Below are 72089 nucleotides of genomic sequence, written 5' to 3'. Positions count from 1 at the left end.
ATACTACATAGATTTGGTCCTTTCCAGACTAAGAAGGTGGGAATGTGAGGCCAGAGAGTAAGTCTAGAACCTGGATTCACCCGAGGAAAGTCATTGGGATTTCAAGGGGGCTGGGTGCAGGGGACAAGAATCCTAGCCTGTAGTGGCAGGAAGCTCAGCCACTGGGGGAGGAAAACTCAACGGAGGAAAGGTACCAAAGTCAATCTTAAGGGAAACCTAATCCTTTTCTGGAACAGGCCAGTGTAGCAAGGGCTCCAGGCACAGGGGCCTTGTATTGCACTTTAAAGCTTCAATCGCTAACACTTGCAGAAGTGGTTTTTCTCTGCACGTTCTTAACATTTTAAGAGAGAATAGAAAATATTTTTGAAGTGAGACTGAAAAATAGAGAAAAAGTAGGTGTCAATTTCATCTCCATAATAGTTTAAAAAGCACTTTTTACTTAGTTAGGCTTGAGTTCAGTAGTCATTGTCTCCTTTAGGAGCAGGAAAAGACAAGAGAAGACGAAGGGAGTTTTCCCATTCAGATGATTAGGTATATAACTAAGTGACATAGAGAGAAGGGATGGAGACTCAATGTCCTTGGAAAGTCCTGAGAACAACAGGCAGCTCTTGGATGTCACATTTTTTAATCTTGCTTTTGTGAGATTGTTATTTGTTTGTCCACTCAATAAGTATTTTTGTTCTGCTCCTGTGCCTCCAAATCGGCCAGGATCTGGTGAGGAGAGACACAAAAGAACTATAGGAATTAGTTACTGCCCTCCTCTACCATTAGGAATGCTCTACCATGCATTTGGCAAATGTTTATTAGTCCCCTCTTCTATCTAACAGATAGGTAGATGACAAAGGAAGCAATTATACAGAGCATCAAATTTCAGAATGTCAGGTCAGGTGGCACCACCAGATAGGCCGGGTTCACACGGCACTCTGCCAATCCCATTCCTTCTTGGGCACCTACATCTTAACAATTGTTTGTTGAATCCACCTGGACCTGAAACCTCTTACTGATTATTAGCAGATGATAACAAAGGAAATCATTGAAAATGATCCAACCCACATGGAACTAAATATGAATTTATAACTCACTCAAAGTAAGTGGCACATGGGTGTGTGAACAGCAGTCACAACCCTGACTGCAAACTTAACTGCAGAATCAAACTATTCGTATTTCACTCTATTCACCTGGATTTATAAAACTATCTGGGTATAACCTGTGGCGTGGGGGCAGGGCGAGGGCCTGACATGGTCAGAGCTCTCAAGAAACATCTAGTTCTTCAGCACTTGATGGTCTTGACTTCCAGTGAGTCAGTCCCATTCAGTGTGGTTCTTCAGCATGGGGACTCTGTCTATATCTGGGCTATTCTTTGAGCTCATTAGAACTCTTGGGCTGCTCCCTCCCGGCACCAAAGCATGAGAAACTCACTGAGGTTGTGCCGGTCCCATCTCAGCTTCCAGGCCATGCTAGGACTCTCATAAGCAGGACTACCCAACTAGCAAAGCTCAAGTGCCACTCAGCCATTGCTTTTCAGGAGTCTTCCCACATTCCAGGATCCTGGGCTCCCAACTCCTGGATGCCGTGCACCTGTGTGGTGTCTACACCTTCCTCACCCCACCTGAAGAAAGGGCTACCACACGGCTTTTTGGTTCTCCTCCAACTCTTCTTCACCCCCTGCAGCAACTCCATCTTTCTTCTGAATGTGGGATTCCTTTGCTCTTAGTCTTTCCTGTCTTATCCTGGCCTTTCTTAGGTTTGGAAAACTCAAACGCAGGAAGCAGCTCCCTTCTGACTCTTGTATTCATTTGCACCAGTTGGTTCTCTTTGCTTGTCCTGTTCTCTATTCCACTTTGGGCCACATCCCAGCTTCTTCCCAGCAGAATAGTCAGATTAGTGACTATGTCTTGTAAGAGTGATTATATTAACTACAGAGAATTCTATGTCTCAGCAATTGTAAAAAGTTCTGATATTATAATTTATATCCTTTTTTTTTTTGCGGTACTGGGGTTCCTGGAAACCCTTCTACCTCCAGGCTACACTCCCAGGCCTATTTTTATACTTTTTTTTTTTGAAACAGGGTCTCTTAAGCCAGCACAGCTAGCTTCGAACCTGCGCGATCCTCCTGTCTCCGCCTCCCAAGCGTGGGGATTACAAGCCTATGCCACCATGCCTGTGCTTAGATACTATCTAGAAAAGCCTTCTTTTTCCTCCACTTATTTGGCAGTCTCTTACTCTGATTGCTACCTGTATGGTATGACCTTCATTCTTTCAGTGGCAACAATGGGGGTTTTAGATGATCTATCTCTTGCATTGCTGAAATTTTATTGTTTAAATATTTGGTGTCTACCCATATATGTGTATACACTATCAAATGGTACACAGGGGTCTGAGAATGGAGAAAGAAATAATTAATTCTGCTTGGGAAAGAAAAGGATTGGCAAGGGGACATTAAAGCTGTTATACAGAGGGTGACGTATGAACTAGGTATGAAGAACAAGTAAAATTTCACCATGTGGTGAAGACACCTGCCCCGGGAATGGAAGGTCATAGCACAAGAAAAGGAGAGTGACAAACAGAAAGCAGCGTGTATTAAGGCTTAGGAGCCTGAAAGCTCATGGTACAAAAAGGACAGAGATGACATCTTCGAGCTGAAACACATGGGACTTGTATTAGGTAAGGAATACCCATGGCCAGGGCACACCCTAGTTGACTAAGTGCAAAAATGAAAGGGGAAACCTTCAAACACATGGACAAAAATGTTAAAAAAAAAAACTACCAAACTCAGAAATAAACAAAAAAACCACTTTTGCCCTTAAGTTTCAAAAATTATACTACCAAGGATAAAGAGCCTTCTTTCCTCATTAAGCATAATTTTAAGTTATTAGCTGCTGCCTATACCCCTGGCGTTCAACAAAGAGAGAGCTGCCATCACTCTCCTAAGCTGCCCAGTGATGAGGAATATTATCTAAAAATGTAACTAACATCAAGAAGGAGGCTACGACTATACAACGGGGCCATTCCTGGACATTAGACCTTCTGTCCATCCTTCTCTCCAGCAAAACCATCTTAGTAACGATGAGCAAAATGGTAGTTCTGAATAAACCTCCAACAGCTTATGAATTTGATTTACACAAAATACTCCACTTAGTTTTTCTACCTCCAAATCTTAAATTGTGGAGAGAAACTTGTGATGCTTAAGGAGGAGAGGTGAGAGTTTCCAATGGCCTCGGGGAGTTTTTGTCTCCTGGAATTCTCCTGATTGTTTTGGTGGTTTGTTTGCAGCATACAGCCCTGGCCTTTAAATTTCCTAGCTTGTATAGCATCTAGAGGTAAACAAGCACACACACACACACACACACACACACACACACACACACACACCAAGTGTGACCACCAGCAAGCCAGCAATGGGGTCAACTTTCAATTGGGAACAAATATTGAAAGAGGCTATTTATATTTTGTAGAAGTAGGGATTGCAACCCTAAAAAAGATATTGTCTGCAAGAAAATAATTTACTCCTGCTTAAAAAAAAAAAATCGCCTAGCTAATGAGGAGACCAGCACACTTATTTTGGATCCCAGACCTCTCAGCAGTGAGGAATTCGGAAGGTCATCTATCTGCATAAAGGGCCGGGCAAGATCTGTTAGCTGATGCTCTACATAGCACCAACCTCCATCCACCACCTCCTCACCACACAGCACCCCTCCAGGAGGGTGCCCCAGATATCACGCGCCCCTCCAAGCAGCCATTCTTCAGTAGCATGGAGCTACTGTTGACACTGTGAAGCATGTCATAAGCCCCATATTTTTCACCTCTGAGTGTCCCTTCTGGCTCTGTTTTATGACCATAGACCTGTCTACCATAGTAACTTAATACAGACAGTTAAAACAAGAGATCAGTGACTCAACACTGACCTCCACTGGTTGGTATAAAAATACCTAGTCCCTTTATCCAAACCCCGGCCCCTTTCTGGGGTGGCAGTGAGCCCTCGGCGCTTCTCCTGGAGATCCTTGCATGGCACTACGGCTCGGAGTTTAAAGTGATCATTAATCCACCTTCCAGGGGGGACACAGGTACAGAACCCGGAGTGCCTTGGTTCCCTTTGCACTGCTGCAGCAGGCCACAACATGCTGTGGCATCATTTTGCTTGCAACAAGTTCGGAAGTTCAAGGCTCAATTCACAGGGGTCTCAGAGATTTAGGTCACTCCGTTCCCATTATTGGCAGCTTAATTGCCAACTTTTAAATGCTTAATACTTCAATTAGCCATTGTAAGCTTGGTTTTGACTGGCACAATAGCCTCACCTGCACACTCAACTTGTGTCTAATGCCATGGTGCCAATGCCCGGCTGGCTGCCAGGATGTAGGCAAGGGGGCCCGATGGAGTTGTAATGCTTGCCCTGAGGCTGCTCAGGATTTAGAACCGGCCAGGGTTTTCTGAAGAGGTACAAGGTGGAGCCAACAAAGTGGCCTCTGTGCCCTGAAAAATAAGAAGCCCATTGCCTTTCCTGGAACCATCTGGTTTCATCTCAGTCCAGAGCAGCCCCTCCTCGGGAACCAGAACCTTGGATGCTTGTGACAGAAGCCCAGGATTGCACAGAAAGGTGAAGAGAGCAGCTGGTGAAAGAGGGCTTGCCTTGGAAGAACCTGCTGCTTGGTCTCTGTAAGCAGAGTAGGTCAGGAAGGGCTAAGCCAAGCTGGGCGTGGGCATGCACGCTTATAATCCCAGTACTTGGGACGCTGAGACAGGAGGATCACAGGTTCGTGGACAGCCTTGGCAATTTAGTGAGGCCTTCCGCAACTTAGACCCTATTTCAAAATTAAAAAAAAAAAAAACTGAAGGGAATGAGGGAGGAAGGAAAGAAGGAAGGAAGGTTGGAAGGGGCTAAGTCAAACAATTCCCAGCTAGCACACCTGTGTCCTTAGCATTGGCTTTTAGGCTCAGAAAAACACATTGTCCACATCAGCAACTATGTTGTGGTGAATTTTAGGCAGAAATTGAAAGGTATACATTTGTTATTTGTATCAAAAATGGAAACAATCTTAATGGGTATGTTTGTTGCTGCGATGCTCCTTAAAACAGACTTTCATTGTAGTTTTGATTAGGTAATACATATTCATGTACTAAACTTTAAAAAGCACTAAAACATATACAGTAAAAAGTAACTCTCTCTCATCCCTTTCCCAGAGACAACCAGATCCCCTCCAAGTAGACAACCGCTTATTAATTACTTAGGGGTCCTTCCAGACATATTGTATTCATCTGTACATATGAATATATTATATATACAAACATAATTTTGTACACAGTTGGCACCAGGCTGTTTATACTTGCCCATGTCTTGCCCTTTCCCCATGTAACAATACAGCTTAGATAGCCTTCCATATTGTTACATAAAATATTTGTCATTAATTTTTATGACATAGCATTTCACTGTGTGCCTTCCTATATTCTACTTAATCTATGCTCCACTGACAACATTTACACAGTGTCCAAATTGTTACATTTGTAAATAATATCTCAATGATTTTTAGTATATAAATTATTTTATACACTTGTAAGTATATCTATGGAAAAATTCCTGGAATTGGAATTTCTAAGCCAAAGGCTTTGTACACTGGTCAGTTTGATAAATATTGCTAAATTCTGAGCCTGTACCAGTTTATACTTCAACCACCAGACTATGGAATGACTGACTCTCCCTTTCTGCATGAGCTCAGCATATCATAAAATTGATTGATTCCTTCCAATCAATCAATCTGATTCTTTCCAATCAGATAAAATGGTATTTTTTATGGTTTAGCTCAAATTTTTCTCATTTTTAGTGAATTAATAGTGTTTTTTTCTTTTATTAGGTTGTTAGATTTTTCTTACTGATTTATGATAACTCAATTTATATGAAGGAATTAACCTATAAAAGTATGTCAAGGATGGTAGCTACCAGCCACATGTGACTCTGAGAATTTAAAATGTGGCTAGTAGAAAAAAAAATACACACCAAATTTCTTAGTACAAAAAAGAATGGAAATATTTGTCTTATAGCATTTTATATATTACTTGTTGAAAGAAGAACCATTTGGATTTGTTAAGCCAAGTACAATATGTTATTGAAATTAATTTCTACCATTTTTACTTACCCTTAAATATAGTACCAGAAAATGTAGAATGACAAATGTGTCTTGCATTATATCTCTAGTGGAGGGCGATCATCTATATTATGTGTTGCACATTTTTTGTCTGGTTTATGAGTAAAATATTGTATTCATCACTTTTGTGTGATGCTCCTAGTAGTGAATGTCCTGTTACTTTAGGGTTTTTTTCTTTAGGAATATCAATTACATACATGATACATTATTTCGTATGTTACTTATATTTCATATCCTTCTAAATTCTGTGTGGTTATTGTCTTCTCTCGCTCTTCCTCAACCTGTCTTCCAGCACTACCTTGTGCTTTCAGCAGTGCCTGTCTCGTTCATGCGGTTTCAAATTTGATCTTCATTTCTGTGATTTGTCTGTTTACAAACCTCCCCTTAATTCTGCCAGCACATGTTTAATATCCTTCTGATGTTTCATGATTGTTTGCTGTGAAGTTGCATGTAGGTGACTTCACTCATTTTTATCAGAATTTATTTAGTCACAGTTTTCATCTCCCTAGAGAGACACTTTTCTAATGAATGTTTCTTGACTGCCATTTGGCTTTCTTTCTTTCCTCCCTTTCTATCTTCTTGTAATATCTTTGTATAGATCCTGCACTGGTTCCTTCTTGATTACTCACAATGGAGCAATCAGCTATTTCTAAAAGGCGTCTGTGGGAGGGAAGTACGGGTCATGTCCCAGCTGGCCGTTTTTCTTATGAAAAGATGTCGGGCTAGAAGTTGCTTATTTTCAGCCAGGGCCTGATGCCACATGCCTGTGACAGGAGGATTGCAGGTTTGTGGACAGTCTCAGCAACTTAGTAAGGCCCTTTGCAACTCGACATTGTTTAAAAATAAAAAATAAAAAGGGCTAGGGGTGTAGCTTGGAGATAGAAAGTCCTGGGCTCAAACCCCAGTACCACAAGAAGAGGAAGAGGCGGAGGAGGGGCGGGGGGGAGTTGGTGGTGGTGGTGGTTACTTTTGCCTTTATTTTTTTCTAGCTCGTTGCTATCAGAGGCTTTGTGCGTTCACAGAAGAGTCGCTGTACTCTTCACTGGCGTACCAAAAGACTGCTTCAAGCATGACTTTTTCTATGACTTCTCATTTAGCTTCATCTTGTCACCTTTTTCTAGCAACCTGTCATGTCCTTTTCTCTCTCTCTCTCTCTTTGGGGAGTACTGGGAATGGAACCCAGGGGCATTCTACCTCCAAGCTACACCCTGCTTTTTATTCTTTATTTTGAAACAGGGTCTCACTTAGTTGCGGAGGGCCTCTCTAAGTAGCTGAAGCTGGCCAAGAACCACAATCCTCCTGTCTCAGCCTCCCAAGTACTGGGATTACAAGCATGTGCCACCACACTTGGCTTGTCCTTTTTGCTATAGACGAAGGGCCAACACACTACAGCCTGCAGACCAGCTGCCTGTTCTTATTAATAAAGTTTAATTGGAACATAGCATTGGACAAGTTCTTTATTATATATGGTTGTCTCAGTGTTGCCGAGGCATAGCTGAATGTAATCTCACTACTGAGTGAGACTATGTGGCCCACAAAGCCTTAAGTACTTACCATCTGGATGTTTAAGAAAAATAATTGCTGGCCCCTGTTGTAGAATGTTACATTTACATTTTGTTACATGTCACTTGTAACTGTGCTCTTATGACTTCTTTCTCTGAGCTCAACATCCATGAGCAGCCTCATTCTGAAGCTTCTTGTATCCTGTTTGTTTGTTGTTTGTGGGCTTCTTGTTTTTTTTATTTTTTGTGGGTTTAGTTTATTTGTTTTGGTACTGGGGGTTGAACCCAGGAGCATTCTACTTCCAAGCTACACTCCAGCCCTATTTTATTTTTATTTTGAAACAGGGTCTTGCCAGGTTGCTAAGACTGGCCTTGAACCTGTGATCCTCCTGTCTCATCCTCCCATGTACTGGGATTACAGGTCTACACCTCCATTTCCACACCTGGCCTGTCCCTGTCCCTGTTTGCTTCCACTGGGCCATCATACTCTCTCTTCTTTCTCTTTTTCTTCTTTTCTTCTTTTCTTCTTCTTCTTCTTCTTCTTCTTCTTCTTCTTCTTCTTCTTCTTCTTCTTCTTCTTCCTCTTCCTCCTCCTCCTCCTCCTTCTTCTTCTTCCTCTTCCTCCTCCTCCTCCTCCTCCTCCTCCTCCTCCTCCTCCTCCTCCTCCTCCTCCTCCTTCTTCTTCTTCTTCTTCTTCTTCTTCTTCTTCTTCTTCTTCTTCTTCCTCTCTCTCTCTCCCTCTCTCTCTCTCTCTCTCTCTCTCTCTCTCTCTCTCTCTCTCTCTCCTCTCTCTCTCTCCTCTCTTTCTCCTAGTTTTACAAAGTATAGGCTTTATATTCATGCTTTTTCTTGCTGCTGTGGGTGGTTTTTCTGAGATGTGAATGAGAGAATACTGACTTAACTGCACATGAAATTGGAGTCTTCAGATAATATTTCAAAAAGGTGTTTCCATTTCTTTGATTGCTTGCCTCTTCAATCTTGACCAGTGGAGAGACATCCTAGAATTCTATCTTTTCCCTAAATATATGTTGATATTTTTCTCTTTAATTTAATTATTTTGGGGACATTTATAATTATCTTAGGTATGATTTAGATCTCTCAATGGAAAATATAAACCTAACTTTTTTAAAAGGTCTTAGTAAAATTTGTTTTAGTTTCTATTGACCTAAATTCTAACTCATTTTAAAGTACACAATTCAGAGTAATATTTAGCAACTGGGACTTAATAAATACATGCTATAAATATTAAAAATAGGTAGAAATAATATGCTTCTAAGCACTCCCAGCTTTACCCTCTAATTCTTCAACTATCTAAGTCTTCTTTAGTCACATATTGGGCTTATTTTAGATCAAACCAAAACTGATCTTTCATATATTTGTGTCTTTACCAAAACCATAGTGTCCAATTATCTTTGCCAATTTTAAATATAATTAAAAAACTGCACTTCTCTATCAAACCACAAGTTTAAAATTCTTCATTTCAAAAGAAGAAAAAGGTAGAAAAGTCAAAAAATAAATAAGAAGGGAAATAAAGAAGCCACAGAAAGAAATTATTACAATGCCTTTGATATGTATTATTTATTTATTTATTTATTTATTTATTTATTTATTTATTTGCGGTACTGGGGATTGAACCCAGGGGCATTCTATCGCCAATCTACATCCCCAGCCCCATTTTAAATCCTTTATTTTGAAACAGGGTCTCACTGAGTTGCAAAGGGCCTCAATAAGTAGCTGAGGCTGGCTGGGAATCACGATCCTCCCATCTCAGCCTTCCAAGTACTGGGATTACAAGCATGTGCCACTACGCCTGGCTCTGGGGTATGTTTTAAATTAGAAGGCAATTATGCAAAATCACTTAAAAAATGAAATCAGTTCTCAGTCTTTCTGTCAATCCCTCATGTCAAGAAGCTTATCTGCCTACTCCACTGTCTAAGCCTAGCAATGGTGATAGCAACTAGACGGACAATCAGATACAGCTCCGTGATTTTCCCTCCCCAACTGACAGCCCCATAGGAGATATTAATCACTGCAGTTTTTACCTTGTACCAGATATTTAGAAAGTCAAACCTAAGAAATTCATTTTAATGTCTTCAGGTCAAACAACAACAACACAAAAGAGGTTTCACTCAATCTATCCCAGAAAATATAGGCACCGTGGGACAGACCCTTTCTTTCAGTCTTCTCCCAAAGGCAATCTCATTAGGAACATTGTATGCATTGGGGGCGATAAAAACCAAGCTGGGGTCTAACCTATTGCATAATTTTCATTCTAAAATTACTTTACACTGGACATAATGACCCCATCAGTCAACTTATCATCTGGCTAGTTAAATGAAGTAAGAAAATAATTTTGGCTGGTCTCTGAGGAGTGAGAATTCAATGGCCTGAGGGGCTAAGATTTCCTAAGAGTTTGTTTTAGCGTTCACTCTGCCCTTTGGTTTCACGGGAAAAGCCAGTCTGGCCAGAGAAGTAATGCTTTAGATGGAGCCTGTAACCCAAGGTGGAAATACTTAACCACTACCATCCACCCCACCCCACCCGCACCCAGCTTGATGTTTTTTTTTTTTTTTTTTTTTTTTTGTGAATCTAATGCACAGTGATTGTTCCTAATGAGGAGTCTTTCTTGAAAAGCCCTCCCCAGAGGCCAAGAGAGAGCTCTCCTTCAGTGTCTTTGAAACAGAGATACACTGGGCCAGAAAGTCAGCATTCATTGAAGAAATTCCAGCTGCATAAACAATGTTTGCTTACTACGGGAAGAAAATTTATAGGATTTGTCAGGGAAAAGCAAACACCTTGGGGACTGTGTGACGCGACGTCACCCTTGATGATCTTTTGAGGCAGAAGTATAGGAACAGATCAACAACAGAAGCAGCTCATTTATTATGTCTGAGGCGGCAATTTTTTTCCACCTTACCCATTTTTTATTTCACATTTCAGTATGGCCTTACATGTAAACAATCTGAACTTCTGTAGATCTGGTGCAAAGAGGGGAACCTAAGGTGCTGGATCCTTTACCACCTCATTCTACACTTTCTGGAAGAGAAGGGCATCTCCCTTAAAAAAGAAAAAAGGCTAGCTGGACATGGTGGCAGAAGTTTGTATTCTCAGTAATTGGGAAGCATAGACAGGAAGAGCACAGGTTCAAGGCCAGCCTCACTGACTTAGTAAGTCCCTCTGCAACTTAGTGATGCTCTATTTTATTTATTTTTTGTTATTTATTTATTTATTTTTTTAATTTATTTTTTATTGGTGCAATGTATTCATACATCATAGTGGTATAAAGAAAATACTTTTGTAGACATACATGCACATCTCGCCCAGTTAGCCCCTACCATGATCCCCACCCCATTCCCTCCCCATCCCTCCTTCCCACGCTTGGCTTACTGGTTGACATCTAGTATTATAGCAATTTATACAATATTAACATTGATAATCTCACATAACAGTTTCATTTGTCTGGTACCAAACTTTTGATGACTTAAAGATAACATTTCAATATTTCTTTTTGCTTTCTTTCTTACCAGAGAATATTTTTTTCTTTTTTTTTTTTTAGGTGAAACTATCATACATTTATTTATTTATTTTTCAGAAAAAATCTATCCTGATATGGAATATGGACTCTAGATACCCAAAACAGTCTCAAAGAAGAACAAAGCTAGAAGATGTATATTTTCTGATTTCAAACCATATAAAGCTACAATAATTGAAACAGTGTAGTACTGTTATAAAGGCAGATATATAAACCATTGGAGCTAATTAAAAGCCTAGAGATAAATTCTTCCATACATTGTCAAGTTATTTTTGACAAGGTTTCCATGAACTTTTGGTGGAGGAAATACTAGTCTTTTAACTAAATATTGTTGAAAAATAATAATAAATGAAAAAGAATAAAATTGGACCCTTACCTAACACATATACAAATATTAACTCAAAATAGATAAAAGACCTAAATATAAATCTTAATACTATAAGCTTTTAGAAGAAAATCTGGGTCATAAAACCTCACAACATTGAAATTGGAAGTGATTTCTTGGATATGATTTCAATGGCACAGGCAACAAAAGAGTAAATAAACTCCCTAAAAAATAAAAAAAATATTGTATATCCAAAGACAATGTAAACAGAGTTAAAAGTTACTGATCCTCTTCCAAGAGTTCCTCCTATGACCCATTTCTCCCTAACTCTCACATATTAGGGAAAGCATCTGATTTCTTATTTTTTGTGCCTGACTGATCTCACTTAGCATAATGTCCTCCAGTTCCATCCATTTCCCTGAAAATGATGTAATTGAGTTTTTTTTGATGGCTGAGTAAAATTCCATTGTGTACATATCCCACAGTTTTGTAATCCATTCATCTGTTGATGGACATCTTGGCTGCTTCCATAGTTTGGCTATGGTGAATTGTGCAGCTATGAACATAGATACACATGCATTAGTTTGGTAGTTTGGTTTCTTTTCTTTTGGGTAGATACCCAACAGTGGTATTGCTGGATCAAATGGAAGATTTGTTCCCATTCTTCTGAGGATTCTCCATACTGTTTTCCAAAGTGGTTGCACTAATTTGCAATCCCACCAACAATGTCTTAGAGTTCCCACTTCTCCACATCCTCGCCAGCATCTGTTGTTGTTTGTGTTTTGAATGATGGCCATTCTAGTTGGAGTTAGGTGAAATCTCAGGGTAGTTTTGATTTGCATCTCTCTGATTGCCAGTGATGTTGAGCATTTTTTCATGCATTTATTGGCCATTTGAATTTCTTCTTTTGTGAAGTGTCTATTTAGTTCATTTGCCCATTTTGTTATTGGATGCTTTGTTTTCTTAGTGTTGAGTTTCTTGAGTTCTCTGTATATTCTAGATATTAGTCCTCTATCGGTGGTGTAGGTGGAAAAAATCTTCTCCCATTCTGTTGGCTCTCGATTGAGATTCTTGATAGTTTCCTTTGCTGAACAGAAGCTCTTCAGTTTCATGCAATCCCATGTATTGATTCTCCTTTTAATTTGTTGTGCCTTTGGGGTCTTGTTGAGGAAATGTTTGTCTGTACCTATGTGTTGTAGTGTTGGACCTATTCCCTCTTCAAGGAGCTTCAAGGTCTCTGGTTTAATTTCCAAGTCTTTGATCCATCGTGAGTTGACTTTTGTACAGGGTGAAAAAGTGGGATTAACATCCAATTTTCTGCATATGGTTAACCAATTTTGCCAACACCATTTGTTGAAGAGGCTATCTTTTTTCCAGTGTATGTTTTTGGCCCCTTTGTCAAAAATCAATTGGCTGAAAGTGTGTGGACTTGTTTCTGGGTCTTCTATTCTGCTCCATTGGTCTATATATCTGTTCTTTTGCCAGTACCATGCTGTTTTTATTACAATGGCTTTGTAGTATAGTTTAAAGTCAGGTATTGTGATTCCTCCTGCGTGGTTTTTGTTGCTGAGAACTACCTTAGCTATTCTGGGCTTTTTGTTATTCCAGATAAATTTAAGGACTGATTTTTCTATGTCTGTGAGGAATGATCTTGGTAGTTTAATGGGCATTGCATTAAATCTGTAGATCACTTTTGGGAGGATGGCCATTTTAATGATATTAATTCTGCCAATCCATGAACATGGAAGGTCTTTCCATCTTCTAAGATCTTCTTCGATTTATTTTTTCAGTGTTTTATAATTTTCTTTGTAGAGATCTTTTACTTCCTTGGTCAAGTTTATTCCTAGGTATTTTATTTTTTTGTGGGAGATCCTGAGTGGAAGTGTTTTCTGAATTTCTTTTTCAGTGGATTTATGGTTGGTGTACAGGAAAGCTTCTGATTTTTTAAGATTGATTTTGTATCCAGATACCTTGCTGAATTTGTTGATCAGTTCTATAAGCCTTTTGGTTGAGTTTGTTGGGTTTTCTAAGTATAGTATCATGTCATCTGCAAATAGTGAAAGCTTAAGTTCTTCTTTTCCTATTTGTACTCCTTTGATTTCCTTTTCTTGCCTTATTGCTCTGGCTAGAGTCTCTAGTACTATATTGAAGAGAAGTGGTGATAGTGGACATCCTTGTCTCGTTCCAGTTTTTAGGGGAAATTCTTGAAGTTTTTCCCCATTTAATATGATGTTGGCAGTGGGCTTATTGTAGATTGCCTTAAGAATGTTGAGATATGTTCCTTGTATTCCAATTCTCTGCAGTGTTTTTATCATAAATGGATGTTGAATTTTATCAAATGCTTTTTCAGCATCTATTGAGATGATCATGTGGTTTTTGTCTTTGATTCTGTTTATATGATGAATTACATGGATTGTTTTTCGTATATTGAACCAGCCTTGCATCCCTGGGATGAACCCTACCTGGTCATGGTGAATGATTTTCTTGATGTGGTTTTGAATGCGTGTTGCTAGTATTTTGTTTAATAGTTTTGCATCCAAGTTCATCAGAGATATAGGCCTGTAGTTTTCCTTCCTTGAACTGTCTTTATTCGGTTTGGGTATTAGTGTGATGTTGGCTTCATAGAATGTATTTGGGAGAGTCCCGGTTTTTTCTATTTCCCGAAATAGTTTGAGTAGTATTGGGATTAGTTCTCCTATAAAGGTTTTATAGAATTCACTTGGGAAACCATCTGTTCCTGGGCTTTTCTTTGATGGTAAGCTCTTTATTGCTATTTCAATCTCTTTGATTGTTATTGGTTGGTTTAAGTGTTCTGTATCTTCTTGACTCAGTTTAGGAAGGTTGTATTTATCTAGGAAGTTATCGATTTCCTCCAGATTTTCCATTTTGTTGGAGTATAGTTTTTCAAAGTAGTTTCTGATAATCCTCTGGATTTCTACGCTGTCAGTAGTAATGTCTCCTTTTTCATCCCTTAACTTCATAATTTGGGTTGATTCTCTCTTTTTTTTAGTTAGGTTGGCTAGTGGTTTATCAATCTTGTTAATTTTTTCAAGAAACCAGCTTTTGGTTTTGTTGATTTTCTGTATTGTTTTTTTATTCTCTATTTCGTTAATTTCTGCTCTAATTTTAATAATTTCCCGTCTTCTGCTGGCTTTGGGGTCCAATTGTTCCTGCTTTTCAAGGGCTTTGAGGTGTGTCATAAGGCTATTTATTTGAAGATTTTCTGTTTTTCTTATGTGAGCACTCAGTGCTATAAATTTTCCTCTTAATACTGCCTTCAAAGTGTCCCAGAGGTTTTGATATGTTGTTTCTTTGTTTTCATTTGTTTCTAGAAATTTCTTGATTTCACCTCTTACATCTTCTATGACCCATTCTTCATTCAGAAGTGTGGTGTTCAGTCTCCACATGTTTATGTTGTTTCTCTGGGTCTTCTTATAGTTGATTTCTAGTTTCATTCCATTATGGTCTGAAATGACACAGGGAAGTATGTAACATTTTTTAAATTTGCTAGTGCTCATTTTGTGTCCCAGGATGTGATCTATTTTGGAGAATGTTCCATGAGCAGCTGAGAAAAATGTAAACTCTGCTGTAGTTGGGTGAAATATTCTATATGTGTCCAAAAGGTCCATTTGGTTAATGGTGTTCTTTAGTTCTGAGACATCTTTACTGACCCTTTGTCTGGAAGATCGGTCTAGTATTGTGAGAGGTATGTTGAAGTCTCCCAGTATTGTTGTGTTGGGATTTATGTGTGGCTTCATGTCACAAAAAGTTTGATTTATGAAAGTAGCTGCCCCTACGTTTGGGGCATAGATGTTGATTATTGTTATTTCCTCTTGCTGGACTATTCCTTTTACCAGTAAAATGTGACCTTCTTTGTCTCTTCTAATAAGTTTGGGTTTGAAGTCTAACTTGTCTGATATCATAGTTGCTACTCCTGCTTGTCTTCGAGTACCATTAGCATGGATTACCTTGCTCCAGCCCTTTACCTTGAGTTTGTTCCTATCTTTACTTGTGAGGTGTGTTTCTTGTAAGCAGCAGATGGATGGATTCTGGCTTTTAATCCATTTTGCCACTTTATGTCTTTTTATTGGGGAGTTGAGGCCGTTTACATTTAGTGTGATTATAGAGAGATAATTTTTAATTCCCAACATGTTAAGATCTTATTTCTGTTTGAGATACTGTTTATTCTTCTTTGCTTAGTTGTCCGCTGGATGGGAATTCTTGTTTCTTTGGTTCTGGCGTGAATTACCCATTTCCTCTTTGCAGTTAATCTCCTTGAGTATTTTCTCTAGCGCTGGTTTTGAAGACATAAATTCCTTCAGTTGCTGTTTGTCATGGAAGCTTCTTATTTCCCCATCTAATTTGATGGATAGTTTTGCTGGGTAGGAAATTTTTGGCTGGAGGTTGTTTTCTTTCAGAGTTTGGAATATGTTACTCCAAGCCCTTCTGTCTTTCATAACTTGGTTTGGGAAGTCTGGAGTGATTCTAATTGGTTTGCCTCTGTATGTCACATGGCCTTTTGTTTTTGTTGCCTTTAAGATTCTCTCCTTGGCTTCCACATTAGTCATTTTGACAATTATGTGGCGTGGGGATCCTCTTCTCTGATCCTGTCTAAAGGGAGTTCTATAAGTTTCCTGGACCTGTGTATCGACCTCTTGCTCTATGTTTGGAAAATTTTCCGCTATTACTTCCTTGAAGAGATTGTTGATCCCTTTGGTTTCACCTTCTTTTCCCTCCTCTATTCCAATTATTCTTAGGTTAGCTCTCTTGAAATGGGCCCATATTTCTTCAATGTCAGATTCCTGCTGTCGGGTTTTTTTTTCTAAATTAGAAACTATGCGTTCATTTTTAGCATGATCATCTTCAAGAAGCGAGATTCTATTCTCCATGTGGTCTAATCTGTTGTTTATACTTTGAATTGAGGCCTTTACTTCATTAATTGCATCCTTTATCTCTTTTTGACTCTCTCTAAATTCTTTTCGAAAGTCCTCTATTATTTCTAAAGTTATTTTCCTAATTTGATCTTCTAGAGATCTTTGGGTTTCTGTGTTATCAGATTCTGATGTTGTGGTGTTGTTGGCATTCACTGCTCCATTGTTATTTCTCTTTCCCATGATTTTGGAAGTTTGTGCCTTCTCTGGGTTCTTCCCTGAGTCACTACGAGTTCACTTAAGATGCTCTGGATCTCTAGTCTATGGTATCTCAGTCACCACTACTCCTTTACTGTGTTGTATCACAAAGTCTCAGACCCAGGGAGTCAATCAAGGCTGCTTAGACCATGGGGGGTGCCAAGTTGGGCGTTCTCCAGTGGGGAGTTGTGACTATGGTATGATATCTCTGCCACTGCCACTCCCCCACTGGGCTGCACTGCTAAAATCTCCGACCCAGGGAGACTATCTGCGCAAGTCCCTGGGAGTGCAGTACTGGGATTTCTCCCCTAAGGGCCGCAATTTGACTCACGGTTGTTGAGTGCGCTGATGGAGCTGTAGTGAACTCGGTGGCTTCGCTGCTGCCGCCACTGGCAATATGGCACCACTGCCACGCCTTCGGCCGTGATGCGGCGTATTTCTTCTCTGGTTTTGAACTCTGCTCTGAGTCCTTGCCAGTTGTGCTGCGCCCAGCCCTTGGGAGCTTTAGATGTTCCCTGCACCAACAAAACTGCTGACTGCCGCCCAGCTGTTCAGCACCTGCTCACCTCGGCTCGCTGTCCACCCCTCCTCTCAGGCGCCTGGTGGCTGGTTGAGTGGGTTGGTCTAGGGCCGTCCGGTGAACTCGCCGCTGCCGCCAGCAGTAAGACGCTGCTTCTGCATCCTAGGCCGCGAGGCCAGAGTACCTCCTCTCTGGATTTGAGCTCTGTTTTGAGTCTCCCTCCTCTCTGGAGCCTGGTGTTGCTAGGGGAGATGTAGGCCGCGCCGCTCCGGCAGCTCTGCGCTGCGGCTCTGGCTGCTCCGCACCACGGTTCTGGCCGCTCCGGCTGCTCCGGCCGCTCTGCACCGCGGCTCTGGCTGCTCTGCACCGTGGGTCTGGCCACTCCGGCCGCTCCGGCCGTTCCGCGACGTGGCTCTGGCTGCTCCGGCTGTTCTGGCCGCTCCGCTCCGGCTGCTCTGGCCGCTCCGCTCAGCTGTTCTGGCCACTCTGCTCCAGCTGCTCCGGCCGCTCCACTCCGCGGCTCCGGCCACTCCGCGCCGCCGCTCCAGCCAATCCGCGCTGCAGCTCTGACTGCTCCAGCTGCTCTGGCCGCTCTGCTCAGCTGCTCGGAACCGCGACTCCAGCTGCTCTGTACCGCGGGTCTGGCCACTCTGGCCGCTCCGGCCGTTCCGCGCCGTGGCTCTGACTGCTCCAGCTGCTCAGGCCACTCCACTCCGCGGCTCCCCCCAATCCGCGCTGCAGCTCTGGCCGCTCCGGCTGCTCAGGCCGCTCTGCGCCGCGCGGGCGCAGCACTTCGGGCTGGTTTTTTTCCGGTGTCTTGTTTTTCCAGCCCTTTTTTCTCTTTCCCTTGTATTTACCGTTTTTATTTCTTTGCTGTGGTGTTTTCTGGCTCTGAAAGGCGCTGGTTTTGAGGTAGTAGAGTTGGATTGTTAGCGGGACTTGTAAGTGCCGCTTTCCTCCGTCGCCATCTTCCCGGAAGTCGCCTATTTTTTGTTATTTATTTATTCATTTATTTATTTATTTTTGTTGTACTGGGGGTGGAACCCAGGGGCTTTTCTACCTCTGGGCTATACTGCCAGACCTATTTTATACTTTATTTGGAAACAGGGTCTCACTAAGTTCCTGAGAGCCTCACTAAGTAGCTGAGGCTGGTTTCAAACCTGTGCAATCCTCCTGTCTCAGCCTCCCAAGTGCTGGGATTACAAGTGTGCGCCACCACGCCGGGCTATGATACCTTTTTAAAATAAAATTAAAATAAGCTGAATTGGAGCTCAGAGGCAAAATGTCTCTGGCTTCAATCCCTAGTACCTCCCCCCTAATACAAAAAAATGGGGAGCTAAATTCTCTGGAGACTTTCAGTGATGATGGGATGGTGGGCATTCCTCCAGGAGCTAGCCCCCCCCCCCAGCCCATCTGGCAGCCTCCCAGCAATGCCCTCCAGACATAGAATTTCATGCAGAGTTAAAATCAGATCTAAATCCAATCCAGAGTTTTTATATTTTAAGTAAAGATGACTTGAAACAAAATAAAATCATTCTATTACCTAATATTACCCTCATTTTTAATTTTTACTTTATTTATTTATTTATTTATTTATTTATTTATTTAGTGGTACTGGAGATGGAACCCAGGGGCCTTCTACCTCCAGGCTACACTCCCAGACCTATTTTATATTTTTATTTGGAAACAGGGTTTCTTAAGCCAGCGCGGCTGGCTTCGAACCTGTGTGATCCTCCTGTCTCAGCTTCCCAAGCGTGGGGATTATAAGCATGTGCCACCACGCCTGGTGCTCTTTTTTTTTTTTTTTTAAAGAAATGAACTTCTTAGCAATAGAATAAAAATATCAAAGAAGGACAGAGCCTTCCCTTGAGTAGCCATGGCACCAGGCACTTTGTCCTCCTGGTCCTTCTCATCTTGTTCCTGCAAGTTGAAGACCATGTTGGGAAGTGCCCAGTCCACTAACTGGCATTTGGGAGTAACTGTGTTAGGCAAAAGGCCACAGAGAAAGAACTTCTTGCACCGATGGCCTTGGAAAGGAGAGATGTTTTGCTGTGTACTCTGTACACACAGCTTCTCGTGTTCATCCATCATGACCCGTATCTCAGCGGTCTATAAGTGTTTCAAAGGGGCCATGGGAGGAATTCAACTGTCATGAATTTTTTCAGTTTATTTAAAAGTTTGGCAAAATTTATTTTAAACACTCCAAGAATCTTAAATCTTTAAAGCCCCATGGAATTTCAATGAGCTTAATGATGTTTTCTTTTTAATGACCTTGACCCCAGAAATGTGTTTTTAAAAGTAGTGTTACTGTAGAAAAGATTCTGAATGTTTTCAGAATAATTTGTGGTACGAGGGAAAAGCACGTAACACAGTGGTTTCCTGCAGGAAGGTGTGTTCGTGTGCATGTGCAACTGTGTCCCTTCGTGTAAGTGTATATGTTCCTGTTTGTGTGTGAGAGAGAGTATGTGTGTGTGTGTATGTGTGTGTGTGTGTGTGTGTGTGTGTGTGTGTGTGAGAGAGAGAGAGAGAGAGAGAGAGAGAGAGAGAGAGAGAGAGAGGGAGGGAGGGAGGGAGAGAGAGAGAGAGAGAGAGAGAGAGAGAGAGAGAGAGAGAGAGAGGGCGCATCCTGGTATCATCTGTCACGAGAGCCCTACTTTTGTTAGGGCCTAGGAACCTGAAACTCATTGATCTAACCCTAATAGACAAGCTCTACCAATTTAACAGGAGAGGGAAGGGAAGACTGAGAGGCTTTAGGCAGAAACTGAATGTTAAGAAATCAGAGAAAGCCTTAGAATGAGAAGTAGTAATCAGAGTTGAGCAGAAGATGAGCAGCAAGAAGATGCTGTGGCCCTAGACACCAGACTTCTGAAAACTGGTTCTCAGGCCTCTACAGCTCCGGGTTCTAGTGAGCAGAACCTCTTGGGTTTTCTCCTATACATAGCAATCTTATCAGTTTAACAGAAATGCTCACAATTGGTGGAGCCCTTCATCCCAGAAAGGATTGTCCCCCTTCCCTTGATACTGGGGATTGAACCCACTGAGCTACATCCCTAGCTTTTTTTATTTTTATTTTTATTTTTATTTTTATTTTTATTTTTTATTTATTTATTTATTTATTTATTTATTTATTTATTTATTTATTTATTTTTGGTGGTACTGGGGTTCCTGGAAGCCCTTCTATCTCCGGACTACACTCCCAGACCTATTTTTACATTTTTATTTGGAAACAGGGTCTCCTAAACCAGCGCGCGCCGGCTGGCTTCAAACCTGCGCGATCCTCCTGTCTCTGCCTCCCAAGCGCGGGGATTACAAGCGTGTGCCACCACGCCCGGCTAGCTTTTTTTATTTTAAAAATTTGAAACAGAGTTTAAGGCTGGCCTTGAACCTGTGATCCTCCTGTTTCAGTTTCGTAGGTAGCAGGATTATAGCTGTGTGCTATGTACTCAAATAACTATTGGTATTTCTGTGAAGGAAATTTGCTCAATTGCAAAACGTTCCTGGCAGGGATTACTGTGGTTTGGCCCAGGCAAAATATAGGCCCATTCAATGGGCTTAGCACTGATGTGCCCTTCCCAGCATCATCAGCCATCTAGCCTCAGCTACATGGTCTGGCGATGCGGAGCTACGTGTGGGAAGACCAGCTACCCCCAAAGCCCCGTGCGTTTGTTTTAGGGCCTTGTGGAGAAAGGCTGGATGGGGAGTCAACAAGACACAAACCTATCTTCTGCTTTATATTTAGAAATCTGTAGGAGGAAGAGAGTTGGTGAACATCAGTGTTTTGCTCTGCTTTGTATTTATTTATTTATTTATTTATTTATTTATTTATTTATTTACAGTAGTAAGAAGAAGATGATGTTTAGCAGACATCCTTGTAGGTCTTGTACCTGCTAACTCTGGGTAGTGCCCTAAAGAGTGGACGGGGTATACAAGTGAGGTGACTGTGTTCAAAGGCAAAAATGCCATGACACGATCAAATGAAAACAGCTATAAAGGTCCTGCTTATGGCTTGGCGTGGTGGCGCATGCTTGTAATCCCTGTATTTGGGAGGTTGAGACAGGAGGATCGGGGTTTGTGGCTAGCTTCAGCTACTTAGTGAGGCCCTCCGCTACTTAATGAGACAATCCTGTTTCAAAATAAAAAATAAAAAAATAGGACAGAAGCTGTAGCTCGAAGATCAAATTGCCCCCTGGGCTCCATTTCCAGACCCCCCCCACAAAAATAAATAAATAAATAAATAAATAAATAAATAAATAAATAAATAAATAGGGCTGGGAGTGTTGCTGAGAGGTAGAATGCCCCTGGGTTCAATCCCCAGCACCACACACACAAAAAAAATTTATCAAAAATAAATAAAAGGTTCGAAGCCAGCCACGCTGGCTTAAGAGATCCTGTTTCCAAATAAAAATATATATTTTAAAAAATGGGTCTGGGAGTGTAGCCTGGAGGTAGAAGGGCTTCCAGGAACCCCAGTACCATACACACACACACAAAAAAAAACCCACCTTGCTAAGGGTCTCTCTAAATTGCTGAGGCTGGCCTCAAACCTGAAATTCTCAAGCCGGACGTGGTGGCACATGCTTGTAATCCCCACACTTGGGAGGTTGAGACAGGAGGATCACGCAGGTTTGAGGCCAGCCTCAGATACTTAGTGAGGCTTTCAGCAACTTAGTGAGACCCTGTTTCCAAATAAAATATAAAATAGGTCTGGGAGTATAGCCCGGAGTTAGAAAGTCTCTGGGTTCCACTCCCAGTACCACAAAAAAAAAACAAATAATAATAATAATAATAATAATAATAATAAAGGTCTGCTTTAGTGTATATGGGGTCAGCACAGACTGATACCATAGCAGCATTGACAGACAGGTATAACCCTCCCTTCCTCCTTTCCTTCCTTCTTTTCTTGTGGTACCAAGGATTGGACCCAGAAGCATTCTACCTCCAAGCTACATATTCATCCCCATTTTATTTTTTACTTTGAAACAGGGTCTCACTAAGTTGCTGAGAGCTTTGTTAAGTGATCCTACTGTTTCAACTTCTCAGTGCTGGGATTACAGGCTTGTGCCACTGCGCCCAGCCAATAACCTTTCATCTACCAAACAAAAACAAATGGCTCTCCATCTGTCATAACTAGGATTCAGGGTATAACTTGTTGATATATGTAAGTAGTTACATATAGTTTTTATATGTATAAATCTAGCTCTTAGATAAGAAATATTTAAAATAATGGGAAAATCTTGACATAAGACGAAAAGCCTAGAATGACAGGGGGGAAAATATGCATCTTAAAAAACAACCGTTTTTTAAAGTTTGCTTTGGCAGCTTATGGAGAATCAAATGTCTTGAAAAGATAAAAGACCAAATAAATTCTTCCTTTTTCTTCAGAGTAATCACAAATAAAAAAAAAAAAAACTCTTTCATGTGGTAGCTTAAGAACTATGTAGTGTGAAATTGGTACATCTGAGTTTTACTAAAAATTCTGAAAGTCTTGAAGAGAAAGAATAAGAGTTTGCATGTCCTTCCTTATGGATAACTAGAAGTATTTATTTTTTGTTTGCAGATTTCATATCTAATGCAGAAAGATCATAAAGTAAATATTAGAGCTCTCTGGCTTAAATACTGAAGTAATGACACAAATAATATGGTGAAAGGAATGAATGATATGTTTTATGGCTCAGCCACTTTAAGAGATAACATGTACTAGTTTTTATAAGTTCAATTTATTTTTCATGATATATTTACTTCTTATAAGTTATACCAAATTTCCCTGATATTAAATTGATATAGAATTTCTAAGAGATATTTCTTGTCACAAAATCATTATCACTTACTCTAAAATGAAAGAGCAAGTATCATATTTTGACCTTTGAAATAAATAATCAATTTATCTTAAAGAGTCCCATATTTAGTGTTTAGAACAGCAAAAAAAAAAAAACCAACAACAACCAAAACTCCACAGAGATGGCATTTATTCAATATGTATTTTTTAAAATAGTGTATTGAACTTCAATGTGGAAATTTTTTAAATTAGCAAAGGACTACCAGTCACACCTAGTAGAGAAAACGAGCAATATTTTTAGTCTAGTTTAAATGTTGAAAAATGTATAGGCATGGAAAAAGATGGCTCTGCCTATTTGAGCGAGGTCATTGTTGGAACTGTATTTTAAGGTTATCTTGGAAAGTGCGAATGTGGAAGTAACCTAAAAGGACAGAGCCATGCTTGGAAATATGAAGCTCACAGTATCTGTGATATCTTTTGTGTTTTTGTTGAAGTTGATGGTAGTCATTTTTGTTACCTAGTGCTTACAAGCTTTGTAGAATTACCTAGATACGAGCATTACTATTAGGTTTTATAAAAGCTATTTTTTAAGAAATTAGATTTTGAAAATAAATGTAACTCAAAGAATTTGACTCCATGAGTTTTTAGTTTTCCTTTACCATGCAATCCAGACTCAGTCCAGGAAATATCAGGACTATTGTTGATGGCATGTTGAGCCACCCAGACCATCCAACCATCAATCCATGCATCCATCCATTCACCATCCACCCACCATCCTCTACCAACCCATTTATTGTTTCCTCCTTTGATTCTCAAAATCTCTTTACTTCAGGGAGACAAAAGAAACCATTCCCCTTCCATTCCTTCCTGTGAAGTAAAAAGAAAAACTACCAATGATTATCTATTTGATAAACCACTCTTTGCTGTAATATCAATTTACTAAGGGTTTCCCTTTTTCCCAAAAATGTATTTTATTTGTGATGAACAATGTTTAAAAATCTGTAGCTAAAGAACGTTTGGAAAATTATAATGTAAGAATAATTAGTACCTTGAAAGCCCATGTTGGATATGTAATCATTACTTAGAGTTGCAGCCTATTATGAAGTTTCTCATTTCCATGGATACCTCTGTATGTGTGTGTGTGTGTGTGTGTGTGTGTGTGTGTGTTACCAGAAATTGCTACCAGAGACTTTTTATCTCCAAGCTACATCTTCAGTCCTATTTTATTTTAAAGCAGGGTCTCATTAAGTTACTGGAAACTTGCTAAGTTGCTGAAGCTGTCATTGAACCTGTAACCCTCCTGCCTCAGCCTTGTAAGTACTGGGATTATTGGCGTGCCTAACTGCACCTGGCCTCAAAGATCCTTCTGACCTGTATGTCAGCCTACTGAAATAGGTGAAGGGAGAGGGAACACCTAGACATCACATCATGTTTAGCCACCTAAGATCACACACACACACACACACACACACACACACACACACACACACACACTACTTACTGAATTAGACCTGTTGTCAATTCTTTCAGTTATATTAATGTTCACTAGATCAACTATTGAGTGTAGTCATCCAAACTTAGGGAATCAACAGGCCTCCTATATTCTGAATGTAAAATAGCTGGTGGCATGCATTACAGTTGAGATACTGTGAAGAGAGAAAGTGTGTTTACAGATGTTCTACATAAATTTGAAGTAGATTATCCACGAGCCCACTTCATGTGAATCTGTGAATGTTACGTGATTTAAGGGTGCAGCATTTCCTTCAGAAGAATCGTGGTCCAGAGAACAGGAGCACAACAGCATTCAGTGCAACCTTGTGGCAGTAATTCCAGACCCATTAACTTAACAGCTCCCAACTAAATAGCACAGCTACCCTCTTTTTATTAAAAATTTAATAATGTGGCTTTGAGAGGAGGGTTGGGTTTGGGGGGGAGCAAATTTGATCACATTGTGCTTTCTATTTGTGCAAATATGTCACAGTAAAACCCAACATTCTGCATAATTGAGATGTACCAAATAAATAAATAAATAAATAAATAAATAAATAAATAAGAAAGAAATATACATTCTGTTACTAGTACCATGAAATAAATAAAATTAACTGGGTGTGATGGTACAACCTTGTCATCCCAGTTTTTGAAAAGCTGAGACAGGATGACCACGGGTTTGAAGCCAGCCTCAGAAATATATTGAGGCCTTCAGCAACTTAGCAAGACTCTGTTTCAAAATAAAAAATAAAGTGGGCCTGGAGGTGTAACTCAAAGGTAGAATTTCACCTGGGTGCAATCCTCCCCCAAACACAAAAATGTATTTTTGAAAATAGAAAATATTCTTTTTGTTTTCATACTTGGGACATTGCCAAAGAACAGAAAATATTCTTAAGATAGCTATAAAATTGTAGAATTTTATAATATAAACTAACATGTTATTTTGTAATATAGACTAATATAGGTAGCATAGCATTTATCTGATCAAAAATGTGAAAACAAGCCGTGCGTGGTGGCGCACGCTTGTAATCCCCGCGCTTGGGAGGCGGAGACAGGAGGATCGCGCAGGTTCGAAGCCAGCCGTGCTGGCGTAAGAGACCCTGTTTCAAAAATATAAAATAGGTCTGGGAGTGTAGCCCGGAGGAAGAAGGGCTTCCAGGAACCCCAGTACCACCAAAAAAAAAAAAATGTGAAAACAATTATATCAACAATGTTTATCTTATTCTCTATCTTATTCTCTCCCTTTGTGTCTTTCAATCGAATTTCTACAAGACAGAAAAAAACAATAGAACTTTCTTCCTCTTCCTCTGGGTGTGGATAGTCATCCCATGAGAGTGTACTATAAATTGTATTCCTGCTATAAACACATACAGCTCAATTCTGAGTTGAACAGGAAATAGATGTCTAACAAATACTGTGTAATCCAAGAACAGAATAGAGACAAGGGAATATATGGAAAACTGAGGGAAATGAACCAGAGGCCAACATCTGTTAATTTTGTTTATGCATAAAAGAATATGTAGACATGAAAAACCATAACACAATCAATAGTATGATGAATGCCTTTGCACATAGTTCTGTGAAAGACAGTCACAGAATTTGGTAAAAGAGAGGGGCTAAGAGATCATTAAAGATTAAGAGACAAGAGATGACTGAAGACAAACCTGGAGGTTTGAATGACATTGTTTATCAAAAAGCTGTCAATCAGCACTTCCCAGCCATTAAAAAATAGCACAAAAGTTTCATGAGTAAGGAACGCTGTATTTTGTTTTTAATTTGAGCAAATCGACAAGCCAACCAAACTTGTTTGATCAACTCTTTAAGGTGAGACTATTCATATTCCCAAGGACACTGGTCTTCCAAATTATAACATTGCTTTCTGCAAAAGTCCCCAGCAACTTTTACTCAGGGTACCTCCTCCTTCTCTTCCTATCTGTCTGTCTGTCTCTCTCTCTCTCTCATACACACATACACACACAGTGTTCCAACCTGTGTTGTACTCCTAAGTTACATTCAGGGCTACAGTGATGCTTGCAGAAGGCAAGGGATATTTGCAGAATCATCCTTTTGTACAAACTTAGGTTAATACTGATTCATGTGTCCTACTGCTAGGATCAATGGGAATTTGTTTATGTTGTTGTTATTGTTGTTTTGTTACCACCAGATATCCTTATGTTCTATAGATATTTTCTAATGCTTTTATAAAGAAAAAGAAAATGAAGCCATACTTTTACCAAAGTCTTCATCAAGATGGGAAAATAAGTAGTATGTCTGTGCCAGGTAAGGTTTCTGCCAGCCTTACAAGTGTCTTCAGACTTATGACTGTGAGCACAGAGCAGATACAAGCTTGTCCATGAAAAGAGATTTATCCACTAGAGCTCAGCTTTGAACATTATTTCTCTTCAGCATTGCAGTAAACTAGTCACATCAGACAAAGATGAAGCTCTCTGGTAACACACCCCAGGACTACAACAGCCCAGACCTTTGGTCCTGACATGCAGTTAAGTGAAAACAGGGCTGTGGTAATTTTGGATTGCAGCATGGAATGTTGGGGTTCCTGATGAGGATACCCAGATGACATGGAACATGTCTTAGTTGAAGTTCTGCTGAATTGAATGCATCTTAAAACTCACAGAGCCACAAGACGTACAGTCATCTCGGATAGGTTTACCAAGTAAGAATCTGGCACCAAAGCCTGAAGAAAAATGGAGAGTAGGACCAGCTGTTGGAGGGGATTTTAAGACATGGAAGACTTGATTCTTGTATCCAACACTCTGTCTGATGCAAGTATCTGATCTCCCACCTTCCAGAGGCCTTCATTTAGGTCAAGGAAATCAATCCTCTTTGAGAAGAAACCGTGTCAGTTAAAGGAGTAGCAGAACATTTAGATGGAGGAGGAAAGTTGATCCTGAAGATGGAAAAGAAAATGGAACATGGCCACAGGGACATGAAGATAGTTCTTGAGTTAGTGTAAGGCATGTGGTCAGAATGAGGTAGAATAAGGCTTATCTGGGAGTTCATGGAATTTCCATTAAAGTAGAGAAGTCATGGAGAAGAGCATCTAAGGACTCGAGAAAGGGATAGGTACATCTTGTTACCTGCTTATCCAGCTGTACTTAAAAAGTCCCCAGCATGGCCCCTACTATTACTCCATTAGCAAATGTATTTCCACAACCCAGAAGTCCATTACCAGGGATTACCTAAAGAAAAGAATTCCAGGGAATGGAAGGGTGAGATATTTGAGAAAATTCAATGCAGAAAATATCAGAGGTTTCAATTTTTTTTTCAAAATTATCAAAAGATATTCACAATTGTCTTCATCAAAGTGCTACATTTTGCTTAATTTACTCTATATTCTTACATTTAAAAATCCACAGGCTTCATCAACAGATGAATGAATTGCAAAATTATGGGAAATACACACAATGGAATTCTACTCAGCTATAAAGAAGAACAAAATCATGTCATTCGCAAGAAGATGGAAAGACCTGGAGAACATTATGTTAAGTGAGATCAGCCAAGCACAGGAAGAAAAGGGACATGTGTTTTCTCTAATATGCCCAAACTAGGGAGTAATGGGGATACCAGAGGGACTCCAGATAATGGAGAGAAAACCTCAGCAAACCTAAAATGGAAGGATAGGGGAAGAAATAGGCTGAGGTTGATTAATGCAGGAGCTACATCCAAATATGCGTAAAAGTATGAATATAGCATGGTTAATCTGGCTCCTGACACTCATTGTTGGAAGGGGTGGAAGGGGAAGCGGGGGGGGGCACCAAGCACAGTCTGAATGTATGCCATTTTCAATATGTTCCACATAAAAATATAAATAAATAAATAAATAAATAAATAAATAAAACCCACAGGCTGATTTTGAGGTAAGGGAAAAGAGAAAATAATAGGAGGAACTGGAGAATGAAATTGACCAATTTATGTTATATGTACCTACAAATATATAACAACAAACCCCACTAGTATATGAAATTATAATGCACCAGTAAAAAACTTTAAAAACTCCATACAAACAAGGGTGGGAGATGCTACATAGAAAAATTAAGATGAAAATAATCACCTTGGAGTGGTCTATACATCTTATATATTGCTATGTGATTGTTTTTAACTCAACATCTGACTAAAATGTGCTCATCAGTTTAATCCTTAAAATGGTTCTTTTCACTTTTTTGGTTTATATAATTACCAAATACATAAGACTTAGAGAACTTCTAGAAAGATCAAAATGTTTTGTTAAATAAAGTTCAACAGAGTAGCCACAATTTTGTGTGTGTGTGGGGGGGTCTGGGGTGGAACCCAGGGGCATTTGACCTCTGAGCTACACTTCTGCCTTATTTTTTTTTATTCTTTATTTTTGAAATAGGGTCTTACTAAGTTGTGGAGGGCCTCACTAAGTAGTTGAGGCTGTCCGCGAACCACCATCCTCCAGTCTCAGCCTCCCGAATGCTGGGATTACAAGTGTGTGCCACCATGCCCAGCAGCCACAAAATTTATACATCTGTGTTCATCAAATATTTATGGAGCTGTACTCTGCACCAGGTTTTGCTTCTGTACTTAGAACACAGCCATGAATAAATAACATCCCTGTGCTTTTACGATCTAGTGAGGAAAAACAGGTGTGTTTTTCTTATAATAATTTGCTGCAACAAATTACTACCAAGTGGCTTAAAATGACAGAAATAAGCTGGGCATGGTGGCACATGCTTGTAATCCCAGTATTTGGGAGGCTGAGACAGGAAGATCGAGGTTCACAGACAGCCTCAGCTACTTAGTGAGGCCCTTTGCAACTCATTGAGATCCTGTCTCAAAAAAAAAAAAAAAAAAGTATGGCTAGGGTGTAGCTCAGAGGCAGAATGCCCCTGGGTTCCATCCCCAGTACTGCAAAACAAAACAAAACAAAACAAAACAAAACAAAAAAAGACAGAAATGTATTCTCTCAGCTGTTCTGGAGGCCAGAAGTCCAAAATCCAGATGTCTCTACTGTAATAGTCCTCTGGAAGCTCTAGAGAAAAATATAGTCATTGTTTCTTCCAGTTTTCAATATCTATCAACATCCCTTGGCTTGTGGGCACATCACTCCAACTCTTTCTCCATAGGTACATTTCTTTCTCCTCCTCCTCCTCCTCCTTCTCCTTCTTCTTTCTCCTCCTCCTTGTCCTCCTTTTCTCCTTCCTCCTCCTCCCCCTCCTCCTCCTCCTCCTCCTCCTCCTTCTCCTTCTCTTTCTCTTTCTTCTTCTTCTGTCTATGTTGTCTCCCTTTGCCTCTTTCTTATAATGATACTTGTGATAGCATTTAGGGTCTCACTCAGATAATCCTAATCAATCCCAACACAATATTCATAACAAATCATATTCATTACCATCTGGGATAATGTTCACATTTTTTGCCAGATATGGGCATTGTTACGGTTTGAATATGGGACGTTGCTCCAGAAAAGCTCACTTGTTGGCAGTGCAGCATGGCTCAGAGGTAAGTGTGGCTGGAGAAGGAGGATCACTTTGTGTGTGGCCTTAAGGACTCTAGCTGTCCCTGGATATGTGCGCTCGCTCTCTCTCTCTCTCTCCCTCCCTCTCTCTCCCTCCCTCCCTCCCTTTCTCTCTCTCTCTCCCTCCCTCTCTCTCTTTCTCTCTCCCTTTCTCTTTCCAGCTTTTTCTCTTCCACACCCTGTTGCCATAATGTTTCTACTTTAGAGCCAGCTTGTCATGGACTAAACCTCAGAAACCATGAGCCCAAATAAACTTGTCCTCCTCCAAGTTGTTTTTTACCAGGTATTTTGCTCATAGTGATAAAAAAAAAAGTTAAACAAATGCAGTAATAATCACAGGTTCCCTTGATTGGGACGTGAACATGTCTTTGGGGTGGGGACACCATTTAACTAGTATAATAAGATATTGTTATAAATAAATTCAGATCATGACAAGAACAATGAAGAAAATAAAGCAGGAAAATGGGGAAAGAGTGACAGGGGATGCTGTTTTTAGTAAGGGGGTAAGATATATCCTTTTTAATGAGATAGCACTCTAGCAGGCATGTACTAGAAGTGTATGGATTTCAGGCAAAGAATAGGGTGTGTACAAAGGACCTACAACTAGTTGTTGTGTTTGAAGAGATAGGGTGGAAAAGAGACAAGCATTTTACAATGGAACTGTAGTAAGATATGAGACAGCAAAGCAGAATTTTAATTTTATTTTGAATAAAAAAATGGAAGGCATTTATGGGCTTAGACCAGAGGAGTAATTGACCTCTATTTCTGTGGCTAATGTGTGGAGAATGGATAATGAGGGAGATACTACACTACTCCAGGCAGAAGATAATAGCACCTTGGACCAGAGTAGTAGTGATTACTAAGTAGTGAGAAGTGATCTAATTTGAGATATATTTTGAAGGTTGAGCCAATAGGATTTGCTAACTGAGTGAATCCAGGTGAGAGTAACAGAGGAGTCAAGGATGATCTGACCGTTTTTTGCCCATTTGACTGGAAAGATAAGAGACACAGTCAACAAATTTGGAAGATGGATGAGAAACAGGTTTGGGGATCAAGAATTCCATTTTTAATTTTGAAATGCCTTTTAGATCTCCAAGTGGACACAGTCAGCTGGACACAGAAGTCTGGAGTTAGGGATGAAAGGTATATAACTGGGCATCACTAAGAAATAGCTACTTTTTAAAATCACCAAGGAATAAGTGTTGTCAGTGAAGACGAGCACTGAGTCCTGAAGCACTCCAAGAGGAAGACATTGGGAAATACGAAAGAAACAAATGTCTATAGAATGAGCCAGTGTGGAAATGGAACCATGGAAAGTTTGCCGACTAGGAAACTAAAATAAGAAAGTGATCCAAGAAGAAAGAAATCAACTGTGTCAAAAGCTGCTGCTATTGCCCATAAGATGAGGACTGAGATTTGCCATTGAATTTATCAGGAAAGCAGTTAGATGAATTTTGTGTGTGTGTGTGTGTGCTGGGACTGAGACCAGGGGAATTCTATCTTTGAGCCACACCCTCAGCCCTATTTTATTGTTTATTTTGAAACAGGGTCTCACTAAGTTGCAGAGAGCCTCACTAAATTGCTGAGGCAGGCTGCCAACCTACAATCCTCCTTTCTCAGCCTCCCAAGTACCGGATTACACATGTGCATCACCACCATGCACAGTTCAGTAGGAGTCTTGACAAGCGTGGTTCTGATCTTGTGGGCACAGTGTATATTTGGAGTGCAGTTAGGAATAAAGGAATCGTGGACAATTGATTTGGACAATTATTTTGATGCATTTTGCTGTTAATAGTAATTTTTTTTAAAATTGCACATACTCTAACATCTCATGATGGTGAAATGTTCCTTTGGAGAGGAAAAATTTGTTACTGTAGGCAAGGGCATGAGTGCAGAAAGAAGTTGATGAGTGAGTAGAAACAGAATCCAGGCCTAGTGGTCCACCAGCCTGGGATAGGAGCAGGGTGGATCCTCCTTAAACAGACAGCACTTAATGGCCAAGGGCACAGAACCTGGGCTAGCCAGGAGCTTAGCATAATTCGGGTGGCTTTCATTTTTCCCTGTGCCATCAGAAGCAAAGTCGTCAGGTGGGAACGAGGCACATGGAGAAGGATGAAGTTCAAAAAGGTGTAGGGCAACCTCAGAGAGTGAATTTTCAAAGGCAGTAGTGAATTGTCCAATGAATTTTCTAGAATAGCATTTTCCCATGGGAATATAATGCAAGCTGCCTATGAAATTGTAAATTTTCTAGTAGCCACAACAAAGATAAAAGAATAGGTATGACTAATAATACATTTTTAACGCAACTTGTTCAAAGTGTTATAGCTTCAATATATAATCAGAATTTTAAAAATATTGAGATATTTCAGGTTCTTTGCTTTTGGGGATACTAAGTTCTCAAAAGCCACCATAGCATTTTCCGTTTTCAGTACATCTCACTTCAGACAAGCCATATTCTGAGTGTTTCATAAACACATGTGGCCAGTGGCTACATTATTGGACACCACTGGGGAATATCAGGTCTAAAAAATGTATCTGGAGTCATAGAGAACAGCAAACATCCTGGAAAGAGAGAAAAGGGAATTGGTGGCATGCCCAAGCACATGATTATAGAAATTTACCATGAGACATAAGACACAGAAGTTAAGAGTGGGACAAGAAGGTGTAAAATGATGGGAGGGGCAGTGGAAGTTCCAATAGGATGAAATAACTTCTAGAACTGTAGATACCATACAACATACAAAGAGGTCTAGAAGAATTCCTGCTCTTGAAAGCTGATCTTGAAAGGCACAAATACCAACAGCCGTGCTGTTAGGATGGCAAGTGACACTTGGCCAGAGCTGCAGCACAAAGTGTGCCGATACGAGTTAAGAGGATGGAAAGTTCACACCCAACCAGGATGAATATACAGGGTAGCAGGTGAATTGGGTTTTGAAGGATGAGTAGATTTTAATTATTAATGAGAAACATCAGATAAAGTGAGGGAAAAGCACAGGTTTTTAGGAAAGCGCAGATTTGATAGAAAAGCAAAAATGTTCAGTATCTCATGGGGATGAGTCAAAACTTATTCACTGAGACAACTGTTAGTGGGGTAAGAAGCCAATGTTAATGGGGTAGGAAGACAATAAAAATAATGGATCTTTAAAGAAGAGTAGTGGGATAATTTTCCTAATGAAAAAGATCTCATCATAAAATCAAATTATTGGTCCAGTATACAATGTTTCTGAGAACTAGGGAAAAAAATGCCATTATTGTTCCCAAGAATAATGCCTTCCTTCCTGGCCCCCAACACACACATAAAAGGCTCTCATCTTTCCTTAACAATTCAGTCTAATATATATTCTCTTCTGCAGAAATGTTCAGTTACATTAAAAGAGAAGCAATCTTTCAATCTTGGATTCTGGAAGAAAACATTTGGAACCAACTAGGATTGGAATATGTGGGGTTTAAAAGGCTTTGATTACTACTCACACTTTTTTTTAGGTATAAAATGTACTCTCACTATGCAGACCTGGTTTATAATTCTTTTAGAAAACAAGCTGCACATATACACTATGATCTTTGTTTTTCTGAATCTCATGCTTTTTCTATTAAACTTTTAAGGGAGAAGCAGCATTTTGCTTTGTTTGGGCTCTCAATACAGTCACCATTGAACAAGAGGAAATTTAGTTTTTTCTATATTTGTGCAGATAAATTTTTTTAAAAAAATTCACCCTCTCTTTCTATTCCTACCTTCAAATGTCTACATATTCCAGGAAATCTGCCAGTATATCTACTCCCTCCTTTCCTTTTTTTTTTTTACACAAAATTTACTAGTTCCATCAGAATATTTAGAAGCAGTAAGAAGAGTTATCTGTTTCCACATGAAACTTTAATAATACTGTATTGTGTATTTACATAGCACGTCGCCTTGGTACTTCATAGCTCACTATAATTTTAAATTTATAAATATGTACATAAAAGCATAAGGTTTAGAAACAACTGTTTTTTCCCCAGAGTTAAGTGATTAATGCCAGAATTGGAACTCAAAATTACTGACACATGTGGTCTCACAACCAAAGATCATTTTTATAAAGTACACAGTAAGGAAAATGTGTGAATTATCAAATGTCCCATTTATTCAAGATATTTTTCAGAACCATGAGGCTTTAATCATATAAATAAGCATATTAAACCCTATAACATACATTAATATGAATATAGATTAAGGTATCATTTGACCCAAACTAATACTTAACATGAATTAATTCAATCAGTTCCACAAAGTGAAATTTATTTCAATCAAAATGTCAGCAAATAGGTCAACCTATGTAAATATGTGTACTATGGCTTTAAAATTTTTTCACAAACATGCTCTAATCCTGAAGGCTATAGGTGCCACTGGTCAGGCTGCTAACTGTTATCAAGTATGCTTGCTGGAAATAAAAGTATCCATTGTCTGCTGATTCTTTAGGAAGGCAAGGTATCCTGTTGTCCTTAACAGTGCTAGCTGTGTCTAATCCTGATGTCTTCACACTCAGGTGTCTGGGAGATTCTGTAAGATCTGTCGCAAGGAAGCACAGGCGACCACATGGGTATCTGAAGGAAGGTCAGCAAGTGACTGAATCAGCTTCTTGACTATTGTCTTCAGACACTGGTGGGCAGCGGTCAAGTCTCTGTCAAACTGCTGTCCTTCGATTTACAGAGCCAAATGACTGCAGATGTTTCTAAACTCAACACTATCCTGAAATAAACAGATAAGAAATTAGATAGATGCTACCAACATTTGCTGTGTTTTGCTTACCCAGCTTCCAAGCTTTTCTCAGACAGTTACCCTCCTCCATCCTCAGCCTTTGTGGTTTGACCAAAGCAGACTCTACCCACAGCTCCAGGGACCAGGCTCATGAGAACATATCACCTCTGGCCGTGGCGAATGGTCAGGGGTGGACAGGTGTGCAAAGCCACAGACTGAAGTCCCACATCTGCTAGACTGGGGGAATCAAAGCTCTCTTTAACTGGCATGCTGAGAAACCAGCCACCAGAAAGAGTCCAAATCCAAACAAGGATGAAGCCAACATAGAATCAAACAGAGTCAAGAGATTAAAAGAGACAGACTCCAGTGACCTTTCCTGAGCACGTGAATCTAGCTATACTTCAATAATACACCCCAGCAGTTTTCAGCTGAGTTAATATCTCTTTTTAAACCAATCAGACTTAAGTTTCTGTTACATGTCCCCAAAAGAGTTATGACAAACAAGGCTCAATATAGATTTTGTTATTTATTAGACGTGATCTCAAAAAATTTCCAATGCAATTTTAGAAAGAATAGTTCCCAGGTAGTAAGGATTACTAAATTCAATTATAAAAATAAAAAAATTACCCAGAATACAAAATACAAAGTTAAAGATATGGGAAATATGAATGAGAAGTTAAGCAATATGGATGAAAAAATCGGGAAGTCTAACAAATATATTTCTAGGTGAGATAAGAGAGAGAATTGGTGAGAAGCAATATTCAAAGAAAATAATAAGTGATAATTATCCAGAATTGGTCCAAAACATAAAGCCGTAGGTTCAGGAAGTAAAATGAACCTGTGCAGAAGAAAGTACATGAAATCCAAGTCTAAACTCATTAAGGCAAAATTATTCAAATAAGCAACCAGAAAAAAAATGATGGATAATTTCAAGGAATGATAATTGAATATAGACAAAATGAAATAATATCTTTAAGTAGCTGTTTACCTAATTAAAAATAATCTAAACTATCAAATAAATTCAGTGAAAAGCAAATATATTCTCACTAAAAATGGCAGAGTTTATTTCTAGTGGGCCCTAAACATTAGAACTTTCTAAATATATAATTCAGAAGAAGAAATTTAACTCAGGAGGAAAGAATGAGATTCAAGAAGCAAAAGTGAACAATGAACTTAAAAACATGGTGTAAAACTAAAGACCTGATAATTTAATACCAAGACAATACCTAACTTGGGGCTTATAAGAATAAACAATTCCGAAATGTAGACTAGACTTAACATGTAGAATGAAGTAACATTCTAAGCTCTCTATTTTTCAAGATAAAGTTGAAAAACCTGATAAATTTCACATGTAAATATATGTGTGATAAATGTAATAATTATTATTCAAAGTAGAAAAATAATACGTAATATTTCAAAACCAGCAGAGGCAAAGGTATACACAAATTATGTTGACACTATCTATAGAAGGTAAACGTGGAGAAATAAAGGTATAGATATAAATCAAAGCAAATATGAAGCACCAACTAGGACAGTAGAAGTAAATCTAAATTTGGCAGAAAGCACAATAAATTCAAACTGATAAAACTTACTTTTTTGAAAGATAGTGGTTACCAGATTGAATTTTTTAAAGATCTATTTATCCATAGGAAGCTTATGAGCAACACATTTAAATATTAAAATTAAAGGTAGAGGGATACTAAAATATATACACTAAGCAAAAAGAATCCAAAATAAAGCAGAGAAAATTATTATGGATAAAATAAACTACAATTACTAAAACAAATGATGCTCCCCAAAGATGTACATTTTGTACTTGAGTGTGCCTAATGGGATAACCTTAATATGCATTCAATCCACAAACTTGAAGGCTGACATAACCAGTTTTCTCCAATACTGATAGATCAAACAGCAAAGCATTCAGTATGCACAGAAAAGATTGAAAATCACAATTAGTGAGCTTAAGCCAATGGAAATAAGTAAATACTTTTCATTTTTACATTAGTCAGCTTTTCATTACTATCACATTTCCCTGAAGAAAACAAAGGAACAAAGACTTATTTTTGGCTTTCAGTTTTAGAGGTTTCCATCCATAGTTGACTAGATCCATTGATTTGGGCCTGAGGTAAGGCAGAAGAACATCATGGCAGAAGGTTGTGATGGAGGAAAGATGCCTGCCTCATGGCAGCTGATAAGCAGAGAGACAGGAATGGGCCAAGGACATAATATAGCCTCAAGGGCACATCCCCAAGGACCCACTCCCTTCAACTAGGTTCAGTCTCCTATAGTCTTTATCACCCCCATAATCCATTCATATTATGAACCCATTGGTGGATTAATCCACTGATGATGCCAAAGCCCTTGAGATCCAATTATTCTCCAACGCCAAAACAACTCCACCTCTAGATATTTCATGGGCCTATAACTGTGTGTGGGGTGTGTGTGTGTGTGTGTGTGTGTGTGTGTGTGTGTGTGTTTTACTGGGGATTAAACCCAGAGACATTCTACCACTGAGCTACATCCCCAGCCTATTTTTTTATTCTTTCTTTTTGAAACAGGTCTCATTAAGTAGCTGAGGCTGGCCACACACCTGTGGTCCTCCTGTCTCACCCTCCCAAGTACTGGGACTACAAGTGTACACCACTACACCCGGCTTGAAATTTTAAAATAACTTATGCTGAACAGTTGTGGAAATACTGGATCAAAATTTATGGCATTATAGAGACATGTGTGGACTTAGTTGCTTATATAAGTAAAAAAAATTACCACTAAAAATTCATAAACTAAAATTAAACTCAATAGCTTAGGAAAAGAAAAATAGATAATCTAGAAGAAAAGGAAAGAAAGAACTAAAAGCTGAACCAAAGTTTGCGGGCCCCAGATGTTCCTCCTAATTTTGCATGTAGAAAGAAAAACTAACTTATCCTCTCAGATAACCCTTTCGCTTGAGTGAGAAGTACCTGAGTGTCTGGAAAAGTGCTACTAGACAACATTCCCTGAGAAATAAAACAACGTACAGTTATTTCAGTTCAGCAGGCAAAGGCAGCAGGGCCGCTGTGTGAGCCGGGTCAGTGGAACATACGCTCTAGTCCTGCTTCTCAAGTATTCCCAGGCTAACTTACACCTTCTTACTTCCCTTCCTTTATGTGCTGTTCGTTTCTACTCAGAAAGGGTCAACCGGCTCCTTAGATCATCCATCCCATAGTTTATGGGATAACCCGAGTTGCTGAAGCATATTACTTAGAAATGAGAACAAGGGGGTGGGGGACCACTCTGGGCTACTTCCCCACCGTCCACATCAAGGGAAATTGTCCGTTCGCTTTAAAGTAATCCAACTCTAAGTACAAAGTGGAGGGATCAAAGAAAACATGCAAAGGGGAATTCAAAATAGAAGGAGCTGCTGAAGCGTGTGCTGACGTGTGTCCATTAGCCAGTCTGCAGAGGCATTCGTCGCCCAAGGAAGATGAAAACGCCTTTACAAATATAGTTGTGGGTCTAAAATCTGAAGTCAATTTTATGTTTACTGTACAGAATCAAAGGAGGCATCGTTTGGGGAAATTACATGTATAATAAAATTCAACTGCAGCAGTACTGGTCCCCAAGGCCCTGGGCAAACTTCAGATCTCTGGCAAGCTTTGCAAAGTCTCTTTATTTTACTATTCTAGTACAGTATTCCCTTTTAATCCTTTCTCAAATATATTAACAGTCAAAGAAAACAAATTAATAGAAATAGGCTTTCCATGGGACTCTTAAGCCAGGGGAGGGGAAAAATAAAACAGGTGATTGTTTCTCTTCCCTTCTAGAAGACTTAGAGGCCAACTCTGCATCTAATAATTATTACCTCCAAGCAACCTCTGCTGCTTCTGCTGCAGGAGGTGGGGTCACAAGTCAGTGTTAAGTCGACAGCCTATTAAGTGGTTTATGGGCTTTCAGTAGAAACTCACATGATCAATACTAGCAATGATTTCACTTGCAATGCTTTCCACCCACTGACAGAGCCTATCCTCCCAGAAGGGTTATTTTATTGAGTAAGTCCCAGATGCTCCCAGAAATGATGTCATGTTCTACACAGCACTTTGAGCACTTTTTCCAGAATAAAACTGTATGTCTGAGCAATCTAAAGTAGGTTCTGGAACTTCCAACCCCTCTTGTCATTTCAGACTCTGGATATGAAACACACTGATTGCTACAAAGTGATGGCCAGTGTTTGCTCTCCTGTGACTCATCTGACCACTGTGATCATGGCCTCAGCCTGATTAACTTGGTCAATGAATGTGTTAAATTTATTTCACACATATATCAAGCCTTTGCTGTGTGACTGACTATCCTGGACAAAAGGCAGTAAGGCAGGGCAGCTGCTCTCTAAATAGAGTTTATAATCCAGTAAGGGGAATGAGACACAGATCAAGTACCTAAATGTCCAATTAAATATGATGAGGGCCGTAGTAAAATCACAAAAATTCAGTCTTATGGAAGAACAGACTTGTATCATCGTAAGCTCTAAGTACAGCACAGGGGTCCCACAAAGCTCATTCTGACGTGTGGATCATTTCTATGGTGTACCTGATGTGTTGTTGTTCAAAATTCATTTGGATACAGATTGTTTAAAAGGCAATCTATTAACAGAGATAGCTCTAGTCTTAAAACAGTTCTTCCCAATTTTCAACTAAACTCTGACCTGTGGTAGGCAGAATAGTGGTCCCTCTAGGACCTTTGACTATGTTGCAAGAGGGACTTTGCTGGGACATTGTTCATTAGGATGGGTGACCCTCAGAGCAGCCACAAATCCCCCAGGGGTACAGACAGAACAAGACAGCTGCCATCAGTGTGCTGGTTCTGCTGTTTGACAGGTTGTCTTTGAATAAGCCATTTTATCTAAGGAAAACTCAGTTTTATTATTGGTAAAATGGAATTAATCATAACTACCACACAGAGAGACTGCAAAGGTCAGGTAAGCGCACAGATAGCTCTTTATATGTGTAATGGACTCCAGCAGTCTCCGATTATGAATAAAGTACTCTGCCAGATGCTAGGAGGTCAGTAAGAAGGAGATGGGGGGGGGGGAGAACAGTGGAGGGGAGGGGGAAGGAGAGGAAGGTTAAGACAGAAAAGAAAAGATGTTCTATAAAGACTTAGAATCTTATTGCCGAAATGTTTAGTAACTGTTCATTAGTGATGTCACACAGAGCAGTGTAGAATTAAAAAAGAATGGGTGGAGCCCTCAGTGCACCTCCACTGACCTTCGCAAAAGGGAACACAATACGGAGTGTTGGCTGAGGCGTCAGAGTGGCAGCCACAGGAAGATGGTATTGGATGTTGTAAGATAGGTGGTGCTGGGAAGAGCAATAGCTGACTCCTAGGAAAAGGAAATGTCTCCATGATAAGAATGAGTAACAGCGCGCAGGCCTGGAGTCAAGGAGGGGCCGGGACTTGGGCAGGGGACCTGTCAGAAGGCAACAGAGTTTTGTGTTGCAGACCAAGATATAAGGGTGCTTGTGGAGGGCCTTGAATGCCAGAGTAAAGCCCTGGACACTTGCAAACACAGGAGTAGCACGGCAATCCTAAATGTAGAGAACCCTGGCTTGGCTGTGAGCACCTAGCCGACTCCAGGCTGCAAGCGAGTCTCCTTCTACACCTCGTCTCACTCAGTGTTCTCAATAACCCATGCTAGATGGAGAGAAATGAGGCTTGGGGAGAGGAGGTGACAGCTCTAAGCCACACGGCAAGTGAGAAGCAGATCTGGAATTAGTCTATTTCAGAACTTACCTCCATCCCAGACTGGGCCACAGAGCAGAGCTCACTGCCCAGTGAGGCCATCAAGAGCCACACACAGGAGTCAGAGTTAGAGGCCACAGTGAGGCAAGCAGAGTCTGCAGGGCGGCAAGGGTGAGAGGCCCTGAACTTGCTTTAGGGATACAACAAAAAAAATACCTGCAAGTGAATGATATATTTGACCATGTTCATGCCATTTTTCTTAAGCCTGGCTGACTGTTATGAGCTTAACAAAGTCCAAACTGGCAACAAGTGCTTCCAAAATAAAGACCTGCCAGCTGGCCCATCCCCTTCCCTGCAGCCTGATGGAGAGGGTGTGGCTATTTGAAAGCTGTTCAATGCAGGGAACCTTCACCCCCTCCAGGGGTAAAGCCAAGCCGCTAACTAATCAGGTACCTCCCAGCTGAAGCGCTCCCTTCCTTCTCACAGCTCTCTCCTCCTCTTCAGTGCAAAGGCCTCTTAGGAGCTGCCACCCTTTGTGCTTTTCTGCATTCTGCATTGTATTTATTAGGAATGCTCAAGTCTAGAATACTTGAACTAAAAAAAAAGAAACTTTATAAAGACCATAATGTAAGTTCTTTGCACCTGTGAAGAGTCCAAAAGAGAGAGGAAAACTTAAGCCCCTTTTTAGCTTCTTACTAAAATAAACATTCCCATCAGAACTGAAGCCTTGAAGACAAAAGGAATCTGGCAGCTGGAGTCAGTTTCAAAGTTTGTTTTCTGAAAGCAACACCAATGGATAATAAAGTAAAAAATACAGTATGACTTTACAGGCTCTAAAATGCAGATAAAGTTTAAACAGGCTACAAGGTATGTTTTTCCCCCTGCCATATCACCTTCAGAATCGCTTCAGGAGCTGCATAAACTATAAATCAGTTCATACTTGCTTAACCACTCTTTAGCTTTAGAGTAAGTTTGCTCTTCTTGAAAAAAAGAAGTCACATCTCAAGCTATTTCCTTCCTCCCTCCCTTCCTTCCTTCCTTCCTTCCTCCCTTTTCTTTTCTATTTTCTTTCTTGTGGCACTAGAGATTGAGCCCAGGGTCCTTCTATTTCTGAGCTCTACCCCCAGCTCTGTTTTATTTTTTATTTTGAAACAAGGTCTTACTAAGTTGTGGAGGGCCTCCTTACAAACTTGTTTCTTCTTCATTTTCCCCACCAGTTGTCCATAAAAGTCTCTACAGAGGCAGGGAGGGAAGGAGGGAGAGAGGGAAGGAGAGAGAAAGAACAGAAGGAAGGGAGGAGAGAAGGAAAGAAAGAATGAATGAAGAAGGAGGAGGAGTAAAGAGAGAAAAGAGCTTTCCCCCAGGTTTTTGGGATGGGACCTGACCTTAAAAAAACTTCGGACTGCCCAGAAGACTGTTCTCCACTATGGCAGCCCATTGTGGGGCTCCATAAAAGAATACAAACCTTTTCTCCAGATCCATTAGGATCCTCCACACTGAATGTGTATATAAAATGGAAATGAGGTTTCTTTGTTCTAGAAGGATGTTGTGAAAAGCACAGCATCAAAACTAAGAGTTGCCCCAACTTTATTTGGTCATCAACAGCTGGCTTGGAACCATGAATTCACAAGGCCCAGAGCAGTCGCCAGTTGCCTAAACCCCAGGTCAGTCTCAAATAGATATGTAACTGCATATTAATAAAACACCCAATGAAGCACCAAAGTATTTGCCAGTCACCATAAAAAGTCTATCGTCCACAGGAAATTAAACATTTTTACTTGTGGTGGAACCCAGTGTAAACGCTCACCAATAACTAAGGTTCCTTATGCATTTACTTTGGGTATGGCACCATATTCAGTTGAAAAGTCCAGTGAAAAGCACCTTTGTAATGAGTACAAACACTTGATTCAGGGATGCTTCATAAGGCAAACCCAAAAACTGTAAAATAAAACACTGCAGTTTCCACCGAGCTGTCAAACATATGTAGTTTTTTCCTTAGGGCCTTCCTGAATTCGCTTACCGAAATTTTCATTTCAGAAAGCTTTCATGCCCTGATTTTCATGTCACTCACATTACAGGACATCGAAAACTATAAAGAAGCTACTTCTGGAGCAGCCACCATATCCGTGGGTAGAGGGAGAAGACAGAAAAAATTCTAGTCACTGGGCCACAGAAGCATAATTTTGTCCCCAATAGATACAGCGCTGATCAGGTAATAATGCACAATTATTTCTTCAAGAGTACATTAGTAACGTTTGAAGAGACAATCCCCAAATTTATGGAAACTGGTTTTACTAACCAGTGTGAACGAGGAAGCAAAGCACTTTGTCCCCACTGTGTTCCCTACACAACCCAATATTCACACTTGCTCTTAGCAACCACTGTGAAGCCAAAGCCAACAGCTTTATGACCGTTGCTCTCACTCCATAGAATGAGAAAACCAGCTTGGACTACTGAACGTGACAGAGTAATTGGTACCAGAATGAGCTGATTGAAACGGGTGAGCTCCCAGGCAAGTTTAAACTGTGATGGCAAGAAAGCTCTTCTGCTCTGCAAGTTGGCGTCAGCCTTAGTTACCATGCAACTTGCTTCTGAACTTGATTTGTGGAAACTACAAATGTTTTCAGTTCTCCAAGGAAGACAGACAAAACTCAATCAGAGTAACTTAATAATTGGCTTGGCTGACCATCCTCATGTGCACTGGTTCTTTGCAGCAGTTCAAAAAATCCTAAATGAGCTTCCATCTGGCGTCCTGCACACTTCTGTACTCCCTTTGGGTAGCAAATGCCTATCACTTTCTTGCAAATGGCCTAACACATTGTCATTGGTAATGATTTCCCAAGTTTCCTGGTGGTTTTTGTTACCAGGTAAGGTGGCCATCAGAGAGGTAGGCACACAGGTTGATCAGCCTTTTGGACTGAATTGTTCCCTTCCCAAATTCTTACAATGAAGCCCTAAGCCCCGCTGTAACTATATTTAGAGACAGGGCCTTTGGGATGATAATCGAAGCGAAACAAAGTCACAAGAGTAGGGCCTAATCTCCTATAAGAAGAGAGACACCAAGAAGGCTGGACACACTCAGAGGTAAGGTTGCGTGGGGGCAGTGAGAAGATGGCTGGCTGCCTGTGAGCCAGGAAGAAAGCCCTGTGAGAAATCCAGTTTTTCAGCACCTTGATCTTGGATTGTCAGCCTCCAGAAAGCAAGAAGATAAGTATCTGCAATAAATATTTGGTTATAACGGCAGAGCTGACTAATAAACCCAGCCTCTGAGGCGACTCGCAGCCTGAGCAACCTCCAGTGTGTATATATGCCTATATGACTGTGGCCCTGGGCCCTGCACATTCTCAGGGGCATTAGTTCAGCTTGATGTGTGCTGACCTCTCTGTAGCAGGATGAATAAGATAAAACTCAACACTTCCTCACTGTAGGGTCTTGAGCAAAGTCCTCATTTCCACTGAACCTCAGTTTCTACCTGTAATAAATATATGCCAAGCCAATTAAGGCCATATTCCATACCAAATTTAACAAGATTTGCCTTGGTGAGCATTTTTCATCCAGTATGAAGACGCTTATTTCATGGGTTGTTTTGTTTTTTGGATGTGTTTGATTTTATTTTATTTTATTTTATTGTGGTACTGGGGGTGGAACCTAAGGGCTTTCTACTTCCAGGCTATTCTCCCAGACCTATTTTATATTTTATTTGGAAACAGAGTCTCACTAAGTTGCTGAGAGCCTCACTGAGTAACTGAAGCTGGCTTTGAACCTGTGCGATCCTCTTGTCTCAGCCTCTCAAGCGCGGGGATTACAAGCATGCGCCGCCACGCCCAGCTGTTTGATAATTTTTAAATGTTTAAAATGAATAGTAAGTCTTTAATTAAAGAGTAAAAGTATTATAAATTCATTTCTTACTATTGTGGTGAGAGTAATTCTCATTTCTAGAGAGTAATTCTGCCTTCACACCTAAAATTTTCCCTTCTTAACCTGCAGGTGATATGATCAGTCACTCAACAATGACACACACGAGTCAATCTGTAGGCATAGGGTCAAGACTGACCTCTAGACCATGGACATTTCTTGGAAGTATTTTCAGCCATCCTAACTCTGATTTTATCAACAGCCTCAGAAAAGGAAGAAAAGATTTTATGAATCAGAGTCAATATCAAGATGGAACTTAGAATATAATGGTCAATAAGAATTTTTGAGGCATAAATGATGATGATGATAGCTTAAATAAATGAGGACTTATTGACCAAAACTTTCTGTGCATGATATTAGTAAACATTTAGGTTACATACAACTATCCCCATTCTAAGGATGAGGAAACAGGGCAGGAAAGAGCAGAGTCGGTTTGAAATGCATTATGGGACTAGATCACTGCATTGTGATGTCTCCAGTGAAGGGACCTCATCATGCTCGTCATCTGGTCTAGACCGTCAGCTCTCGATCAAGTGAATCTCCCTTGTACTCTCAGTGGCAAGTAACTCGCCTGACCGATAATAGAGGTTTCCACACACTTCTAAGTAATAAGCAAGAGTTGTCTCCATGAACAGGATCACTCCTGAAACCACTCTGCTGTAGAAAATCAACCTTCATGTCCTTAATTTTAAATATAAAGAAAATGCGCTTGCAAATTATTGAATTAACACTAGTACTGATGAAACCAAGTCTGCATACCTACTCACCCAGAAAAACAAAATACTCTCTTCTCAAGACTAAGGGCTGTAAACCAAATTAAGATGTTACCTTTACTCCAAACAGAAAACCAAGCAAAATTCCTAGATGCTGGCTGCCCCCTGCTTCTCTCCCTCTGGCAGTTCTGAAAAGCATCACTCCCATGCATTGTAGGAGTAGGAACACTGGAAGATAGGTTTCCAGTGAGCCTCAGGACACTTCTAGAAGGTGGCAGTAGCACATCCACATCCGGAAGTCTACAAAGTTTGCTCAGGGCAGGAAAGGCAAGGACTGCAACTTAGGAGATGAGTAGGTGAAGGAAGCTTTAAGCATGTTTATGGGTTGAAAGAAACTGGCAGGAACACCGGAAGGTCCCTGTTTCCAATAAGTACTTGGGACACAGTGTCCTCTATCTCCCCCTCTCATCCAAGATCATGCTTCTTTCTTTCTGGTGTCCTGTGTACTTCTGTGCTCCTTCTGGGTACAAATGCCTAACACACTCTTGCTAGGATTGATAATAATTTCCCAAGTTTACCTGGTGCTTTTCATCACCATGTAAAGTAGCCTCACAGAAAAAGTACACAGATCAACCAGGTTATAGAATGACTAGATACACACACACACACACACACACACACACACACACACACACACGCATATGTTGAAGCCCTAACTCTCAGTGTAACCATATCTAGAGACAGGGCTTTTAGTCAACCATGGTCTGAAAATACTAAATAGAAAACTCCCGAAATATTTCATAAATTTTAAGTTGTACACAGTTCTATAGTGTGGTGAGATCTTGCACTGCCCCTTTCTGTGCTGCTGGGATGTGGATCATTCCTTTGTCCGTGGTCCATGATGCACACACCACCCACCCATTAGCACTTGGTAGTGGTCTTGGAGATTAGATGGACTATTTCTGTATGATCAATGCTTGCACCAAAGTAGCCTTTACATAACAGCCTAACATGGTCATAATGCCAACATCACTGACTTCATTTCATAGACATTGTATCACCTCACATGATCACAAGAAGACTGAGTACAGTATGATATTTTGAGCAAAAGATGACATTCACATAGCTTTTATTACAGGATATAGGTATAATTGTTCTGTTTTATTATTACTGTTAATCTCTTACTGTGCCTAACTTATAAATTAAACTTTATCATAGATGTGTATGCATACAGAAAACACTATATATATATATATATATATATATATATATATATATATATATATATGATTTAGTACTATCCTCAGTTCCAGGCTCCACTGGGAATAAGAGAAAACTGCTGTATTAAAAGAGAGGAGAGAGCTGGGAGTGGTAATACACACCTATAATCTCAGTACTTGAGAGGCTGAAACAGAAAGATGCAGGTTCAAAAACAGCTTCAGAAACTTAGTGAAACTCTCAGCAACCTAGTGAGACCCTATTTTTCAAAATAAAAAATAAAAAGGGCTAAGGATGTAGAAAGAGGAGGGGTTGGCTACAAAAATGTCTGGGGATAATTGAAAGACTGGCTCTGTGCTTAAGAGAAAATGTTTATGGGGCTGGGGATATAGCTCAGTGGTAGAGTACTGGCCCAGCATGCATGAGGTTGTGGGTTCAAACCCCAGCACCACTAAAAATAGAAGAGACTTTATACTGGGGAAGGGGAGGAAGTAGCACTCATTCATTCATTCATTCATTCATTCATTCATTCATTTGAGACAAGAATAAAGATGAGTGGAAATGCAGCTGTTTAGGGAGACCAAGTAGAGGAAGATATTTGTGTCTGAAAGGTTCTACTTTCTCTGAATAGAAATGAGAGGCTGAGATTTAGTTGAAGAAAGCCTGAGGAGGATGGAAAGTGTTTAGGACCAAAAGTCACTTAGAAAGGACTGAAAGTATTACCAAATAGAAGCGACTGCTGCCTTCAGCTAAAATTGCATACTTTCAGCTGCCAGATTATAAAGAATGCCTGCAGGGCAGAGGGCTTTGCTCCACCACTGCTGAGCTGGAGCAAGCCCTCAGACTATAGTGTTCTGCCCTGAGTAAAACTGAAACCTAGCCTGTGAAACTATCTAGGCTCCTGGTATTCATGGACCCGTGGCTGGCAAGACAACCCCAGGTCCTCAGCACGTCGCGAAGGCTTTTTCACATCTTAAGTGTCCAGCATCGGCCCTCTGCTGTACTGAGCTAACCGCAGCTTCCCCAGAGCCCAGACCCCTACCATGCCTGGGCCTTGGATCACACCATTCCTCTTAAATGTTTGTTTCCATTAATGTCTGGAGAGAAAACGCCCATTTCTTAAAAGGCTGCCCCGCTAAGAAGCCTTTCAGGATCATCTTAGGTAAAAGCTGACCGTTCAGTTCCTCCTTCCGTCAACAGACCCACAACCCGCATGTGCTCCTGACATCCCCTGCCACCTCACCTGCCTCAATTTAAGATGCATGTTTTTTCACATCTTAAAAACCCATGAGAGTAAAATAAATATACCTTACAATCAATGGTGTGGCATAGTTTAATAGACAGGATTTTTAAAATATTTTTGGTACCAAAAAAAGTGAATTTTCCAGCAGAGAGTATTTCAGCTTCACTTGTTAACTTTATTTTCTTTTTTGTGTTTTGATACTGGATACCAGAGAGATTCTACCTTTGAGCTACATCTCCAGCCCTTTTTATTTTTATAATTTTTAATATTATTTTTATATTTATTTTATTCTGAATTACTGAGGCTGTCCTCAAACCTGCCATCCTTCTGTCTCAGCCTCCCAAGTACTAGGATTACAGGTGTGTGCCACCATGCCCACATTGTTTACTTTCTAAAGTTAGTGAAGAAGTGCTTGTCATCTGCAGAGGATTTCCGCTTTCCTCACCAGCATCTGGCAAAGTCTGGAGACTTTTTTTTTTTTTTTTTTTTTTTTTTTTTTGCGTGTCTGGGGATGGAACCAAGGGGCATTCTACCACCGAACTACACCCTCTGCCCTATTTTAATTCTTTTCTTCTTTCTTTCTTTTTTTTTTTTTTAAACAGGGTCTCACTAAGTTGCAGAGGACCTCACTAGGTAGCTGAGGCTGTCTGCAAATTGCAGTCCTCCGGTCTCAACCTTCCGAATGCTGGGATTACAAGCGTGTGCCACCATGCTGGGCCTGGAGATGTTTTGGTTGCTATCACTTGGGTTGGTGTATAATGCTTATAATGCTGGCATCTAGGGGCAGGGCCAGGGATATTGCTACCCAAATTACAATACACAGGACAACCCCTGGCAACAAAGATGCTCCAGCCTCAAATGTCAGTAGTACTGAAGTTAAGAAACCCTGGTGTAGAGAAACAATACTTATTGGGGTGTATAATATGCATTATTGTGTGTGACTAGAAACAAATATTTTACAATATATAATGCACCTTAATATATAGCAAAACTTTTCCCCAAACCTTGGCTTGTAGAGCAAGAAAAACAACTGCTGGCCTTCCTTGACAAACCTGCCCAGACTTTTCTCAACTTCCAAGGAAATGCATGCAGCAATGCTCCTGGCCAAAACTTGAAAGCCAGAGGGTCTCAAAGAGATTTGTGACCTTCCTTAAACCAATTAGGCTAGTTTTTGACAGGGCCAGGACTAGAACCCAGGCCCCCTATTTCCACCATCACGCTTGGCTTTGATCTCTGGCTAAATTGCTTAACACAGTTTGGTACTGGTAAAAGGAAACTGGGTGACTTAGCAGGCGCTCCTATTGCTACTGATGCTTCAACACCTAGGACCCACCTGGCTTTCACCCCACTTTATGAGAATTTAGGTTGACTCTGTAAGGCTCCAGAGCTACATGGGAATTGGAGTGACGCAAAAATAATTGCGACTCATGAGTGTGGAGGATCTTTAAGATGAATGCTGTGATTTCATCATACAAAAGGCAAAGGGGATGTAAGTTTATTTAAGGCTCTGAAGGAAAGGTTATTAGTTTGGAAAGGGGGGAGGAGCTGTCCTCCTCCCCTGGAAGCTGCATCAGCGGAAAGGGCCTTCAGCGACAGCAAGAAGGAGGAGATCCAGAGCCAGGCTTGCCCACGAGGCCACCCCTGCGTCTGGCCCTGCAGTCTGGCAGGCCCCAGGTGGGTCTTCAGCACCCTGCCCCTCTGCCAAATCTCCCAAATGTCACCTCTTCCCTCTTCCCTCTCACCCGCTCCATCCCCGCCCGGAGGCCGAGCCACAATGACAGCTCTGCTCAGGGTCCCACGACCTCACTCCATCTCCATCCCAGCCACGCAGACCCCACCACCCTGCCCCGGCTTGGGCGCCCCAGGGGCGACTCACCTTCAGGTGGATGGGGAAGGACCGCTCCTGCTGCAGAGGCCCCAGCAGCGTCTGTTCCACGCTGACGAGCTCTGAGGTCGAGTCCACCACGCGAGCCAGCGCGCTGCGCATGGCCATCCGCGCCAGGGTGCAGGGCCCGCGGTCCCGGGGGAAGGGCAGCAGCTCCGCGCCCCCCTCGGCACCCCGCAACACCTCCACCTCGCTGGAGCTCCGTCGCTCCATGGGCACCATGGTCCTGGGCCCCCCGCCCTCAATCCCTTCCGGGCGTCCGGGCCCCCGCGGGGGCCGCATCGGGCCTGAGTGGTGCGCTCGGGCTGGCAGCACGTGGTCCGGGTCGCCCGGGCTCCCGGGGACGCCCGGACCATCCCCCCAGCCCCGCTCCTGCTGCAGCAGCTGCAGGGTCTGCAGAGCCACCATTTGGTGACTGATAGAGGCCACTAAGGGAGCCGGGCTGGCCATGGCCTGTGTAGGCGGTTCCGCTTGCTCCGCGTGCAGGTGCAGCAGGAGAGAGGAAGGCGGGGGCTTGGGGGTCGCCGGATTACACTGTCTAGCCCGCGGGCGGCTCCGGGGCCTCCGAGTCTCCCCGCGCTTGTGGTCCGCCGCGCCCCCAGCCCGCAGTGGGTGACCCGCGCTGGCCCCTGCATTAGCTTCAATCCCAATAGGCTGGTTCTGACCCAGGGCTGCCTGGAGTGCCGCTGGCTTGGTGTGCACTTGAACGCCAGCCAAAAGATGAGCGCCGGTTCTTCCTCCTCTCTAGGGCTTTGATGGGAAAACGTGCTGCTTTGTGTAGAAGCATCTGTCAGCAGAGATACCCCGCCCCCTTCTCTCTTGAAGGGTGTCTGCCAGTGACCACTGGCCCCACGGTGGGAGGTAAAAGACCCTCCCCGGAGCCCAAAGGGCCAAGAACCCCAGCAAACTTCTGAAAGGAGGACTGTGCCTGATTCTCCCTCCCCCATCCCCTTCTCAACCCGAGGGGCGTTTTCCCGAACTTATTTAAGTAGCCTTCAAGGCCTTAGAAGTCCTGTCCTGCATCTCTCTGAGGCTTACTCCATGCCCAGTGGGCACCAACAACCTGACAATTGAATTGGCGCCATCAAGCAGCAGGTGCGGCCTGATCCTGAAGCCCAGGCTTGGTGCTGCCCAGAGGAGCGGCCTCAGTGGCTTTGTGTGATATTTCCAAGGGCCCTGAGCAGCAAGGTTGAAGCTAAATCCTTTGATGAGCCATGAACCCCGAGACAGCTGTACAAATAGTTGCTGTTTTTAATTAAACCTCATGTGACTACTTTTTTAATTTAGGGGAAAGGACTGGCAATTTTATGCTTTGACAGATTGGAAACCACCAGTGTATGATAGCACTTAGAAAAAAGAAGACACGTATGCGGAAACTGTCCCAGAACAGCGTCGTTTTGGCTTTGTCACTTTGAGGGAAACTCCACTGCCCAGAAACGGGGGCAAGGGTTTGAGTGAGCAGCGAGCTCCCTCACCTCCAGACCAGAAGGTGGGATTTCAGTCTTACTTTTCAAAGCAAGAGTCCTATGGATTCAGGTCTGGAAATGCCTTTAAAATGGAAAAGCCACTTCAGTGGATGGACCTATTAGTCCAGAAGAGTGATCCTAGAAAATATGGGGGAGAATGCAGGGTCCTTTAAGGTTTCCTTAACTCTAAAATAGTATGACCCCATTTAATTCTTTCCACCCTCCAGCAAAGGTTTCTGCTCATTCTCAGTGTTTTCTTCGCCTATGAAAACAAATCTGAATGCCAAAGTAAAGAAAACCTTTCTTAAGCAAAAAACAAGTATGTTCACACTAATTATAACTAAGTAAAAATGCATGTCTGTGCATTGAGAGAAAGGAAATTACTTTGGAGGGAAGTAAATAGTTTAATGTTGATTAGCTTCTCTTGCCATGAAGTTACTTAAGTTCATGATAAAAAAAAATACAGAAATTCTCCCTTATTTAATTTTTTTTTAATCCTCAAATGTTGAAGTACATTAAGTTCAACAGAAACTAACTGGGAATAGCACAAACTAACTCCTAATTTTCACAGAGCGTGTTCGATCTCCAGGGCTGCTCCTCTTTCCAGATGCACAGGAAATCCAGTTTCATGGGCTAACCCTTCCACTATCATATGGCCAACTGAAAAACTGTCTTGGCAGATGGAATTTCAGGCAATAACGAAATTGAAATCACTAGACAGAGCCTGACCCGAGGCCCCACTCTTCTACATAGCACGCCTATTCTGACCGTCAAAACCAATTGGACTTCAGGGAATTTGAAAGATGGGGGCCCAATGAGAGACGGGATTTGAGGATGGTTTGTGCTCCTGAAATAGCAGTCTGCTTATTTTGGGGTCCTTAGGCAGCACTGGATTATCCAGAAATTCAGTGTTTTGTCTCAGTCATGGGTCACAGCCTCCTTTGCTATAATCTCAAGACAGCTTATGGTCTAAAGCTAGGGATAAGAGACCATAACTGAGAAAAAGAGTTCATACAGCATAGTAAATCTGCCTTTGGTCTAAAACACCTTCAAAGTTACCTATGCTGGGCTATTAGACAAGTAACAAATTATATAACTCTTATACCTTATATTCACAATTTGAGGCCATTGTGTAAAAAAAAAAGAACTCATTTAAAAGGACAATGTACTAGACAGCGAATATTTTTGTTTCACAGCATCTACCTTACTATTTTATGGAAGCCACATCTTCATTTCCCAGTAGATATTGCTCCTCCTCCATGCTCAGTCCTTTAGATCAAATGAGATGAAACCATCCCACTGCAGAAGAGAAACACAGCATCTAGGCTGAGGCCAATCACATATCTCATTCCCACAGGACATGGTCACCAGACCCAGCTACAGCCAGTGAGACACATGTTTTAGGATGCTTTCAGCCAAATGTCCAATAAAAGAGAAAACAATGGAACTAAAGAGTGCAGCCCAAGAGATCAAACAGCAAAAAAGGTTTAATTCCCTCTTAATAAAAAAATCCAATATGAAATAGTTTGATCAGTAAGAGTAATTTATTGTCCCACACCACAAAAGGCAAAAGCAGGATGGTTCCAGGGCTGGTTAATAGTGCAGCTGAAACCCCTTGGTTTCTTCCGTTTATCTCCTAATATCATCCTGAGTACATCAACTTGGCCCTTGGTCCTTTGTCCTTGGGCTAATTCCCCTACTAGACAGCTGCAGTACCTGCTGGCATCACAGTTATACAGCAATACTTCGAAGATCAGGTCATTCCTTCCTTGGTGCCTCTTGTCACAAGCAAGGAGGCATTTCCCAAAAGCCTTCAGCCAACTCCCCCTTGTATCTCCTTGGCCAAAACTGTGTCATGTGTTTTTGTTGAATCAATCATGATTAAAAGGAAAGGGACACTGTAAGTCTTAGGTGAATCAGAATTCAATCTAGGAGCTGGGGCTGGGTCTACCCCCCTCCCTGAAACATGTGGTAGGGGAGGGTGGAGAATACTTGGTAGAAATCTAAGCAATAGCAACAGAACACAATGAGGCTGTTGAAAGGTCTTTTGGGTAAAAAACACATCAGATTTGTAGGGTTGCTCTTCTTTGCAGATACATAGGGAGACCTTCTACTATCGAATGGCTGACTGCAATGGCCCTCTTGTAAGTGAGACAGATCTAGAGCCTCTGCGGCCATCTGAAAAGTTTGCAGGTGAGAGTCTGCCTATGAATGATCCAACACTGAGGATGGAAAAGCCAATAGATCTGAACAAAGAAATTAGTCTTACTGCACCTATGGGCCCACATTTACTGCACAAGAAGACAGCCCTGCCTCTAAGCTTTTTAGTTGTACAAGGCAATGAAATCAGTGTGTGTGTGTGTGTGTGTGTGTGTGTGTGAGAGAGAGAGAGAGAGAGAGAGAGAGAGAGAGAGAGAGAGAGAGAGAGGAGAGAAATAGATACTGGGATTGCAGGGACATTCTGCCTTTGAGCTACACCCCCAGCCCTATTTTACTTTTTTTTTTTTTAAACAGAGTTTCACTAAATTGCAGAGGGCCTCTCTAAATTGCTGGAGCTGGCCTCAAACCTGTGATCCTTATGTCTCAGTCTCTCAAGTACTGGGATTATAGGTGTACACCACCAAACCAAGCTCAATAAAGTCACTTTTTGCTTGAGCCACTTCGAATTGGGTCCCCTGCAACAGAAAGATCACCACTGAAACACGCAGCATGACATACGTTACAGAAAGAGAGCAAGTGACCGGAGACTCTGTGACCCAGGCCTCTCAGGTGAAGCTCCTCCAACCAGGGCTCTCAGCAGTGTTTTTGTCATTCACCTGATCTTTCTGCTATTTTAATAGTCACAGCAAAAGATCTGAGCAATTCTGATCACTCCCAGAAGTTGACAGGACACTTAAAAATGAACCCCGGAAACCTTTAGACCCCTGCACAAGAGAGCTAGAAAACACAAGGAAGTGAGGAACAATTTCCACCTGCTAAGGGATAAGGTAGAGTAGTGTTAGGTGCACAGCATTCCAGGGCTTCTTTCAGTCCAAAAGTTTCTTCCTGCAAGAGTGAAAGATACAAGTTACCATGTGGAATCATCAAGAAGCTGGGTTTAGCCAGAGCAGATGGGAGCTGGCAGAAGGTACAGCTATGTGGAGCCTTCCTCAAAGGACTTGGCAGAGCCCCCATACATTTGAGCCCTGCTTATATTCTTTGGCACTTTTCTCCAAAAGGGATCCAAGAGAATTCCAGAAAAGGAGCTGTTAACCTTCAACGCACCCTGGTGAAGTTCATAGGTGGGGGCAAAACAAAACATGTCCAAAGAGACCGGAGGGTTATTATTTTCGAATAAAAAATTATGATTGAGGAGAAACAGATGCTGAAGAGATATTCCGAGATATGAAAAGAACTGTAAAAGAGAGAAAACAACGGAACTAGGAAAAGGTGTGGGCCCAAAGAAGAGAGAGCGAGAAAGATCAAATTCCCCTTTTAAACATACAATTGTAATATTTGAATATGCCAAGTCATAAAAATGCACATGAAGTTCTAACTTTGGCCTAAACAGTTTTCTTTTTTTTTCCTAGAAAAAATAAAACAAAAAGATGCAATACTGCCACGAAACCTCTGACCTGCCAAAAACAATTATTTACACAAGACGATGTGTTTCCAGGACATCTATAGGCTCTGCCTTCCCAACCCTTAGGCAGTTGGTGAAGCGAGTGAGGAGCAAGAAGGAAGAGAGTATTGAGAGGGAAAAGGAAGCCAAGGTAGCGAATCCCACCTGCTTAGCGGGAGGTCACCTCACAAGCGTTTGCCCATGACCCTGTAATTCATCTCCTCCACGCAAAATGCGGTTCTTTCTGGACATGTAAGTCATTTTACTTGATCCCATTTTAATACTTTATTTTCAAAAGGAATGCTGAATACTGGCAGGGAAAAAAAAGTGACGTTTGTTTGTTTGTTCTGGTAGAGGGAATGGAACCCAAAGGCATTCTACCTTCGAGCTACACCCCCAGCCTTTTTCTAAATTTTTATTTTAAAACAAGGTCTCGCTCAGTTGCGGAGACAGCCTAGAACCTGTGACCTCCCAGTCTCAGCCTTCCAAGTACTGCGTGGGATTCTAGGTATGCACCAACCTGCACAGCTAACACAGTGAACCTTTAAAGAGTGTGTGGAAGTTTTTCTAATCATCGCAGCTTTGGTGGGTGATTTAGTTTTTTCATTTGTCTGTTTAGGTGGTTGTTGGTTTGTTGGCACTAAGGACTAAACCCAGAGGCATACTACTTCTAAGATACACCCCCAGTTAAATGCTAAGGGTCTTGCTAAGTTGCTGAGGCTGGCACTGAACCTGAAATCCTCCTGTCTCAGCCTTCCAAGTACTGGGATTGGAAGTGTGTGCCACAGTGCTGGGCTGGGAAATTCAGCTTTTAAGAGTAAGGGACTGTCCCTGGTGTCTCATGCGGCTTCAGCAGGATTTCAAGAGGACAGCCTGGCTGGACTTGCCCCTCCACTTCTGATTACAAAATATGACCCCTGAAGAATATCTTTTCTCTTGGAGGGAAAAATTAAAAGACTCCTTGATTTCTTCAACTGTCTTGATTATCTGTAGAAATGGCTTATAGTGTTGAAATGGATGCAAGAGATCATGATAAAAATAGGGGAAGGAAAAATGTAGAAGTGTTCTAATGATATCTTCAACTAGATTCCACCTTGGTGGGGAAAATTGTGACCACCATTCTCATTCTCTTGGATCACCTTATATTTTCAACTTCCAGTAGGTACAGTTTTAAGGTAATAAAAGCTACTTGGGTTTGAGTAAGGATAGAAAAAAATAAAAGAAATAGTCTACAGGGGATATAAAGGAAGAATAAGGAAAATATAACTTTAATATGGAAGCCTGGAACAACATTCCCTAATATTCTTACTCCTCAAGCCTGGTATCATTCCCCACCCCCACCCCAACCAGTCAATTACCAGTCTTTAATAATTGTTCTGAGTACTCCTGACTTTCCTCAAAGAGGTATCTATTGATCAGCCAACAAAGACCACACAAAAGATCATGAAAGGTAGCCAGACACTGTACTGGAAATTAGCTTATTTGCAAAACACCTTTAGCTATTCATTATCCAACCTAGGGATAGTTAAGCAGGAGAGATATGTTGGTAAGAGAACAGAGGTCACATGACTGAGGTCACACAAAAAATGATAATGTACTTGGGCACTGAAAATAGTTTAAACAAAAATGGAATCTCTTTGGGCACTGTAGCCAACTCTGAATATCTAAATAAGAAATACCTATTGATGAGATGAATGAAGTAACAACCAGGACCTGGAAGATGACCAAAACAGCCTAAATCATCTTGTGACTACTGGACTGATATCATCCTCACATACGTCCTTCTAGCCACCCCTCTTCCTATAAAAGAAAAGCTGTGAACTCCTAAATGTGTCTCTCATTCTAGAGATGGCCTGCATTCTCCCTCAAATGTGCATTTCTTGCTTTCCTAAATAAATTTCTGTGTATTTCTCTAGCAGAGTCATACTGAAATTCTTTTCTGTCATGTAAGCCAAGGACCCCCCTGGTCCTGAGTTGTATTCCCCTCTCTCCCCCACAGGAACTCCTCCAGACCCTTCACAGAATCAACCCTTTTCCCAAGACAGGTAGACATATTAAAAGAAAAATGTTGAATCTTGCCAGTCTTTTTTCTACTATTCATCCTCATTCCTTTGGGCACTTTTTTTTTCTCTCCAGGTGTTTTCTACTCTTGTTCTTGGGTGATTCTTCTTTCAGGCTTTATGGTTGGACAAACACTAGGGTTTTATCTACCCTCTCATTTATTCTTTACTCCTTTCTATTTTTCCAGAGATCTCTTTTCCTGGTAAGAATTGTAATTTTTTTTTAAAAAGGGAGGACGGGATTGAGGGCACATGGGTTTTTGCATAACTTTTTCTCTGATTATTATGGGTGGGTGTGTTTCCATGAAGTCTTGAATGGAAACATTCAAGACTCTCCCTACTCTTAAACCTTTGGTGTATCCAGAGAGGACCAAACTGGCCTAATGCTTTCCAGCCTTGGTTGTCTGTGCTAGGAAAACAAGAGAAGTCAACAGATCTTTCTTTATTATTATCATTTGTTTGGTCACTTTAATTACTTTTGTTTCAAAATATTATTGTGAAGGTTTAAAGAATTGAAATAAGGTAAAAGATGCTTTAAAATACAGATTTACTGAACATGACTGAAATGACCCCCTCTCCTCTCCCTTAAGAGGCAAAAAAGCAAGATTCTCAAACCTATATTTATATAAAAGTATGATATTTCATACTTTAGCATAAAGAATGTATCTTAAAAAATTCATCATCTGTTTTTCTACTGTTCTTGGTTTGTTAATTAGTGAATAGAATCTTAGAAATGCTTATCTGACCATAAAACACAAGTTATCCCCAGAAATTATCAAATTTCAAGCTTTTGTTCAAAAAGTTATATGTAAATTTTATTTGAGCTGTACTTCTCACTTGAAAATTGAAACCATATTCAAAAGGATCTTTTATGGCTTTCTTCAAATATCTAAGTTTCTTAGAACTTAAATCATAGGCTTTGATGTATTATTCCTAGATAATGATAGATACTTTGCTTAAAATGCATTGAAGGAATTATTGTCCTGCTCATTTTAGCTAAGAATAAAACCTCATACTGTCTAAATGCCAATTTATGCAGAATTCCATTTACCAGTGGCTTATTTTTAAAAAGATTTTGAGTAACTATTATTCATATATGTATACATAAAATACATTATTACTATTTAAAATGGATAAAAATTTCTACTTTGAAATATTTTATTTTGCCGGGCATGGTGGCGCATGCTTGTAATCCCAGCAATCAGGAGGCTGAGACCTGGAGGATCACGGTTTTCGGACAGCCTCGGCTACTTAGTGAGGCCCTCTGCAACTCAGCAAGACCTGGTTTCAAAATAAAGAATAAAAAGGGGGGGGGGGTCACGGGGTGTAGCTCAGAGGTCAAATGCCCCTGGGTTCCATTCCCAGACCTGAAAAAAAAAAAGAAATATCTTATTTTAACACAATTTACACTATACTCAGATTACAACTTTTCTTTAATGCCATTAAATTTTCATGCTAATATTTTCAGATTTAGTTCTCATGGACAAAACAATATAGTATAGCATCTAACAGATTGGGCTCTTATAGATGACAGAAACATCTGTCTGAAGTAGCCAAAAGAATCAATTGAACAATAATTATAACAAATCAGATATATACAGTTGACATACAAAATGATTAGCTTTCCCATATACCACAGCAACAAATTAGAATTGTCAGAAGGAAAATGGCCCAATTAACTAATAATAACAAGAAACACAAAAAATAACTGGAAATAACAAGACATTTTCAAGGCCTGTGATAAAATCTACATAAAAAGTTACTAGAAGTTATTTTTAAAAACTCAAGTATATGTAGAAAATACTCCTTTTAATCAAATATTTCAAATATTGTAAGGCTATCAATTTTCTCCAAATTAACCTAGAAAGTCAGTGTAATTTTATTTAAACCCCAATAGCATTTTTATTAAATGAGGCAAGCTCATTTCCAAGTTCATTTAGAAAAGAAAACATCAAACAAACAGGGGAAATTTTGAAATAACACTAGGAGAAACTTTCTCTGCCATCGAAATGTACTGTAAGCTATTAGTAATTTTAAAGTCCAGAAGTGGTACAGAAACAGACAAATAGATCGATATCATATATTTGTATATTATTTTAAATCACATCAGTGAAAAACAGTGATGGCAATTGGTTATTGTCTTAGTCTATTTGTGCTGCTATAACAAATATCACAGACTGAGTAATTAATAAAGAGCAGAGGTTTCTTCCCTCACAGTTCTGTGGGTCAAGAGCCCACAGCCAAGGTGTCTGGTGAGAGCTACTCTCTCTGCTTCCATAACATCATCTAGTGTGCTTACTGCATTTTCAGAGGAGACACATGCTTTGTTATCACATGGAAGAAGGGAGAAGGGAAAATTCACTCTATAAAACTATTTTATAAGGACACCTAATCCCATTAATGATAGCAGAGCCCTCATGACTCAGTAATCTCCTCAAGGTCACATGTCCCAATATTGTTGTTTGGGGGATTTTCAAAATAAATTTCAGAGGGGGGAAAACCCATTTGAACCATAGTATCGAACCCAAAAATGACTAACAGTGGACTTCTACATTGTTTAGGCATTTTACAAGAAAATTATGTTCTTAAATTTTCTGGGGTTTTTTGTTTGTTTGTTTGTTTCTGCACTGAGGATTAAACCCAGGGGCATTATACCTTCAAGCTACACTCCCAGCCCTATTTTGTTATTTATTTTTTAAATTTTGAAATAGGGTCTCACTAAGTTTCAGAGAACCTCGGTAAGTAACTAACTGAGGCTAGCCACATACCTGTGATACTCCTGTCTCAGCCTCCCAAGTACTGGGATTACAAGCACAGGCCACCATACTTGACTCTGTAATTTTTAAAAACTATTTTTGAAACACACAAGCAAGGTCTGAATCAGACAGACATAGATTTAGTCCCATAATATGTATTACTGAGAAAATTGAGGAATCTACTTAAACTTTCTAAATTCAAGTTGCTTGTCTGTAAACTGGAATAAATATTAACATCATATGAATAAATAAAAATATATAAAGCACTTGCACACAAAGCAATCACTGAATCCCTTTTTACATTTTCTGTCTCATAAGTTTCCAACTGCATTCTTTATGCTGGCTTTTTTTTTTTTGCATCAAATGTGCTTATTTTTTTTTAAGCCAGGTGTGGTGGCACATGCTTGTAATCCCAGCATTTGGGAGGCTGAGACAGGAGGATCGCGGTTCGTGAACAGTCTCAGCTACTTAGCGAGGCCCTTTGCAACTCAGTGAGACTCTGTTTCAAAATAAAGAATAAAACATAAGGCCGGGGGTATAGCTCATAAGTAGAATGCCCCTTAGTTCATCCCAGTACCCCCAAAAAGTGTGCATATTTTTCACAGCTTAAAAATTCTATCTTCCCTCAATCCAGCTTATTTCCATCTTCTACTGCTTCTTAAAAGGCTTCTTAAAAGGCTTCTACAGGCTTCTAAAAGACATGTCTACACTTCTAATATCATACTAGCCCCCATTTCCATTCGTGTTTTTGTCCCTCCTCCACTCCAGCCAGGGGCCCTTCTGGAGATGCAGACCACCTTTTCACAGCATGTTCAGTAGCATCTCATCAACCTCTGAGCCCTGACACTCTTGAAACACTCTCCTCTTGTGCTTCTGCTACCTGTACCAGTGATTGAGCTCCCAATTTTCTGGCTAGCCTTTCTCTTTAGCCCTTAAATGTCAGTCTTCTTCAGGCTTCAAGTATATCAATTAGCAAAGATTGCATTTAGAATGTTTTCATGGTGTTTTAGAAAAATGGCTATTAAGAAGACCATCAATATCTATCTCAACATACTTCATCAGAGGTTCATCCTCTTAGCAAATTTTTTTTTTGTGTGTGTGTGTGTGTGTTTCACTGGTGATTGAACCCAGAAGCATTCTACCTCCAAGCTAAACCCCCAGACTTATTTTGTTTTTATTTTTGAAACAGTCTCACAAGATTGATAATTGATGAGTTTTCCTATTTGCTGGGGCTGTCCTCAAGCCTACAATCCCCCTGTCTCAGCCTCCCAAGTACTGGGATTACAATGTGTACCATCATGTCCAGATGACCTCTATGTTAGATATTTTAATTATTCTGTGTCATGGAGAGGTTAACTTCTTTGATTTCATCTCATTGGGGTTCTGAATGTCTCCTGTATATGGATGTCCAACTCATTTTCTGTATTTGGAAAAGTCTCTGATTTTTATTTCTCTGAAGAGATTCCTAATTCCCTTCATTTGTGTGTCTCTCTAATGCATCTTATTCATAGATTAAGTAATTTCATATTATTCCACATGTCTTAAATATTTTGGTTATGCTATTTTATTGTCTTCTTTATATGCTGTGTGATCAGTTCTGAATGAACTGTCTTCAAAAAATGAGACCTCATTTTCTATGTGGTCTAGTATGTCAGAGTTGATTTCTAGTGATGTCTTTAATTCACTTATTGTCTCCTTAATTTCACCCAGTGTTTTGTTTTGTTTGGGTCCTTAATTAAAGTCTCAATTTCTCTATTTATTTGTTTTTTCATTTCCTGCACACTTTCTATAATTTCATTTCTAAGTTCTTTGGTAATATTGAAAATCAAAATTCTGAAATGTCCTTCTGAAATTTTATATAGCTCAATATTGGTGATCTCCCTTACTGTTGAGTTTTAGGAGTTGTTTCCTTATTGACATTTATTCTCATGTTTTCAGAATTCTTAGATCTGTATGTCTTTTGTTTTGGCATCTTCTTTCTCTTTATGTGGGAGACCTTTGTTTATTTGTTATACTTTTGCAGTAAGGCCTATGCTGGGGATACATATATATATTTGCCTCAATGAATCTGTCTCATATAATCAGACTTTTGAATTAGTCCTTCAGAACCTTTTTAATGGGATATATTTCTTAGTATGTGCAGGACAGAGGGAGTCTCTGATTGGATATCAGCCTCCATTCTCTCTAGGCCCAAACTCAGCAGGGCCAGAGACTATATTGTTTCATTCAAAACCTATGGCCTGCTGGCTGAGATTCAATGCCCTAAGGAAACCACCACACAACTATTCTGCTGGTTGCACACATATGAAAATAAAACGCTGTGGGACACTGGCCTCTGGCAACTGTGGCCACTGGGCCCAACCTCAGCAAGACCAGAGATTATGATATTCAGCACTTGTGGCCTGGCTGGCTGAACTTTGATGGCCCAGGGACACCACCACTGATCTTTTTGTTGTGATCACCTGAGGTACATTCAACCACTGGATTGCACACTCAGGAAGCATAAACTCTGCTGGATGAGAGAATATTAAAATCCCAGCCTGTAGCATGGCTGTCTGAGTGAGATTGCCCTGGAGATACTGCTATTGCTCTACCAGCTGCAATCACATGAAAGCCTGCTGGACCCTGGCCTTTTCTCTCCCTGATTTTAAGTACAAACTATGGCAGGGAGAGCTTGTATTGTTCTGAGCCTGGGGCTTGAGTGACTGAGTTATTTAGCCCCAAAGACACTGCTGCTGTTCTGGGCAGCTGCAATCATGATTGTACTTGTTGGCTACCAGCCTTGTGTTTGTGGCTTCCAAACACTGCCAGGTGAGAATATATACTTCTGAGCCTGCAGCATGGTTGACTGAGTTATTTGACTTCACTGACATCACTGCTGGTGGTCTTACAGCTAATGTTTCTAGGGATTGTCTGCTAATTCATGTTTTTACTTTGACTGTAGCCTCTCCTCCTACCTCTCCAAGGATAGTTTGCAAACTCACAGACACACCCCCCCCCAGGGGTGTTTTTGTTCCCAAACAAGTCCCTGAAGCTGTGCAAGCTCCTTCTGGGAAGGTGAGATCCTGAATAGTACCACTGCAGTTCCTGCAGGAAGGATCTATAGTTTCTTGGTCCCCATGGATTGAGGGGGCCATTGGAGTTCACTGAGTAAATTGGCTGGTTGGTCTGGAGATTCAAAGTGGTCTTGATGAGGCAGAATGTAGCCACTGGGATCCCTGCAGGGAGGGCCTGCCATTTCTTGGTCCTGCCGAGTTCAGCTGCAGCCACAGAAATTTGCTGGGCAGCGTAGAGAGTTGCATCATGAAGTGTTCAAGTGTGGAGAGAAGAATGCAATTAATTTTTTGTGTTGGTTCTCTGCAATCATTGACTCCACGAGATGTAGCTTCTTTGCTGGCATTGGTCTCTGGGAGCCTCTGGTCCTGTCAGCTGCTAACTCCTGCATGGGCTTGCCAAAATGTCATTGCCTCTGCTCTCAGCTCACTAGATGATTGGCATGGGACTTTTTTTTAGTCCTCTATTCTATGCTGTTTCCATTCCACCATGTTTCTACTGTCTCATCTGTTGCATTCTGACTGTTTTTCTTCTCTTATTAAGAAGCAGTCTTCCTTCTGGTTGAGTTCTGAATATCAAAGCAACTGAAATGTGCTGCCTTCCTTTATTTCACCATCTTTAATCCCTCCATAATGAATTATGTAGATGTGAGTTCAATCTCTAGTATGACACACTAACATGAATGTCTATACTACATAAAGCAATCTATAGATTCTGCACAATTCCTATCAAAGTCTCAATAGCATTTTTTTGTAATAAGAAAATTTGTCCTTAAGTTCATGTGAAATTTCAAAAGACCTTGTGTAGCAAAAACTATTTTAAATAAGAACAAAGTTAAATTATTCACACATTCTGATTTCAAAATATATTATGAAATAATGTGATACTGGCATAAAGACCAATAGAACAAACTAGAGAACCCCAAAAGAGGCCCTTACATATAATGATCAAATCATCTTCAACAAAGATACCAATACCATTCAATAGGGGAAAAACTGTTTCTTCAACCTACAGCATTGGGAAAATTAGATATCTACATGCAAGAGAATGAAGTTGGGCCCTTACCTTATGTCATATACAAAAGTGAATTCAAAATGAATAGAAGGCCAAAATATGAAGATCTGGAACTACAAAATTTCTAAAAGAAAACATAGTAATTAGCTACAGTGAGTTATAGTCTTACAACTATTAGGATGGTTACTATTTTAGAAAAACCAACAAAATACTTGATGAAGATGTGAAAAAATTGGAGACTTTATGTACTGTGGGTGGGTTATAAAATGGTACAATTGGCATGGAAAATAGTATGGTGGCTCCTCAAAAAATCAAAAACCAAATTACCTTATCATATCACAATCTCAATTTGAGATATACATCCAAAAATTTGAAATCAATTTGTCAAAGAGATATTCATGCAGTCATGTTCACAGCAGTAAAATTCTCTATGGCCAAAAAGTTTAATCAACCCAATTGTCCATCAGCAGATGAATGCAAGAAAAAAAGGTATATTCATTCAATGAAATATTTTTCTGTCTTAAAAAGGAACAAAATTCCATCACATAGTACAATATGAATGAATCTTGAAAATAAATCAAGTATAATTAACCAGAAACAAAAAGATACTATAAAATTTCATTTACATGAGATATTTAGTCAGATTCATAGAGACATAAAGTAGAATGGCATTTGCTATGGACTGGTAACAAAGTAAAATGGAAAGTCCTTGATCAGTGGGCATAGAGTTTCAAGGTTTTTTGCTTTTTGTTTTTTTTTCTGCTTTTTAAAAATGTTTCTCCTCCTCCTCTTCCTCCTCCTCCTCCTCCTCCTCCTCCTCCTCCTCCTCCTCCTCCTCCTCCTCCTCCTTCTTCTTCTTCTTCTTCTTCTTCTTCTTCTTCTTCTTCTTCACCTAGTGCTTTGTAATTTTACATCATATTGGTATACAGAATGCCAGAAAAGTACATGCTTACAGCTCTTGGTGACCTCTCTACTCCCTCCCCTCCCCATGCATGTCTTTGATATTGGATTGGAAAAATGTCTGGAAATTTGTTTCACGGCAAGTGAATGTTTTTGACACTACTATACTGTATGCCAAAATGGTTAAGATGGTAAATTGTATGTTATAAGCTTTATTCCACAACAAAAACAAAAAAGAATCTTCTTCAAAAGAAAATAAAAATAGAATGAAGAGAAGTAATTTATTTGAATCAAGTTATATATGACATTTAAATGGCAGTAAGTTGAAAACAGATAAACTTATTTTCATGTATAAAAAGTTACTATTGAAGAAGTAACTATGACAGGGTTTCCTTTGTAGGAAGGCCTGTATTGGGAATAATTTTGATGCATTAGGTGATGCTTCATAAATATCATAGTCACACCTACTATGCACTTCAAGTCCCAGTGAAAACAACAACCCTGAGGTCTTTTTATTATATTCCCAGCACCTTTGAAAGAGCCATGGGAGTATGACACAAACTTGAATGTCAAGAGTGTTGATATTGTATGTTGGTTCTGCAGAGACTTGAGGTGCTCTCAGGTATAAAATTTTAGCACCGACTTAAAGTTTTAATAGGTCTTTTTTTTGAAGTTTTGGCTAAGTATTTTGCTTATAATAGAATGTTGGACATTATAAAAATAGCCTAAAAATGTACCGGTCAGCAATAATCATTGTTCAGGAAAAATACAGGAGTATATGGCAAAAAGCAGGATAGAATAGAGAAAATGTACCATACTGAGGTACTGAGGAAATGAGGAAAATGGCCAGTATGTATAGAGACCTGCTATCCAGACATTTTCCCTCCCCTCATTGCTTGGGACAAGCAGTAAGAAACAGAAAGACAGAGAACCATGGGAAGTGATCAACTGTGGTGCAAAGGAGACCACTATTTTTATGCAGGCCGATTTTCCATATACAAACACAGGCATGGGTACATATATGCACACTTTATGTATTTTTGTCAATTAACTATGTAATGCCAAATTATTAATTGTTTAAATCTTGGCCATTTGATAATTTGTCTTGTAAAGCTTATTTTCTCTAGCCTCATTTACTTTACTAGGAGGAAGGATAAATAAATTATATCATGTGAAGAAATACATTGAAACCATTAAAAAGAATGGTGTAAGTACTGGCATGGAAAAATAACCAAGACATACTGTATTTTTCTTAAGGTCATGGAACTAGTATACAGTGATTCTAATTATACTTATCAAACTACACAAAAAGATACTACATATATTTTTGTACTATCTTTGCAATTTCTGGTAATAGAAAGGGGGTGAGCTGATTACATGATGGGTCTCTTCAAATAGTGATTATAAAAACTAGATAAAATGAAATAAAAATATTTCAAAAGAGTGGATCTGTCTTAAAAGTAAGTCTGACTAAAGCTGCAGGAGAGTTTAAGCTCAAAATACTACAATTAGAAGGGGTAAGAATTATGAATTTGTGGCTTTCTGGCCCCAGGGCACTGTCTAATTCTGGTGGCTATGACTATGGAAAAATTGTGGAAAGAAACCACATCTTTATTAGTTAAAGGTGCCAGAGATAAGAGTGCGGGATGGAAATGCAGCTGGAAATTTAGAGGGGAAATCCTGGCAGTGAGAAGACAAGAGAAAAAGCAAAGTTCAAATTGTGAACATAAACTCTGCCCAAATCCCTGAGTAACAACTAAGCTCTAAAGATGTGGGAGAGATTCTGGGAGTTCAACAAGTAAACAGACAGGAGGGAATCGACTTTTTCTTTCTTTATTTTTCTTTTTTGCATTAGAGATTGAACCCAGAGCCTCATGGGTGCTAGGCAAGTGCTGTACCGTACCACTGAGCTACACCCTCTCAACCCTTTTTATTTTGTATGTTTGAGGCAGGGTCTCCCTAAATTGTGCAAGCTAGCCATGAACTTAGAATCCTCATGCCTCAGCTTTCTAAGTAGCTGGGGTTACAGGTTGTATACCATCAAAAAATCTAGCCTTGAAAGACAAAATTATATGAGGCCAGATCTATGAGTTTGCTGCATTTTTTTTGTTTTTGTTTTTTGGGGTTTTTTTGTTTTGTTTTGTTTTGTTTTGTTTTGTTTTTGGTGGTACCGGGGTTCCCGGAAGCCCTTCTACCTCCGGGCTACACTCCCAGACCTATTTTATATTTTTTTATTTGGAAACAGGGTCTTTTATGCCAGCGTGACTGGCTTCGAACCTGCGCGATCCTCCTGTCTCTGCCTCCCAAGAGCGGGGATTACAAGCATGCGCCACGATGCCCGGCACATTTTGTTTTTAATTAAGTAAATTCTCAAATCATACAGCAGCCCAGTCTGCAAAAGGTGTGTTGTTGTTGTTGTTGTTGTTGTTGTTGTTGTTTTGAAACCAGGTCACACTAAGTCTCCCTAAATTGGTGAGGCTAGCCTCAAACCTGAGATCCTCCTGTCTCAGTTTCCAAAATATGAGGATTACAGGCATGCACCACCACACCTGGCTCAAAAAGGTGAATCTTTTTTTTTTTTCACTTTTCTTTTTTTTTTAATTTATTTTTTATTGGCGCAATGTATTCATACATCATAGTGGTATAAAGAAAATACTTTTGTAGATATACATGCACATCTTGCCCAGTTAGCCCCTACCACGATCCCCACCCCATTCCCTCCCCATCCCTCCTTCCCACGCTTGGCTTACTGGTTGACATCTAGTATTATAGCAATTTATACAATATTAACATTGATAATCTCACATAACAGTTTCATTTGTCTGGTACCAAACTTTTGATGACTTAAAGATAACATTTCAATATTTCTTTTTGCTTTCTTTCTTACCAGAGAATATTTTTTTCTTTTTTTTTTTAGGTGAAACTATCATACATTTATTTATTTATTTTTCAGAAAAAATCTATCCTGATATGGAATATGGACTCTAGATACCCAAAACAGTCTCAAAGAAGAACAAAGCTAGAAGATGTATGTTTTCTGATTTCAAACCATATAAAGCTACAATAATTGAAACAGTGTAGTACTGTTCTAAAGGCAGATATATAAACCATTGGAGCTAAATAAAAGCCTAGAGATACATTCTTCCATACATTGTCAAGTTATTTTTGATAAGGTTTCCATGAACTTTTGGTGGAGGAAATACTAGTCTTTTAACTAAATATTGTTGAAAAATAATAATAAATGAAAAAGAATAAAATTGGGCTCTTAAAAGAAAAAATTGGGCTCTAAAAATGAAAAAGAATAAAATTGGCTCTTATATTAACTCAAAATAGATAAAAGACCTAAATATAAATCTTAATACTATAAGCTTTTAGAAGAAAATCTGGGTTATAAAACCTCACAACATTGAAATTGGAAGTGATTTCTTGGATATGATTTCAATGGCACAGGCAACAAAAGAGTAAATAAACTCCCTAAAAAATAAAAAAAATATTGTATATCCAAAGACAATGTAAACAGGGTTAAAAGTTACTAATCCTCTTCCAAGAGTTCCTCCTATGACCCATTTCTCCCTAACTCTCACATATTAGGGAAAGCATCTGATTTTTTATTTTTTGTGCCTGACTAATCTCACTTAGCATAATGTCCTCCAGTTCCATCCATTTCCCTGAAAATGATGTAATTGAGTTTTTTTTGATGGCTGAGTAAAATTCCATTGTGTACATATCCCACAGTTTTGTAATCCATTCATCTGTTGATGGACATCTTGGCTGGTTCCATAGTTTGGCTATGGTGAATTGTGCAGCTATGAACATAGATACACATGCATTAGTTTGGTAGTTTGGTTTCTTTTCTTTTGGGTAGATACCCAACAGTGGTATTGCTGGATCAAATGGAAGATTTGTTCCCATTCTTCTGAGGATTCTCCATACTGTTTTCCAAAGTGGTTGCACTAATTTGCAACCCCACCAACTATGTCTTAGAGTTCCCACTTCTCCACATCCTCGCCAGCATCTGTTGTTGTTTGTGTTTTGAATGATGGCCATTCTAGTTGGAGTTAGGTGAAATCTCAGGGTAGTTTTGATTTGCATCTCTCTGATTGCCAGTGATGTTGAGCATTTTTTCATGCATTTATTGGCCATTTGAATTTCTTCTTTTGTGAAGTGTCTATTTAGTTCATTTGCCCATTTTGTTATTGGATGCTTTGTTTTCTTAGTGTTGAGTTTCTTGAGTTCTCTGTATATTCTAGATATTAGTCCTCTATCAGTGGTGTAGGTGGCAAAAATCTTCTCCCATTCTGTTGGCTCTCGATTGAGGTTCTTGATAGTTTCCTTTGCTGAACAGAAGCTCTTCAGTTTCATGCAATCCCATGTATTGATTCTCCTTTTAATTTGTTGTGCCTTTGGGGTCTTGTTGAGGAAATGTTTGTCTGTGCCTATGTGTTGTAGTGTTGGACCTATGCACTCTTCAAGGAGCTTCAAGGTCTCTGGTTTAATTTCCAAGTCTTTGATCCATCGTGAGTTGACTTTTGTACAGGGTGAAAAAGTGGGATTAACATCCAATTTTCTGCATATGGTTAACCAGTTTTGCCAACACCATTTGTTGAAGAGGCTATCTTTTTTTCAGTGTATGTTTTTGGCCCCTTTGTCAAAAATCAATTGGCTGAAAGTGTGTGGACTTGTTTCTGGGTCTTCGATTCTGCTCCATTGGTCTATATATCTGTTCTTTTGCCAGTACCATGCTGTTTTTATTACAATGGCTTTGTAGTATAGTTTAAAGTCAGGTATTGTGATTCCTCCTGCGTGGTTTCTGTTGCTGAGAACTACCTTGGCTATTCTGGGCTTTTTGTTATTCCAGATAAATTTAAGGACTGATTTTTCTATGTCTGTGAGGAATGATCTTGGTAGTTTAATGGGCATTGCATTAAATCTGTAGACCACTTTTGGGAGGATGGCCATTTTAATGATATTAATTCTGCCAATCCATGAACATGGAAGGTCTTTCCATCTTCTAAGATCTTCTTCGATTTATTTTTTCAGTGTTTTATAATTTTCTTTGTAGAGATCTTTTACTTCCTTGGTCAAGTTTATTCCTAGGTATTTTATTTTTTTGTGGGAGATCCTGAGTGGAAGTGTTTTCTGAATTTCTTTTTCAGTGGATTTATGGTTGGTGTACAGGAAAGCTTCTGACTTTTTAAGATTGATTTTGTATCCAGATACCTTGCTGAATTTGTTGATCAGTTCTATAAGCCTTTTGGTTGAGTTTGTTGGGTTTTCTAAATATAGTATCATGTCATCTGCAAATAGTGAAAGCTTAAGTTCTTCTTTTCCTATTTGTACTCCTTTGATTTCCTTTTCTTGCCTTATTGCTCTGGCTAGAGTCTCTAGTACTATATTGAAGAGAAGTGGTGATAGTGGACATCCTTGTCTCGTTCCAGTTTTTAGGGGAAATTCTTGAAGTTTTTCCCCATTTAATATGATGTTGGCAGTGGGCTTATTGTAGATTGCCTTAATAATGTTGAGATATGTTCCTTCTATTCCAATTCTCTGCAGTGTTTTTATCATAAATGGATGTTGAATTTTATCAAATGCTTTTTCAGCATCTATTGAGATGATCATGTGATTTTTGTCTTTGATTCTGTTTATATGATGAATTACATGGATTGTTTTTCGTATATTGAACCAGCCTTGCATCCCTGGGATGAACCCTACCTGGTCATGGTGAATGATTTTCTTGATGTGGTTTTGAATGCGTGTTGCTAGTATTTTGTTTAATAGTTTTGCATCCAAGTTCATCAGAGATATAGGCCTGTAGTTTTCCTTCCTTGAACTGTCTTTATTCGGTTTGGGTATTAGTGTGATGTTGGCTTCATAGAATGTATTTGGGAGAGTCCCAGTTTTTTCTATTTCCCGAAATAGTTTGAGTAGTATTGGGATTAGTTCTCCTATAAAGGTTTTATAGAATTCACTTGGGAAACCATCTGTTCCTGGGCTTTTCTTTGATGGTAAGCTCTTTATTGCTATTTCAATCTCTTTGATTGTTATTGGTTGGTTTAAGTGTTCTATATCTTCTTGACTCAGTTTAGGAAGGTTGTATTTATCTAGGAAGTTATCGATTTCCTCCAGATTTTCCATTTTGTTGGAGTATAGTTTTTCAAAGTAGTTTCTGATAATCCTCTGGATTTCTACGCTGTCAGTAGTAATGTCTCCTTTTTCATCCCTTATCTTCATAATTGGGTTGATTCTCTCTTTTTTTTAGTTAGGTTGGCTAGTGGTTTATCAATCTTGTTAATTTTTTCAAGAAATCAGCTTGTGGTTTTGTTGATTTTCTGTATTGTTTTTTTATTCTCTATTTTGTTAATTTCTGCTCTAATTTTAATAATTTCCCATCTTCTGCTGGCTTTGGGGTTCAATTGTTCCTGCTTTTCAAGGGCTTTGAGGTGTGTCATAAGGCTATTTATTTGAAAATTTTCTGTTTTTCTTATGTGAGCACTCAGTGCTATAAATTTTCCTCTTAATACTGCCTTCAAAGTGTCCCAGAGGTTTTGATACATTGTTTCTTTATTTTCATTTGTTTCTAGAAATTTCTTGATTTCACCTCTTACATCTTCTATGACCCATTCTTCATTCAGAAGTGTGGTGTTCAGTCTCCACATGTTTATGTTGTTTCTCTGGGTCTTCTTATAGTTGATTTCTAGTTTCATTCCATTATGGTCTGAAATGACACAGGGAAGTATGTAACATTTTTTAAATTTGCTAGTGCTCATTTTGTGTCCCAGGATGTGATCTATTTTGGAGACGGTTCCATGAGCAGCTGAGAAAAATGTAAACTCTGCTGTAGTTGGGTGAAATATTCTATATGTGTCCAAAAGGTCCATTTGGTTAATGGTGTTCTTTAGTTCTGAGACATCTTTACTGACCCTTTGTCTGGAAGATTGGTCTAGTATTGTGAGTGGTATGTTGAAGTCTCCCAGTATTGTTGTGTTGGGATTTATGTGTGGCTTCATGTCACAAAGAGTTTGATTTATGAAAGTAGCTGCCCCTATGTTTGGGGCATAGATGTTGATTATTGTTATTTCCTCTTGCTGGACTATTCCTTTTACCAGTAAAATGTGACCTTCTTTGTCTCTTCTAATAAGTTTGGGTTTGAAGTCTAACTTGTCTGATATCATAGTTGCTACTCCTGCTTGTCTTCGAGTACCATTAGCATGGATTACCTTGCTCCAGCCCTTTACCTTGAGTTTGTTCCTATCTTTACTTGTGAGGTGTGTTTCTTGTAAGCAGCAGATGGATGGATTCTGGCTTTTAATCCATTTTGCCACTTTATGTCTTTTTATTGGGGAGTTGAGGCCGTTTACATTCAGTGTGATTATAGAGAGATAATTTTTAATTCCCAACATGTTAAGATCTTATTTCTGTTTGAGATACTGTTTATTCTTCTTTGCTTAGTTGTCTGCTGGATGGGAATTCTTGTTTCTTTGGTTCTGGCGTGAATTACCCATTTCCTCTTTGCAGTTAATCTCCTTGAGTATTTTCTCTAGCGCTGGTTTTGAAGACATAAATTCCTTCAGTTGCTGTTTGTCATGGAAGCTTCTTATTTCCCCATCTAATTTGATGGATAGTTTTGCTGGGTAGGAAATTTTTGGCTGGAAGTTGTTTTCTTTCAGAGTTTGGAATATGTTACTCCAAGCCCTTCTGGCTTTCATAACTTGGTTTGGGAAGTCTGGAGTGATTCTAATTGGTTTGCCTCTGTATGTCACATGGCCTTTTGTTTTTGTTGCCTTTAAGATTCTCTCCTTGGCTTCCACATTAGTCATTTTGACAATTATGTGGCGTGGGGATCCTCTTCTCTGATCCTGTCTAAAGGGAGTTCTATAAGTTTCCTGGACCTGTGTATCAACCTCTTGCTCT

General features: G+C 40.0%; 1 protein-coding gene across 1 annotated transcript; it reads right to left on the bottom strand.

Annotated features, from left to right (window-relative positions):
• Positions 1-34422: 34422 nt before the first annotated feature.
• Positions 34423-49777, bottom strand: DLEU7 (deleted in lymphocytic leukemia 7; the record flags this gene model as incomplete). The annotated part of the gene is given in 3 exon segments (XM_080689838.1): positions 34423-34584; positions 34588-34629; positions 49319-49777. Coding segments are annotated over 3 exon segments (663 nt in total).
• Between the last annotated feature and the right edge of the window lie 22312 nt (positions 49778-72089).

This window comes from Muscardinus avellanarius (genome assembly GCF_963383645.1).
Source record: "Muscardinus avellanarius genome assembly, chromosome: 2".
NCBI lineage: Eukaryota > Metazoa > Chordata > Mammalia > Rodentia > Gliridae > Muscardinus > Muscardinus avellanarius.
The sequence above is the reverse complement of the archived record's forward strand: the minus strand, read 5'-3'. Positions and strand labels throughout refer to the sequence as shown.